This window comes from Crocuta crocuta, unplaced genomic scaffold (genome assembly GCF_008692635.1).
Source record: "Crocuta crocuta isolate KB4526 unplaced genomic scaffold, BGI_CrCroc_1.0 scaffold25, whole genome shotgun sequence".
In the NCBI taxonomy this organism is placed as follows: domain Eukaryota; kingdom Metazoa; phylum Chordata; class Mammalia; order Carnivora; family Hyaenidae; genus Crocuta; species Crocuta crocuta.
In genome coordinates this window covers 9,295,091-9,367,179 of record NW_027532015.1, presented here as the reverse complement: position 1 = coordinate 9,367,179, position 72,089 = coordinate 9,295,091, and the positions used below count along the sequence as shown (strand labels likewise).

The 72,089-nt window shown below is 39.0% G+C and overlaps 1 protein-coding gene across 1 annotated transcript; it reads right to left on the bottom strand.

The window, feature by feature from the left end:
- Positions 1–15,459: 15,459 nt before the first annotated feature.
- Positions 15,460–40,292, bottom strand: HIVEP2 (HIVEP zinc finger 2). The gene is made up of 6 exons (XM_077775961.1): positions 34,871–40,292; positions 33,717–33,871; positions 29,303–29,478; positions 25,175–25,276; positions 23,512–24,407; positions 15,460–17,946 (listed from the first exon to the last, which is right to left on the bottom strand). Exons 1-6 carry the CDS (start codon positions 40,028–40,030, stop codon positions 17,122–17,124), a joined length of 7,314 nt encoding a protein of 2,437 aa, XP_077632087.1. The 5' UTR covers positions 40,031–40,292; the 3' UTR covers positions 15,460–17,121.
- Positions 40,293–72,089: the final 31,797 nt, after the last annotated feature.

Sequence of the window (72,089 nt, the reverse complement as noted above, 5' to 3'; positions counted from 1 at the left end):
TCAAGCAAATGGAAGTGAAAAGAAAGCCAAGGTAGCAATACTTATATCAGACAAAACAGACTTTAAAACCATGAATGTAACAGGAGATAAAGAAAGACAATAAATAATCATGAAAGGAATAGTCCAACAAGAAGATATAGCAATTTAAATATGTATGCATCCAACATGAGAGCATCCAAATACATAAAGAAGTTAATAACAAACATAAAGGAAGTAACTGATAATAATACAATAATAGTATGAGACTTTAACATCATACTTACATCAATGGATACATCATCCAGACAGAAAATCAACAAGAAGACAGTGGCTTTCAATGACTCATTGGACAAGTTGGATCTAAAGATGTATTCAGAACATCCTATTCCTAAAACAGCAGAATATACACTCTTCTAAAGTACACATGGAACATTCACTAAAATAGGTCACATATTAGGCCACAAAACAAGTCTTTAAAAATTCAAAAATGCTGAAGTCATACCATACATCTTTTCTGACCACAATGCTATGAAACTAGAAATCAACAATAAGAAAAAAAAAATCTAAAAAAAAAAAAGAAATAATTGAAAGTTAAATAATATGCTGAACAATGAATGGGTCAACCAAAAAATCAAAGTGGAAATTTTTTTAAAATGTATGGAGACAAATGAAAAGAAAAACATAATGTTCCAAAATCTTTGGGATGCAGCAAAAGCTGTCCTAAGAGGAAAGTTTATAGCAATACAGACCTACCTCAAGAATGGGAAAAGATATTTGCAAATGGCATATCTGATAAAGGGTTAGTATCTAAAAGATAGAAGAACTTGCACAACTCAATACCCAAAAAACAAATCACCCATTTAAAAATGGACAGAAGACATGAACAGATATTTCTCCAAAGAAGACATACAGATGCCCAATAGATACATGAAAAATTGCTCAACATCACTAATAATCAGGAAATGTAAATCAATAACATAATGGGATATCACCTCACACCTGTCACAATGGCTAAAAGAAAACAAAAAAACACATACAAATGAGTGTGACAAACAAATGTAGGCAAGGATGTGGAGAAAAAGGAACCCTCATGCACTGTGGTGGGAATGAAAACTGGTTTAGCCATGGTGCAACACAGTATGAAGGTCCCTCAAAAAATTAAAAGTAAAAGTACAATAATTCCACTACTGGGAATTTACAAAAAAAATATGAAAACATTAATTTGAAAAGATACATGCACACCTATGTTTATAGCAGCATTATTTACAATAACCAGAATTATGGAAGAAGCCCAGTGTCCATGGATAGATGAATGGATAAAGATGTGCTATATACACACATATTAGCCATAAAAAGAATGAAATCTTGTCATTTGCAACAACATGGATGGATCTAGAGAATGTAATGCTAAGTGAAATAAGTTTATCAGAGAAAGACAAATACCATATGATTTCACTCCTATGCAGAATTTAAGAAACAAGATAAATGAACAAAGAAAAAAGGTATAAACCAAAAAAACAGACTTTTAACCATAGGGAACAAGCTGATGGTTACCAGAGAGGAGGGGGTCGGGGAATGGATAAAACAGGTGATGGGTTTAAGGAGTGCACTTGTCATGATGAGCAGCAGGTGATGTAAGGAACTCTTGAATCACTATATTGTACACCTGAAACTAATACAACACTGCATACTAACTATACTGGAATTAAAATTTTAAAAATAACAACAAAAGCATTTGCTTCTGGATAATTGCCACCTTCTCAACACTTTGTTTTGTTTTGGTTTGATTTGGGGTTTTGGTTTGTTGTTATTGGTTTCAGGGTTTTTTTTGGCACCGCTGGCTCAATTGATGATTCATACTTCCCAAGAAGTCATATGTTTCTGCACAAGACATTCAACCTCTGCATTAACTAAGGATAAGAGTCAAGCAAATATAATAAAATCCCATCAAAATAAGAATGCAATTCTATTTGCAACGATCTAATCAGCAGGCATAAGTCATGTCGGTATTGAAGGTATGCACAGGCTCAATTAGCACTCTCACTCTTCATTTTAACATTACACACAATAGGTATACCATACCTATCATCATTTTTACAAAAAAATCTAGAAATTTTCAAGTTCCATACAGTTAGGTAAAACTGCACCCTTTTGGAAGTCTTCTTTGGATGCTCACGTCCCCTGTCTTCCACTTTCAACATGCAGCTCTCTACCTCCATTGTAAGCACAGCATTTACTTAAGTATAATTATGCTATTTTGTACTCAGTTTTAAAGCTTGAAGTTATCACTGGATTGTAGTCTTGTGAATATACATACAAATGTTTTCCTCTTGACCTCTTCAATATGTAATGGAGAGCCAGTTTCACTACTAACATTTCCTAAGGTTAGGAGAAAACCAAATTATCAATTCAATCTGTTTTTTTAATTGATATATAATTTGTATAGCGTAAAGTTCACCTTTTAAATGTCAACTCCATTCGTTTTGACAAATGCATGCTGTTGTATAACCACCACCACAATCAAGATATAGAAGGGTTCCATCACCTGCCAAAAACCCCTTATGGCCCTTTGTAGTTAATTCTTCCCTCCACTCCCAGCCCCTGATAACCATTGATCAAGCCAGTCTTTGTATATGAACATGTTTGTCATATCTCACTCTTTTACGCTAATAAAAATAAGACCTTATTGGAAGGAATTCAGAAACCAAGATAAACATTTATCTGCAGAAAGTGAGAAAAAACCAGTTAATAATGATACTCTTACATTTACTTTCATCATATCGTATTTTTAATTATTTTCTCTGTATTCTGATAGCAAAACAGAGAAGTCTCTGTTAACAAAAAAGGATGATAGTGTATGTCATGGCAGGTACGTAAAAAAAAATCATTATGGTGCCCATGGTGAGCAAATGTCAGTTCCATAACAGTATCTAAATTATTAATTAGCTTCTATTAACCTTCTGAAGTGATTAATAATAATTAACAAAGCGTTCTCCTAATCAGGAATGTAAAAATGGTCTCAATTTGAATCCTGACTAATTGCTTGTTGCTGCCAAGAGTTCTGGGTAGCAAGGAATTCGGAGGCTTAATAGGAAATATTAATAGGAAACATTTAAGTTTTAGAAATTATTAAACGTTATGTGTAGACTATTTTATATAATCTTAACAGGAAACCCAAGCGAATGTTCCTATTGTTAACTCTATGAGAGGAGAAACTGAGTTTTAGAAAGACTGAATAATTTACTCAAGGTCAAGCAGGGTAGAAGTCATGAAGCTGAGATTTGAGCCCACTCAGCCAGGCCCGCACAGGCAAATGATTTCACAGTATGGGGGAGGGGCAAAGCAAATTTTTCCGAGGAAGTGAATCTGGGCTGAGATCTGAAGCATGTGGTAAACAGGGAAGGAGAAGAGGGTGGTGCTTTTCTGACAGAAGGCAGAGCAGGTGCAAAGGCCCAGTAGGTGCAGGCACACGGCGTGTTGGAAGAACTGACTGCCAGGTTGCCTGAAGCACAGAGGCCCAGGGGAAGAACATCACAGGAAGTGGGTGGGACAGAAAGGCCTGCACTGGAGCCCCGTGAATGACTCTGATCTTTCTCCCAAGGGCATCAGGAAGCTCGTGCATAGTTGTAAACTGGCTAGTGACACAACCGAATGTAGGCCCTGCCTGCAGGGACGGAGCCTTTTTCACAAGGGTAAGGGAGGTGGAAGAACATTGTAAGCAATCCATTTGAGAGATAGTGGCTGAGCTAACCAAGTCTTTTTAAATTCTGTATTCTAATTCTTGGCCTCTGGGCCTTGGTTGACCTGGCCAAGGGATTACCCTTCCTTAGAGATTATAAAAGCCTGGCCTGCAAGCCTGTCTTTCATATGCAAACCAACCAATTCAGAGCCCATCCTCCCAAACTGTCTCCTTTATCAAGCTCTTACCTTCTGGGCCACTATCCCCCAGCCTCAGTCACCCCAAGAATAAATAGGTACCAGACAACTAGGGAGAGAGCCCCAGAGCTCACTGAAATTATTCAAACTAACCAATCCTAAACCTGCTTACCATGCCTGGCCCATTACTCTTACCCTTTGCCTCCTGACCAACCTCAGTGCTTCCCCATGTGGCCCTCTGTGGAGTGGTGTATTTCCTCTTTTCTTGGGATCTGTGAGTTCAATAAACTATCTTCAATGGCTGTCATCTCCAGATCTGCTGGCCTCACCAAACCAAAATATAGTGAGACCTATATTTTGAAACAGTGGCATACTGGAGAAAAAGCCACATCTGAGAGGTATTGGAGATATTGGATATTAGAGGTCAGAGGGACATGGTGACAGATTGACTATCGGGCCATGGGGGAGAGTAAATGTCAAGAAGGATACCCATATTTCTTTTTCTTTTCTTTTTTTTTTTTTTACAAATAGTTTATTGTCAGATTAGTTTCCACATAACACTCAGTGCTCATCCTCACAAGTGCCCTCCTCCATGCCCCTCCCCCCTCCCCCCCACATCCATCAGTCCTCAGTTTTTGTCAGCATTCAAAAGTCTCTCATGGTTTGCCTCTCTCCCTTTCCCCCACCATTTCCCCCCTTCTTCTCCCCCTTGTTCCTCCATCAAGTTCCTCCTAATCCTCCTATACGTGCAAACATATGATATTTGTCCTTCTCTGCCTGACTTATTTCGCTCAGCATAACACCCTCAAGGTCCATCCATGTTGCTACACATGGCCAGATTTCATTGTTTCTCATTGCCATGTAGTATTCCATGGTATAGATAAACCACATCTTCTTGATCCATTCATCTGTTGATGGACACTTAGGCTCTTTCCATGTTTTAGCTATTGTGGAGAGTGCTGCTATGAACATTGGGGTACGTGTGCTCTTATGCATCAGCATTTCTGTATCCCTTGAGGATACCCATATTTCTAACTGGCAGACAGAGAGAAATCACAGTAAGTACACTTACACAGTACCTATGATGTTCCAGGCCCTGTTTTCGAAGCACTTAAATATATTAGCTCATTCAATTCTCTAAAACCCTGTTATTCCCACTTCACACAGGTTGAAAGGGAGACACAGAGAAATTATGTAATTTGCTGTGGCAGAGACTAGTTTCCATCCCCTCTCTTTTGCTTCCTGGGAAAGCAACTGAGTTATATTTCCCAGCCTCCTTTGAAGCTACATGTGGCCAAGTGACCAGTTTCTGGCTATTAGAACATGGCAGGGTTGGGGGACTGATGTGTAGCTCTTCTGAGCCTGACTCATAAAACCCTCTCATGTACCATCCATCCCGTGTACTCTTCTCTCTTCTAGATTAATGGATGGATTAATGGAGATTAATCTTCTCTCTTCTAGATTAACAGGACTGCCTCCTGTTGACAGTGGTGAAGCCCTAAGGTAGATGGAGCTGGCGTCCCTAAACCAAGGAATGGCAAACAGTAAACATTTTAGTCTTTGTGGCCCGAAAAGCAGAATTAAAGAAATTATGAAAATACTTCTGTAACCACTTAAACCATGGCCATCTAAATATGTAAAAGCACGGGCACCTGGGTAGCTCATTCTGTTGAGCATCTGAATTCAGCTCAGGTCATGATCCCACAGCATCAGTTTGAGCCCCATGCTGGGCTCAGTGCTGACAGCTCAGAGTCTGGAGCCTGCTTCGGATTCTGTCTCCCTCTCTCTCTGTCCCTTTCCCCCCCACCTCTCTCTCTCTCTCTCTCTCTCAAAAACGAAATAAACATTAAACAAAACAAAATAAAAATTTAAAAGCATTCTTAGCTCATTGGTCATACAAAAAACAAAACAAAACAAAAAAAAACAAACATTACACAGCCCTGACCTATATCATCTTGTAAAGAAAAGTCCCCGATGATCTGGGAAACTTTCCATGAGCAATTAATGCACTGCTTATTTATCAAACCACTGTAGTTTTGGGGGCTGTTTGATCTAGAGTTAGCCTTCCATAACTTAGCCAAGGCCACAGAGCTAGGAAGTAGCAAAGTGCAGACTTAAACCCTGGTTTTCAAGTCTCTGCTCGCTGACAGGGCATGATGCTGCCTCTAGAGAGGGGTAAGTTTGATTATTAACGTCCACTGAAGTGGGGGAAGAGGCTGAAGAGGCTCATATGCTTCATATTGCCACCCCCACTCTAAATCTTGAGTTAGAAGGAAATGCACAAAGACAAGCAGCAAGAGCTCTCTTCGCATAACTGGACCTTGGAAGCCCACCAGAGGACCAACTTTAATAAAAAGAGATCTAGGTTGATAGTGTCAAGGAGAGACACTATCCTTCAAGGAGCAGGACTCATATTTTTCATCCTGTAAGTGCCCCGAAGCGCCATTTCTTCCATCTCCACCTCTACCCTCCACCTTCTCAGGTGGGTGCGCAGTTCCGGAAGCCACCCACATCTGGAAACATAGCACATTTCTGCTGGAAGGAGGTGGAATGGAGAGATGTGTAGGCCTGGCTCTGGAATCATCTCATACTTTCTAAGGTCTACATCCTTTAGAGATTTTTTGACACTTTATTTAAAATGACTCAGGAAACACAAAGGATTTGTTTCTGCAACTTTACAGAAAATCAGTAGGAGAGGAGGGAGTTCTGCTATAGATTACCCTGGGCATGAGCACATCCCGAATGCTGGACGGGACCTGAAAAACAGGCAGGTCTTCCTGGGATACGTTTACAAGGAAATAAATCGGTTTTCTAAATACCGCTCCGGCTCTTCCCTGCTGTCTTTCCCCACCACGCAGGATTTGTTTACATTGGTGTTTATAGTTACCAGTTGGACTCAAAATAAGCTATTTTAATTCTGAGGTCTCATTCATGGATAAAGAATGTGAAAAGAAGTTTTTTTGTGGTGATGTTTGCATTTTTTAATTAAGGGTGCAGCTAATTAATCTGCCCTATCCATCTCAGGAAAATGAAGATGATTAAGAGGAAAACAGAGGTTGTTAGGAAAGAAAACAGTAAGTATCCATTTTGGAATTTTCTTTAGACTTTGTTTTTTTCTGGTTTTTGGTTTTGGTTCAGCAAAGTAGAGAGGTTATTTTTATTTATACTGTACCTAATGTTATAAAGACAAACAAATGAATATCTGTGTCTATATAATTTATGCTATTTGTGAATTCTCCGTTATTGGCTGCTGTGGTTTGGTTTTTCATGCCAAATTCTAGAAATACAAGGCACAGGAAAAGTTGTCTTTTACAATGTAACCAGAACTAGTAGTTGGTTGGTTAATTTTAAAAAGTCAAGAATCATAACAACTTGGTACATACATCTTTAAATATTTTCTTTGAATTTGAAAGTCAAAAATGCCTATATATTTACCATTTTTAGTGGCGTGTAATGCATTACCTTGCCTTTGAGCACGAGTCGGTGTTTAGAGATCTAGTCAGGTAGCTCAGATACAACCCCATCATACTGTTATGCCTAAATTGCCTAAATTCCAGTTTCATTTTACTTAAAAAGGAGTGAGAATTTAAAGACATTCAATCGGAAGGTTAAATCACTATTTGTTTTTTCTTTTATTTTAAATGTTTATAATGGTATCACCCACATGTAATTCAGTGACAATTTTTAATGACTCATCTTTATCAAGTTTTTGGAAAGCACTTAACTTAGTAGTTATAAGTGTAAGCACTCTCTCTTTTTGCACTGATACTTCATAGCTTTCTTGTAGATTTAAATTATGTAACTTTGATAACCCACAAAACTTGCACAAACTGGTTTGGAATTCAGTTCAACTGCATGTAATTCAACTGGTGACAGCAAAAATGTGCAGATGTGTAGAGAGCATCTTTGAGCATTCAGCTTGGCTTGCAGAGAGAATGAAGAAATGTAGTTAATCTTATGAGTCCATTAGGTAATGTTCAATTTGAAAATCTTTGAATGTGTAAAGTGATGTTTTCATATTTGTAGGTTTTCAAATTCTCTCTGTTACTACTAAATAAACATGGTAATAGTGCTACTGCACAGACTAGAATAGTATAATAGAAACAGTAGCAATCTTGGTGTCTGTCTTAGTTGGATTTGAACTTGAACATCCATCTTCATAACAGCAGCAAGACGCCATAGTAAAAAAGCAGGTATTGCCATCATTATTTTTAAATTGATTGAAATAGTGGGGGTCTTCTTAACACACTATTGGTATACTTATTTGTCAACAACTATCTTCAGGATAGATTTACAGAAACTGTCCGATGCTTTGAAGTATTTTCTCAGACATGAAACCCAAAATGTTTGATTCTGAGTTATTGAGGATGAGCTTTTCAGGGTAACGAAATATATATATCTGTCTGATGAATTTCTATTTCTCTTTATCTACTTCCCCCCAGCTTCAAACAGACCAATGGTTCTCAACTAGGGCAGTATGACACACACCTTTCCAAGGATTTGGAAATTTATGGAGGCTTTTGGATTAGTGCTGTGATCGCAGTGTATGACTAGCATTCAGTAGACGGGCTCTGGGATGCTGCTGTCCTAGCAATGCATAGGACAGTTCTGCACAGCTTTCTAATGTCTCTCTAGACACACATGAAAGTGGAACATCTATTTAGGTTTATATGAACATTAAACCGAACTCTGTTTTATTAAAAGACAATTTTTTTTGAGGAAGGGATAGATGTCTAGGAAGTCATTTCTGCTATACGAAGACACGTGTGCTCCTAAAAATGATTGTGTTATGCAAAACTGTGCAGTAAAAACCACAGGATATATTAGAAAAATGAGGTTAGGCACGGTACTCACCAGTGACACACAAAGAAAAGGCTATGTCCACAGTAAAAATAGTAGCACAGTTTTTATACACATTAAATGGTTAAGAAACACACAAGTACTACAATGAATACAGTACCTCACTTGAAAAAGACCTGAGGTTTTCCAGTAGAAGTGTGCAACAGAAAAGCTGCAATTGGTGTTACCGGGAAGTGGCGTGAGGAGGGTTATCTGAAATTAGACAGTTGACCGCAACAACATTAACTATGTGTGCGCGCGCGGCTCAGGACGCAGGTGATAAAATGAGATGGCTGGTAGGTATTTGAAGTGTGTTCATGTGTACACGTGTGTACTCCTATAGGGCTCACCAGGCTACGTGCAGTTTTCTGAGTTCACCTAGTGCTGCTCGCTGAAAAAGTCATGCATAAGCAAATGCATTATGTTCAGATTTTCCCCTAACATATCAATTCCGTTGGAACAATTTTTAAAACAAGTGTTACAGCAGAACTAATTATAGACTATTTTTTTTTCTTAGAAGGGCAATGAGGATGTCAATCAAGAAAAGATTGTATTTTGTTTTGTTCGGAACTTTACAAGGTTTGTTCACCCTTTCAGAAAATCATGCCCTAGAGGCAATGTCACTTGTGGTGCGTGAGTCTCCAATATGCGGGCATGAGCTTGCCATTCTTAGCTGGCATGCGCCTGGCGATCACAGAGGAGCAAGCACCAAACCCCTTCATTAAATCTTCTATTGTAATCTTTAACTGTAATAGTTTAAGACTATTTATTGAGTAATTAAGTAAGATTTTATTATAAATTACTTTCCTGTCTTTTCTCCCTTGTATACCGTTAAGATACTATATTGAAAATTTTGAAGAAGCCTTATAAAATATGTATCAGGAAAGGATAGTAGCATGGGTTTGACAGGGCTGTGAACCACTGATACAGAACACTCTTTTTAAAAAAATAAAAAAAGAAAAGAAAAAAGAAAAAGCTACCATCATCTCCTGCCTTAATTATGGAAATGGCTTCAGAGCTGAGCTATCTCCCCCCACCCCACCAGATTTATTATCTCCTCAGCATTATCCAAAGGCAGGATGTGAGCCACATATATGATTTTCAATTTTCTGTACCAATAGTTAGAAAGGGAAACATGGGGAATCAATCATAATAACATTTTATTTTACCTAGTGTATCCAAAATTGAATCATTTCAGCATATTATCAGTCTGAAAAATTATAGATATTTGGCATCCTCCATATGCTATGTCTTCAAAATCTGGCATATGATTTACATTTTATAGCACACTTCAATTCAAACTAGCCACATTTCAAGTACAATTTGAGATCATTTTATGCTTTCCTATGATAGTCAATACATAACTTCTGGTAAGCCAGATTTGACAACGCGATGAGGCTTTTGCTGAGTTGGGGAAGATTCTACGGCCCACCCTTTCACAAACAGGGTTCCGTTTGAATAGTAGGCCTAATTCCCTAGGCCACCCATTGTGTGTAATGAGTTAACTTCTATCCTATACATGAGTATGGTCCTAGTTATGTAGTCTCCTTGGGAGATTTGAAAAAATAGTTACTCAGATCGTTTTCTGATGAGCTTAATTCTCTCCAGAAAGGACTACATGGTCTAGTTTTTTCACCTAAGATGCAGTGATTTTATTTCATGTATTTGTTTTGGTTGAATATCACTCGATGTATAATCTCACTGGTTTCAAGAGGATAGATAACATCATAGAATGTGTTTCTGGGGAAGCAGTGGGTCCTTGGTGATGGTGGGTTTACTCCAAAAGGGAAAGTTCACAATGTGGTCGTCCATAAGTTTGGCTGCTTGGAACAATGGGAAATAGTGGAAAAGGGAAGACTTTTCCCCTCTAGGTTTCTCACTTAGGAGTCAGCATGGCATCTCAGGGAGAGAAAAGAACATCCTCCGTTCCTTCCCTCCCTCTATTCCTTTCATGACTTCGGAAACAAGAATGGCAGAGCTGTCCTGTGACTTCAAGACAAAACCCATATGCTGACTGTATTCTGCCTCCCTCCGGTTTGCTTACATGTAGTAAGCAGACAAGGAAGGTGGGATTTCCAGGACCTGGCAGAGGAGAGCTCTTTCCCTGAGTCAGGACCCTTCTTGGAGCCTGGACACATCTCTCTGGAACGGGCTCCACATCAGTCCTGAGGATGTGGTGTATCTTCATCCTAGCTTTTGACAGTGATTTCCAGCAGGAAGAAGGGGACTCACCTATAAGAAGCCTGTCTACTCCTTCATAAAATTATGGTTTGACTGGTAGTCCTTGGTGAGTTCCAAGGTCCAAAACTCAAGAGAAAGAGGAGCAATTGGTAGGTCTGCATCACCAAATTCCTTAGCTAGGTATATAATAGTAAGCACTGAACACAGCTCTGTGAAGGCAGATGTCTTGTTTTGTTTTTGTTGTTCACTGTTATATATCCAATACCAAGAACAGAGCTTGGCACATGATGGGAGCTCAGTATTTATAAAATGAATGAATGCAGGTAGAAGTGTGGGGTACAGCTTGTGGTGAAGATATGTGGGCTATTCTCTTAAGCTGGGCTGTGCCATTTAGAACCTACTAGCCACATGTGGCTACTGAAGATTAAAATAAGTATAAATAGGTAAAAGTTAAGACCCAGCCTCTCAAATACACTCACTACATTTCAAGTGCTCAACAGCCACAGGTAGCTAGAGCTAGGTGACTGCATTAGAAAGCACAGGTATGAAAAATTTTTATCATTGCAGAAAGTTCCATGGGACAGTGCTACTCTAGAACCCAACCACTTAATACGTGTGTAAACTTAAGCAAATTATTTCTCTTAGTTTTGTGACTTTTAAATGAGGGATTGGATGAAAGCACTTGAAATGGGACCAGCACATCTTTCTTATGATCATTAACTTAAAACACTTTTGTGTAGGGATGCTGTTCCAGTACCAGAGCTGGGTCCCCAAGCCACAAGCAGCGTGTGTGTATAGCTTTTCCTGCATCATACAACAATAAGAACTGACTCAAGGCTAACAAGTTGGAGTCGCAGAGTCTAAAGTCACCACCTACTCTCAGTCATGACAAATGTTACTCCTGGAATTGATGGTTGCTGTCTTATAATCAGACCTGGAACTCAAGATAGATTCTCCCTAAGGGTAATGGTGCTCAAGATTAAATGATTTCCATGGTCCTTGCTGTGCCTAGCACTGGGCATATGGCTGCAAATGGGCAATACCTGTGAGGATGTAGATTTCCACTGGCAGCTCAGGTCCTCCGCGTGAAGTGCTCCAGCCTCCTGCTGCTGTGCTATATGCAAATAGTGACTGCAGTTATTCAGGTCATCCTGCATTTTGCTCCCATTGGAGAATTCCTGTTGCACATATTTCACTTTTCCTCTCTTAATTATCCACAAAACATTTGAGCTTTTCATTGTGCTTTGAAGATATGACCCAATCACTGATATTATTTTATAACTGCTTAAGCATTTTTAATAGAAAAGTTTTTATTTTACAATATTTTATCTATAAACCTGATTTTTTTTGGAGCGGGAGAGTGCGTGCATGTGAGAAGGAGAGGGACAGAGTGAGAGAGAAAGAAAGAGAGAGAGAATCTCAAACAGGCTCTACACCAAGCACAGAGCCCTATGTGGGGCCTGGTCCCACAACTATGAGATCATGACCCAAGTTGAAATCAAGAATCAGGCACTTAACCCACTGACCCACCCAGGCCCCTCCGTTAACATACTTTTTAAAAGTTAATAAAATGTATCATTAATCATTCTACTTTTCTTTCTTGAAATTTTAATCACATCAAACCACTATTTCAACAAGATAACAGAGTTTGGAATCTACTTGAAATATAAATCGTGCCAAGGATTTATACCTGAATTTGAAATACATTTTAGGTATTTGGTGAATGAAGAGAAAATCTGATGGTTTGGCTCACTTTAATGACCAATATATATTTCTGAATGTGATTCTAATTATTGCTAAGCAATAGATATGTACACATAAAATGTTCCATAAAGAGTTCTAGAAAATTGAGAATTGTACTTTCTGCTTGTTAGTCCTTGGCACTTTTTAATGCCAAACAGAAGATTTTCTGTCATTTTCCCTGTGACAGGGCCAAGCCCGGTTTATTAATGAATATAAAGTAGGGGTGAGCATAGGTTTCTCTATACCCAGGAACCACTGAGAATATTTTCATGCTTTCTATGATGCCATATGGTCCCTTGGGGGAGGGGGGGGATTATACTGTGGCAAAATAGATACAACCATATTTAGTAACACATTCCAAACTAATAATAACCTTGGTTATCCAGGGCAGAAATGGATTTTGTGTTGCTTATATTACTCTGAGTTCATCCAACTATAGCATCTCTACTGTCAATTGGTGTGATTGTAATACTGATTTGATTGAGAGCCACATAAGTAACCAGAAACTTCATTAAGCAAATCTGGACAGGCCATTGGAGGATCTTGGTGTGAGCCTTGGTTCCTCAGCAAACAACCTATTTCTCCTTGAAAACTTCACCTCACGTCTTTGAACCACGGGCTTCGGAGAGGCATTTGTAAGTGACAGGTTAGTTTAATAACCTTTAACTAATTATTTAATAACAAAGCTGCCATGATGCTGCTAAGGAAATGCCATCACTCTATAATTCCTCGAGTAGAGTTGGCCTCAAAAATGAGGTTCTTCAGGTTTTGCTTTCTAGAAACAATCTTGGAGAAATTCGGAAAATCAAACTTTCAAAAATCAGGTTCAGGTAGGGCTCAGCACTTGCGATGTGCTGCCGTCTGAGATGCATCTTTGTGGTTCACTCCCAAGTTGCCTGTCCTCACTCTGGAGGGCCTCACACATCATCTTCTTTCCCTTTGGACATCCTGAGTGATTTCCTCCAGCGCAGCACTCTCTGCTACGACTACGTGACAGAAGTGACAAACGAGTCTTCAGCTTAGGTCTTTCTTGAGACTGAACTCATTCTAAGCTGCTTAGGGAGCTCATTTCATTACCTGCATCTGGTACAAGTCCACCCTGGCGGGTAAGGACATCACCTCCTTCCACTGCCCGGTGAAGAACTCCAGTCTTCTTTGCCTTCTCCATCTCTCTCATCTCAGACCCCAAATCAGTGACTAGTTACTGTCAGTTATTCATGAAGCGAAATTCTCCCTTCTTTCTCCATGACCCCATCGTCTGCTTGGATTGTTGCTGCCCTTATTTCCAAGCAAATGACACAGCATTGTAATTCTTCTAACTGGTCCCCTGACTCCACTCTTTCTGCCTCAAATCTACTATCTTCATTGCTTGCCCGGTGATTTTTTTTTTTTCTTTTCTAAATAGGAACAGCACTTACAATGGCAATGCCACTTTCTTCCTTCAATCCTTCCTTGGCTCAGCTCCCCAGTTTACAGGGCCAGATCTGATGGCCTTAGGCTGGACTGAGAAATTGGACCTTGGTGTGTCTCTCTGGCGTAAGCACATACGACCCTATCACAGACTCAGGGAGTGAGCTCCATCTTGCTTTTTACCTACTCTCTGCTTTACGCATCCTCAATCATCTAACATGTCTTTCCCAGCTTTTATTTAAATGCACCTCTACTAGAATATAAACTCCATGAAGACAAGAACTTAATTTGTTTTCTGCAGTACTGTACAACCAGCGCAAAGAACAGTATCCTAACATAGGCGGTGAGAATTTATCTGTTGAATACGTCTATCTGTTATTTCAAGGATCTGTCCAAGGTCACCTCTGTGACAAAGCCTGTCCTGCCCTTCCATCATCAGCAGGGTAGTTGCTCTCTCCTTCGTGACAACAAAACACACCAAATATGCCATCATTTTAGTTCTAACATCATATTACACATACTCATATACATGTCTTGCCTTTCACGTGACCTCCTGGATGGCAGGAATACTTTTATCATCCTCAGTGCCCGTCATAGTAGCCAGTTCATAGCAGGCACTCAAAAACTGTTTTATGAATGAGTGAATACTGGAGATAAATCAGAGGAGGAAGCAAGAGTGATTTTCATTTGACCTGGGTTCACACACACACACACGCCCCAGTGAGGATTAAGGCACACAAATCACCGTACGTAATTCAATATTTCAGGATTGTTTTTTTCAGTGAGAGACAGATTTTGGGCTGGCTGTTTGTGTTGACCTTTAATTCATTTTTATAAAACATCATTTTAAAAGACACTCTGGTTCATAAAATAACACAGGTAAGTTGCAAATCTCCTAATTTGAGATTTTTATAATGGAGATACTGATAGATTTTGACCTTTAATGAGGTTCCACTTTCATTATTAAAAGGTTCTATTCTTTTGTATTTAAAGAACTGTGATTTGCGGATATTGGATGGTATATTTATTTCAGTTGGTTTTTGCCTTCAGTCACCTCAGCAAAAATAAGAATTCCCCAATGGAATTTCAGATATGTATGCATACTGAGAGGGAGGGAGACGAAGAAACGATCATTTGATTTATTCATGACTTTGCAGATGCAATGGATTCCGTCCTTGCCCACACTTAGAATCCGGTGACTGCATTTCTAGAGCTCACACCGCGGTGACCACTATCTGTCCTAATTGAATGACATATGGAAGCCAATGACTGTCTTCTCACTTGTGAAAAGCATTCACGCTCGGCATACCTCAGAATGGGCAAAGCCTAGCAATTAAAAGCACAGATGGTATGTTGGTGGCATCAAAATTTCTTTAGCAACAAAATTGAGAAATTAAAATGTAAAACAACACATTAAAAACTAGACACCTCAAGCATGTAATTGTATATTTATTTCTCTTTTTAAAGAACACTCCTTAATGTAATTCAATATACAAACTTGGTTTCACAGAATTATAATCCACTATATAGCACAAAGATAACCCAGATTGTGTGTGTGTGTATGTGTGCATGCACATACATGTGCGTGTATGCACACGTGTTGTTGTACCCCCTCCCTTTCTTCCATTCTTCCGGACCTACAAACAAAGGCTCTGCCCACTTCCACGCTAACCAAAGCCCCTTCTGAATGTTGTGTACAAAAGACATCCTCCTCCCACAGATTCTTTCCCCTGGAAAGCTTCTTGTCCCCATTCCCCCTGAGATAGCCAGGAGCCTGGCCCTCTTCCCCTCTTCAAGAGGGTGAAGTGGCTTCCCCTAAAGCTGATGCCAACCCTGTTACCATGTGGACCGGCTGAGAGGAAAGGCTGCTGAGAGGTCTCCATGCCCCTTCCCTGGGTCCACTGCTAACCCTCAAGTCCAAACACATCCCCTCCAGAGCAGCCTTAGTTCAGGTCACCATCTTGTGCAGCAAGAACCAAGGAGATCTGTAAGCCCAGGTCTTTTCCATGGGCAGCGCACAGCACTGCCTGCCAAGCCACCGGGCCGGCCGATAACCAAGCTCTACACAGTCCCATGTGCTTTGTCACTTTAATTTTTAAAGACACCCTAGCATAGGTCTGTGGCAACCTAGTGTCCAACTGAGTTACATAAAATTGTACCAGTGATGCACTTGTACATATTTACATGGGGCGGAATGTTTTCCCATATTTTTAGATGAGTATATAGATCAACATGTTCACATAAGACCAAATACTTTTAATATTATTTATAACTGATTTATAAAGCTTTGAAAAAACTCACAATAGCACATTGTTTACTTTAATGCTTTACGGTACTATAAGTTTAAAATCACAATCAGCGCTTAAGTCATAGTCAATCCAGCAAACAAGAGACAAAAAAATGTACAAGAGTTAAGAACTGACTGATACATCCTTTATCTTTTTTTTTAACTAATGCATAAGTGCAGAATAAGATACTCTAGTTTAAATATCTTGTTTACAATATACACTTTTGTTCTAGTTACGCAACAGTAAATCCCATGCTTCACATAGAAAAGCAATCCACAACATTAAGAAAAAATGTACAATTTATGAAACAAAGTAAATAAATATTAGTATTACAGAATCAGAGCTGTACATAAAAGCTGTTCAGTTTTAATCATATAAAAATATGTTTTAGTGCAACCTCACATATATATTGATGCTGCTTTGCTTTACATCATTTAGATCCAAGTGTCCAAAAAAGGAAAGAAATTACATTTATTACAAAGCAGATACACAAATTCTAAAATATGTACAAATTACTGCTAAAAAATGCTTATAAGAATATAAGCAAAGTAAAGAAAAGGCACAAACATCTGTACAATTTTAAAAGTACCAGACCCAATAGGTTAATTTCAAATTTTGTTTTGGTCAGGCTCGTGATGACTTGTTAATTTACCTAATTCTTTTGATATAACAAAAGTATATATAAGAGCAAACTACTGTAACTTAGGACAGGCATGCTATAAACTTGATTACCTCTATTTCTAGAAAAACAAAAACAAAAACAAAATGGGAAAATGTGGAAATGAAAGTCTCCATGCATCTTAGATCAATGTAGTTGACTCTTCTCTGATGAAGGCTCATTGCCTCCCTCTGTGCTTGAAGGGAGCTCTTTGCTGCTGGGACAGCCCGACTGTTTATCATCCGCACGGCTCTTGCTGTAAAACGTGGAGTGAGCTGACGCAGTCTGTGATGTACCAAAATTGTCCTTTTCACCATCATGCAAGTCAGGGTGGGTGGCTGAGGTACAGGGCTGACCTGGCTCAGGTCCACTAAAGTGTCTAATGCTAACATGTGCACTTTCCAAGGGTCTCTGGTGGGGCTCCTGCACCCGCACCGGCTGATCTGCCCCGAGCAGAGCGGCCTCTTCTGTGGCAATCCGGAGAGAGGCAATGGCTTTTGTACAAGTCTGTATATTTTCCTCCTGTTCCCTCTCTGTTGCATTTAGGCTGTCTTCTGAAGTGCTCTGTTTCATCAATAGGCGAGGAGAGGAGGGCGTGCTAGGGGGACCCGATGACTGCAAAATGTGAGGAGATCTTTTCTCGTGCTGCTTACAAAGGACATAGGGATCCTTAGGGAAGGGTTCCCCAGAAGCTCCTTTCTTCTCCTCAGAGCCCTCCATTGGCAGAGGCAATGTGGGTGGAGGATGTAAACCGGAAAGGGCCGGCGGCATGGAGTGGACCATTTGGATCCCACCAACTGGCACCATGGGGATAGGAGCTCTCACTTGTTGCTGAGAGTGGAGCGGAAGATGACTGAAGACATAGTCATTAGGACCCTCAGGGAAAAGGCTGGAGCCTGGATGTTCATAAGCACCTTCTTGGTCTCCATAGAGACTGAAGTAAGGAACCTGAGGTAATCCTCTTCTTAAATTCTGCACGAGGAAGCGGAGAGTACAAGGTTTAGGACCCAATACTCTTCATGCTTATGTCAAGTTATTTCATTCACGCAGTCATTCAGTCACTCACTCATCCAACACACTTTAAAACTCCTTCATCCCTTTATCGATTTTTCACTTTTTATGACACAAGAGACCACTCAGGTGTCTTTTAGAATCCTGGAATTAACCTGTTGGTCTATGAAAAGTTACTTTTTTTTTTTTAAAAGTTTATTTATTTATTGAGCAAGCAAGAGAGAGAGAGAGAGTACAAGAAGTAGGGAATAAACAGAGAGAAAGGGAGAGAATCCCAAGCAGCCTCAGCACTGTCCGTGCAGAGCCCGATGTGGGGCTCGAACTCAAGAACCATGAAATCATGACCTGAGCTGAAATCAAGAGTCAGATGCTCAACAAACTGAGCCACCTAGATACCCCAAGTTACTTTTGTTTTTAAACAGCAACATGATAAAACATGCAGTGTGTTTTCCACTAGTTACAGAGACACATTTCAGTTCTGGTTTGTTTGCTTGTTTGTTTTGTTCTGTTTTTTGTAAAAAGAAAATAATGGATACTTACCAGAAAAAGTTCACTGAGCAAAAAACACTAATAGTAGGTTTTTAAATTCAAAAGGAAGTAAAAAGATTGCCATCTGTTTATATACTGGGAAGATTTTTAATATTTTTCTTAAGTGTTGATGAGTATAATTGGAGTGACAAGTCTGAAAACTGCCTTCTTTTTTTTAAATCTCCACAGAGCGGATGATAAAATGGTGGTGATAGACAGACTGGTTCCTACAGGGTGCAAGACACTGGTTTAAAGGAATAAACTCCTGCTCAAGAGGCACTCTAGGTAGAAGACCAGCTTCTTTATCAAATGATAAATCAGGGCCAGTTTTTGTAAGGTAACTATCCAACAAAGTAGTTAACATTCAATGTGTCAGGCAGTTACAACTCATATTTAACTACACACTTGGGAAGCAAAGATTACTATGCCTTAATATCTTCTGTTTATGTTCTTATTTTCATTTAAGGGTTTTCTTGGCAATTAATGAATTAGGACACTTAAAATTGGGGGCCAGAATTCCAGATTTCATAGTCCCAGTCCTGAAAGAGAACTTATTTTCTATAATTGCTTCTGTAGCAAAACACAGGTTAGGCTATGAGATTATCAGGCCTGAAAGAGATTATTAGGTTTCAATTACTGAGATGCATTCTTTCAGTGGACTATCATCTTAAAGGTACTCTGTTTATTTTTATTTTTATTTTATTTATATCAGATAAATATAAACCTGTCAAGCATGGTAGAAATCCAGGAGAGAAACAACAACAAAAAAGTTCTAAATCATTTCAAGGATGTTTCAGTTCTCAAGCTCAAGGTCTGCTCTATACCATTAACGATTCATCTGGTTCTATTTAGACTGTGAGACCAGCCTGGGAACCATAAATTATGCATTAATGCTGTCACTCTGAGCCACGCTAGGCCCCACGCTAGGCCCTTCCCCTGTTTTGGGCTACATCTTAGTCAAGCTAGAAACAAATGAATTGTCCTGGAAGTGTAAAGGAAAGAAGTGAAATCATCAATCTATAATCACAAGAACGTCACAAGTTAGAGGAAGTGAGAATTTTGCAGTATGAGAGTCATTTAAATACTGCTACAACCACCACAACAACTACCACCACCACCACCACCACCACCACAACAGCAAATCCCTATCATCTCTGCTCCAATCTAGAAAAAGGCATGTTTCCTCTGACAAACACCAGTTAACGTGGAAGAACTGTGATACTTACAATGATAATCTTTGAAGATAATCAAATGAATTTCCATCACCAAAGATTCAGATCTTTACTGACCAGCAATTAGTGATCACAACCACAGACTACGTGTGCAAGTAGAATTTTTACCGCATGAGTACTTCCACTGCTCCAAACGCCACCAGGCCTGGCCGCACAGCCTCTGTCCCTGCATTCACCCCAGCTTCACCCTCCAAAGAAACTCTCCGACCTTATTTACAACCCTGTTTTATCATTTGAACCTTCTCCTTGCATATAGTGAACAAACTCTCATCTTACTTCAATCTTGGGGAGAAACACCTTGGTATGGAAATACGAATAACGAACCCATGTGGGTTGTGTTACGCATATGTATATATATTCCCTGCACCAGCTCTACTACCCCTCATCTCTTCAACAGTGTCCGCAGGTGCTCTGGAAGCAAATGCAAAGAAGGAGGTAGGAGTATAGGTAGTTCATGGCGAGGCAGAGGCAGCCGATGCACGGGAAGGTAGAGAGGAGAAGCAGCTGCGCAGCTGGGACTGATCCAGGCTCAGTCACTGGCTGGGGGCTGCAGGCGAGAGTATAGCCTTAGTTTGAAAACTGAGGCCTATCCTAATAGCGCTAACAGCAGGAGGCTGTCAGTTCACAGCATTCTGCAGAGCTGAATGGCAAATTCTTTCAAGGACGGAAATCTGCTTGGCCCACCTCCCTGCTGCCACAGCAGATGAAGAAACTGTGGCCTAGAGGTTAAGTGACTTACTCAAGATCACGCTGATAGCAAGGGACAGAACTGAATGTTGACTCTGACTAGACACGGTGTTCTTCTGTACTACATACTGGAAACCAGGACATATTTTCCTTTCTCTTCTCTGCTAATTTATCTACTAAAACTTTAAAAATGGAAGAGGAATTTTTTTGTTTAAAAAAGATGAGGCCAGGGGCACCTGGGTGGCTCAGTCGGTTAAGTGTCTGGCTTCAGCTCAGGTCATGATCTCACAGTTTGTGAATTTGAACCCTGTGTCAGTCTTTGTGCTGACTGCTCGGATTGTGTCTCCCTCTGTCTATGCCCCTCCTTTACTAGTGTTCGGTCTCTCAAAAACAAGAAAAATGTTAAAAACAATTTTTTTTAAAAGATGAGGCCAGGTACCATAAAAATTTTTCATCATCTTTGAGCCACATGTGTTAGACCCTCAAGAAATATTTGCTGATAAGAAAGGCTCTTATTTTCCCTCCCTTCTTTTCTTTCCTCCCTTTCTTTCCCACCTCCTTCTTTCTTTCTACTTTTCTTTCCTTCCCCCTTCTTTTCTTGTCCTTCCTTCCCTCCTTCCTTCTTTTCTTCCTTTATTGCTTTCTTTTTTCTTTTCTTTTCCCCTCCCTTCCTCCTTTCCTTCCTCCATTTCTTCCTTATCTATCTATCTATCTATCTATCTATCTATCATCTATCTTAAAATTAAAATTAAACAGAGAATATCAGGGCAGAAACAGCAGGGGTGTAGGATTCCAGTGGGTGAGTATCACCTCCTCCAAACCTGCTCCCTGGATACTCCCAACCCAAACTGAATCACAAGATGAGTGTTTCATGCTGGACTACAAGATCCTTTCATGACACAGTCACTGACCTATGAATTCTTGGGCAATGTTAAGCAACAAGGCAAGGCATTTCTAAAAGAATTTCCATCAAAACCGTTTATTTTTAGGGCTATTCTAATTTAATATTTTCACATGTTATTCAGAAAAAGTGCAGCTCGCATCCAATAGAGCAGTCAGAAGATTGCTACTTCTCATACTATCATCAATTCCGTTTTGCCCTGGCAACAAAATTCTTGTTTACACATCGCTAAAAGATAAACATCTTCTTCTGCCCCTCAAAAATGGTGTCATAAAGCATTAAATGGGAAGTGCTTTGGACCAACTGCCCCGTCTTCAGAGGGCATTCCCCGATCTATTCCCTCATATCACATGAACAACGCAGCAGGCCATAAATTCTCTAAAGATAATTAAAGTGGGTAAAAGAGCAATGGCTCTACAGTTGCCCTTCATAAATGGTAAAGTTTAATATTTGTATTGAATATCCAGGCAAATCAGATAAAAAAAAAAAAAAAACTGGTTGCAAACTCAGTGACTAATAAAACCAATCTCCTCCTAACAGCTTTCTGGTCATATACCCAAAAATTAAATGAACTTTCTTAGTCCACTCCTTCAATTCCTTCACCCAGGTTGACTGTGAGTAAGGTGCTTTAGTTTTAAATAACCATGATGTGTTGACACTAAAGGCTTATATTTTGGGGACTACAGTCGACTAAACATGCCCCAAATTTTCACAAATACCCTAGTCTCGGTCCACCTGGCCAAGGCCAGAACAGGAGAGTCTCCTCGCACATGCTCCGCCAGCATCACTGGTCTATACCAGAGGACGCATTTTATGCTCCACATGTGATATCCAGGCATCTGACCGGATTTGTGAATCTATGACTCTCTCCTTAGGCCGCAGTGGCATTAACTTCAGAAGATCCCTCTTTTCCACTTAACACCACCAAGCCACAAAAACCTGTGGAAATGCACCTTTTTTTCTTGGTAATTTATTATCTTAGTAAATAAATTATGTTTTGATTGTGTGCGTGTTTCTGCAGTAAATGTATCACAGAGACTACATTGGTACTGAGCTGTGAACAGAGGGTGTTGGGGGAAGGGCAGTGGATTGCAGCAGGGACTTTTCCTGAAGTTTAAAAATGCTAATCTAAGCACATGACTCAAGGTGGTGAAAAGGCAATGAGAGGGAAGGACCTGGCCACCAGGGCAGTGAGAAGACAGAGCTGGAAGCAGGTAGTGCCTTTGCCCGAGCAGGACATGGCTGAGCTGCACGATAGAAACCCAGAGCAAAGAGAGAACAGCACAAAGTAGAGACCAGGAAACAAAAATACATTTAAAGCAAAGAAATTCAAAAGGTACCATTCATCTGTCTATGCTAAGTGTCTGCTTCATTCACTTAAAAACATCCCATACAAACTGAAAGAAACATCAAGGTCTTCCATGACATGGAATGATGTTTTGTTGTGGATTTGCGTGGAAACTACTACCTAAATTTAATCCATGATCATTACTGTTGATAAATGTATAATGACGGCATACCATAAAACTCTCTGAAACTCTTTCCCTGAGCTCTCTCAACGTTGGGCCCACCATCTCACTGCGCAAGTGCATTTGGTAGCAGGAGGTAGTAATAATGACAAGAAAAGCAGATAAGTTCATGCCTTTGACTTACAACACACCAAGGAGGTATTTTCTCCCTCTCAGTCATTCATTAGCTTCACACGCCCACTCACAGTGGGCAAGGTAATGAGTTTATTTAAGGAAAAAAAATTACTGAAAGTCAACGCTAATGCCTGACCCTTGCTTGGCAAAGTTCTATAACTGACACCCAAATAGCCCTGAGACTGTGTGTCTATGCAGCCATGTCATCCCAAAGGCTTCACCTTTCCTACCCGTGTAAAGGTTTCAACTCATGCCCATAATTAGTTAGGCTTAGAAAGCATTTAGGAAAGTCTCACCTGTCCCCGGCTGGAAACGCACTACTCCTCTGATGCAATACTACACTTGGGGTAATGCCACAGCCCTCTTACCAACAACAGCATGTGAGAAAACGTCTTCCTGCCGTTTTCAGTAACCAAGCTCACCACTCCCCGTGAGAGACACCCATGTTATAACAAATCTCACGCTAGTGTGTTATCAATAGGCTCGAATATGCTTTGGCTTTAGACATTAGAAAGAGAAAGGTAATCATACTTACAGGAGGCCCCAATACAATTGGTTCTGCTTGCAAATACTGCCCCATGGACAATGGCGGGTTGTGGTATAAAGCCCTTCTGGGAGATGGCGCTCTTATGGTGGTCATATATCTGCGCTCTCTTCTGGGAGAGAGGTCTCTTCTGGCCGTGAGATCTTTCCCAGGTGATACTGGCCTCCTTGGGGACAGATGCCTTCTTGGTGAAACATCTCTTTGTGACATCTCTCTTCTCAATGCAGCTTCCTTTCTTGGTGAAAGATGTCTCATGGGTGACAGATCTCTCCTAGGTGATAAATGTCTTCTGGGTGACAAATCTCCTTTGGGTATCAGATACCTCTTTGGTGAATTCTCTCGACGGGGTGAAGAGTCATATCCTGGTGAGGAATGGTGGCTTGAGGGTGAGAAGTCCCTCGGAGAGGAGCTGGGCTCCGAAGACAACATGTACTCTTCATCCACACAGCTAGGTATGTCTAACCTGTCCTTGTCCGGTTCTGAGTCTGTACTTTTGCTCTGGAATAACCTCTGGTATTCTGTCATCTGAGTATCTTCACATGAGTCACTTGACGTCATGAGCTGAGTAACCTGAATACTCGGCAAAGTAACCAAATAGCTGATCAATGAAGAATGCCCCAGCGAACTATCTGAAGGAACCCCATGGGGCACGGCGCCAACATTCACAGGCAAGGAGGAGAATCTAGGAGGCTGAGGACTGGTGCTTCTTGATCTTGTTTTTGGTGTCAAATCTCCCTGATCATCAAAGTCATCATCATCTTCATCATCTTCGTCATTATCATCTCCATCCTCACCATCTGATTCTTCAGCATCTGAGAACTGATGATCAGTTGAAATGCTGGACATGCTATGTTTCTCAGCTGCTTTGTGCAAATCTTCCATAGTTTCTGAAACAAGTAAATGGACAGTGAAGATCAAGGTTCAAATGTCAAGATTAGGAGTTAATTTGGACCCCATCTCTTTCCAAAAGCTTTCTTACAACAGCGCAACCCTGAGAGATGGTTCCATCTCTGAACTCACTGGGGACCTACCTGGGAGGCCTTACACTGGTTCTTGTCTTTTAGTAACTAATCTGACTCATCCCCACCCAACAAAAGAACTCTAGATTAAGACTTTATATCTCAGATGTCACACGGCCCATAGAAAACCCTCAACAAATGGCTATGGATAATGCTGTTACTGATGAGGCTAGAAGACAAAGAAAGCAAAGATCTGTCTCTGTAGGTATAAACTTACATATAAGTGATGTATCTCTGGAATCCTAACTGACCTCAGGTTTCCTATCCAGATTAATGATGGATTTCTTTTCCTCTTGATAGGAATAATACATTAAATTGCTTTTCAAATTTCCCCCAAAGTTTCATAAAATCTAATCCCTGTCACAATGCCAGTATAATTAGATTTGTTTCATGATTCTAGATAGAAGTGTTTTCAGAGTGAGGCCTTTTTATCCCCTTCAGTCAGAACTGAAATGGATTTATTTCTTCTCGGTATGTTGTAAGCAATTCAACATGTCAGAGTTCTTTTTCTATTTCATGTTTAATAAAATGAAATGTAATCAGTTTTTCTTAAATATCAAAACTTGTTTTACCACCCCAGGCACAAAGCTCCAGTGTGCAGAGTGAAGAGGTCAGTTAACTAAATTTTGAAGTACCTGCTTCTTCGGTTTCTGTATCATCCACTGATGTCATTGAAACTCCCAACTCCAAGCACTTCTTCATGTGCGCTTTAGATTTCATATGCTTCGTCAAGTTTCCTAGAAAACACACACACAAAAAAGGAAGAATTAATTCATGACAAAAACATGATGATTGTCCCAAAATCAGAAATGAACTAACTTGAAATAGTATAGTTTTGTGTCTACCCACCACCCCTTGCCCTGAATGTATGAGGAACAATCTGGTTCCTGAACACATCAACCCCTCAAAACTTTGGCCTAATCTCAAATCTCCTTCATTCTAGAAGACTTGTAGAATAGAGTCATACCTTTTCACAAGTAGGCTCCCAGCAAGACCAGGAATCCCAGACTCTCCTGGCTGAGAAGAGATCTAATATCTTAGGCCCAAGAGGGCCAGCGTCCTAGGCCTCCATATAAACAAGGTCACATAAGCTGGGTCACACATCTTAGAGAAAGTTCAGATCAAACATTCTTATCAACACATCCTGGACCCCAGGCCTTCTGGCATTGATCAGATTTGGATCAATCTCCCAGGATCTTCACTGGTCAGAAGAAAAAATTATGTAAACTTATCTGAAAGCCAATCTTATAAAAAAATTCAAAGATCCATACAAATAACTTAGCTAACTACTTATAGGGAACATATGCTCAGTGTTTAGCATCTATCTGCCTGGTATATGTTAGTAAACTTCATGACAGCAGTTTATAAAGTTCCACAATATTCCCTGTCTATTTATCTTGAAATTCCCATTATTCTAAGAAAAAAAAAAGTTTTCTGTAAAATATGTATTGTGATGATATATATAAAATTATATGTATACATACATGTGTGTGCTTATGTAGAATTATGGAATTGCTATGTAGAGTGTGAGAAATTATAAAAATACTCATCCAATCATCTTTGATCTAGGCCATATGAAAGTATATCTCTATGTATCTATCTATCAACTGTCTCATTCCATGTCATATCTATAACTTATCCAAAGACACCCAGGGACTAGTTCAATTATAAGGGCCATATTATTATTGGTGCCCTTTGGTGAATCTTTAGATATGTACCAGCAAATTCTTTATTTTTAAGAGTAGGCTTACTGAATCTAAGTGGAAACTCTTAGACTGCTAAAAAAGTTCATTCCCTTATAAAGTTGTTTAGCTTATCAGTAATGTGATAGATGACACACAATACTAACCAGGACACTGTTGTTTATTATTTTACTTATATTACTTTATTTACTTAGTATTTTACTTATTGCTTATATACTATGAATTTTATGTACTACTTTGGTAACTCCAAACAAAAAAATATTTCCAGGCCCCTACTACTCCTAATTGTCTAAAAATATTTTTAAGATCTCAAACATTTCTATTTATTGATTGATTTATTTAAATGTTTATTTAATTTTGAGAGACAGAGTGTGAATGGGGGAGGGGCAGAGAGGGAGAGACACAGAATCTGAAGCAGGCTTCAGGCTCTGAGCTGTCAGCACAGATCCCAACACGGGGCCTGAACTCATGAGCCTGAGCCCAAATCGGACACTTAACCGACTGAGCCACCCAGGTGCTCTGATCTCAAACATTGTTATGGACAGATCATCAAGATTTCCTAAACCTATAAGTTAATGAATATATCTGTATGTTAATGGAAATCACCTGGTTCTGCAAGGGTGCATGTAATCTGTGTATGTGGCTGGGTGTGGATATGAGGTGTCAAGATAATTTATTTAGATCTTGATATGTGCTTCTCCTCTATTTTGCTCTCTTTTCTCCATTTCAATAGGCAGTCAGGCTTTGGGCTCTCATCTTCTGGGTCGATTTGTAGTTATATGATAAGAAAAGATAGGATAAAATAATCGGAGAGGGAAAAATTAGGACCTGAGGTCCCAGGGTGGGGGAAAACCACACATTTTGGAACAATGCTAGTAGGGTCTGACCATAGCAAACCCCCTCAGGTGTAAGGTACCTCTTAAGAATGTAACAGACACCACCTACTTTCCTTCAGGTTCCTCTCAGGGATTTGACAAAAGTTTTACGTAGACTATAAAACGTACACCCACAAGAAAAGGTATGGCCAGAGACCACCCCTCATAAAATGGAAACGAGTCAATCAGGAATGGAGAAACCAGCACCTAGAGTCATCCAGCCAATAAGGATAAAACCAGAGAAGGAACAAGGGTGAAGAGAAGGAAGGGCTGATCAGAACCTTATAAACAAGGACCCTTGCCTATTGTGTGCATTCACTTTCGAATGCCCCCAATCTGCAAGAGAACTTTCATGCTGGTCTTACTTTCTGATCTTCTACACAAACCTTGGTCTGCTGCTCATTTTATTCTGTGTCCACCTCTTCATTCTTCGAAGAGACAAGACAAAGAACCCTGGGTATTGAGGTAAAAAAGAAAAGATCCTGCAATGGTTAGAAATCTGGCTCTGAAACAACTCCACTCTGGCTTTGGTTGACCTAAGTCTTGACTTTCTGAAGGGATTCTAGCAAGGAGGGGGAAGGGGCTGGTTGGGGAGGGCCGCTGAAGGAGCGGGTTGGTATGACTTCCACAGGTGCTGGTCCTCTGAGTGCGCTGAGGCTCGGAGCTCATGAGACCTCTGGTGGGACAAGTCACTTCGATCGAAAATTCAAGGGGTTTCCCCAGGATATTTTGCTCATTTTAAGATTGGGAGACATTTGCACATTCCTGAAGGGTGACAAGGAAACTCCAATAATGACCAAGAATAAATACCTTCTGCTAACACTCCACTGCAATGACCAAATTTAATTTGATTTTTAAAAACCCAGAAATGTGGGTTCCGTCACCCAGAGTCTCACACAGCCATTCCCTTGGCAAACTCCTGTGCCCCGTGAAGCTAAAGCAGTTGTAATGACTGGCAGATGTGCAGCTTATAAAAGCAAAGTTTATATTTTCTCCTGTCCTAGGGAGTCTCGCAGTGAATTTCTAAATAAAAGGCTAGATTGTACAAAGGAGGATGGTATTTAAAGGACCTTATGTTTATCCCTTTTGAAATGCAAATGAACACTCTTCCCCTCCTTTATCTGGCTTCAAAGGAAGCATCCCTGTATTACAGATACCTTTTGAGTAAAGAAGAAACAGGTATCTTGGGAGTCTACACATTTATACTTCTGACAAACCAATAACACAATTTAGGATTTGGTCTACGGGAGAAAATAGGTACACATTTCCCGTCCAAAAATTACCTTATTTGATATTTATTTTTCTTGAGGGGCAGTGACACAGAACAATTGGTATGCAAATTTAAGGTGAAAACACAGGAAATCACATGAGATTAGTGAGGGGGTAAAAATCCACTAGATCTAAAGTACTTCAACAGCAAGCAGCAAAAGGTACTTCTACAAAAGTCAACCCCCCTCTCACTACTTTCTGTAATCTGAGAACACTGGGCTTAAGAACATTTCCATGATTTTTTAAAATGATGGAAATATAATCAAAACAACCTTCTTGCATAAATATTTTCATATAAATCTACCTGTAAAAAAAACAGATTTTTTTTAAAAGATAAAATATTGTTTTATAGCAGGTCCCAGTATTATGAAATTCACAGTTGTGGCCTGAAAGTAAGAAGTTGTCTCTGTGCTGATAAATACACGGAACCCAAGCTATCAAATTTCTATGCATAATTAATGCAACTGTGGATGAAGGGGCCCACCTGGGAGTCTGTGTGTCTCTACATTATTCATAATCTTGCAACTGACCATGCGCACATGTTTTCTTCCCAGCTGCTGCCTTGCTTTTCTAATGCCACCGCATGGGTTGTCTCCCTGTGGTATTTCAATACTGGTGCAAAGATTATCTCAACCACACAACATTTCCAACATGAAGTAATAGCAATAACAATCCAGGCAATTCTTAGCCACTTCCTTCGGAAACAACTAGCCTGGCCCTAAGTCTATAGCTCTTACTCAAGTCATAAAAAGGAGCCTTGCTGTTTCACCTGCATCCTTTGATTACTTGCATAAGAGAGAAACTACATTACACTAACAAAACCATCTCACTGTCAATGACAGTTATAAAATGGGATGCAGGATCCAAAGTAGCCCTAGGAAAAATATTTTCTCCTCTAAGAAGATGAGAATTGTACCTTTCGTTTTGAAGGCAAAGTTACATAACTTGCATACGTATGGCCGGACATCAGTGTGAGTGCGGATATGCTTTTTGAGCATGCTTGGCTTCTTACAGCGAATCCCACATTCTTCACAAATGTACTTCCCACGTCCACGTCCTCTGACATATACATAATCTTCATTTGACTTATACCTGTTTAGAAAAAGGGAATGCAGTGTTTTCAAATACTTCAGTGTTTTATATATCAAACCAGAAGCAAACCTTTTGAGTGACAAATTATAATGAGGGTCTTTTACAAACAATTTTTCAACTCTACTTCTACGAAATCTGTGAAATTTATGCAGTAAATTCCTCAGAGAACCAGATGACACATTTGGCACTGTGAGCAACATGTAACTTTTCTACATGGTGTTCAAAATGAAATGGGTCCCCCTATTAAGGTATGTGGACTTGGGAAACAGATGTTCAATTCAAATGGGCTTCCATAAGCCTCAGAGAGTTGCAGAGCTGTGCCTTACTACTTTTGGATTCTTGTACAGCTTCCAGACAAGAAATATCCAAAAAGTTATACCAACATATTCAAATCATCATATAGCATTCGTTAACATTACATCGTCTAAGACGTGCAAGCAGAACACACACACATCCCTGTAAATTTGCTAAAATAAGTAAAACTGATAATAGAATTCTTCATTGCAAGTTTTTACTCTATTTTTACAATCCTGGCATGAGACTGCCTCCAAAATTTCTAGCTTACACAGGCTGAGCTCAGCTCACCAACTGTTGTCTACAGATTTGATCCGCTCTTCCCAAGGACCATGAATTTGCACTAAAGTGGAGTCCAAATTTCAAGTAGCTTCTGGTAGGTGCTGTTATATTACATAATAAAAACTAGAGATTCTATTTTTCAACCAAATTTGCATTTGTTTCCATAAGAATTTAATAGAGAGGTTTGAAAGGATGTCTGAAGTCAGTTAGCTTAGTCAAATCAGTTAGATGAACAACATCTTAGGTATTCACTGAGATAATCTATGAAAGAAACCCATCCAGTACCCAACTATCATATTTTGTTCAGACTACAATGAAACAGGATCAATCATAGAGTATAGTAGCATTCTACTGGATAATTCAGTGAATATCATTATCTTTTATGTCAAAGCTAGGCTAGAATTATGAGTCTAATGTCATTCTTGGAAAGAATGAGCTCTTTTCAAGGGCTCATTTTATAATTTCAAAATGTAAACTGACATATAAAAGGCCCTAATTCACTGTGGATTTACTTAAAAGCACTAGATTTACAGTTTTTTTGTTTGTTTTATTTTATTTTTTGCATTCTAGGAGAATTGCACACTTTTCTATTTTGTCCTATCTAATCCATCATCAGGAATAAAAGTTCAACTTCATTCGTCCAATCCGGTGAAGGATTTTTAAGAGAGAAAATCCATCCACATATTTAAATACTAACTCTTTTATAGATGCTATTCAATGTTAGCATTATTTACTTTTTGGCCAGTACAAATCCAGGTGGGAATTAAGTAGTATCAAAAATATGAATAGTGAATTCTGTATGTTTTTTTTCATTAACTCTTTCCTTAGTTACAAGGAACTTCCCACTTCAACTTGTTCTTCAAAACTTTCTTGAACTTTAAGTTTTATTTTACATTGTCTTCTGTTTCAAAGCAGAAAAGAACCTCAAGATGCAAAAGATCTCTCACCGTTTAATTCCCTATTCTCTGTCCCTAAATAGTTAAAATTACCAAAGAAATACAGAATAAAACAAATAATTTTATAGAAAGCTAGTTTTCTTCACAGAAGGATACCTTAAGCTTAGTTTACCCATCATCATAGTTGATGGGAAATGCATTTTATCCTCAAGTAACATAATTTTATTTAATTTTTCAAAGCTTCACATTCAGTGCAGAGCCCAACATGGGGCATGAACTTACTACCCTGAAATCAAGCCCTGTGATCAAGAGTTGGACGGTTAACTGACTGAGCCACCTAGGTGCTTTTATAATTTTACTTTTAATGTCTTACCTGATTAACTTATAAATAGTAATATTCAGTACAAAATAAAACTATATATTGGGAAAATTGGTACAAATAACATATTTACCATGCAACAGGTCTACAGACCTTTGAATCTACTTAATACAAGAATTAATGTAGTTTGAAAAAAAACCCAAAAGGTAAGTTTAATTACATTACTAAACCTAGGAATTTGGTAATATAAAGAGCATATACACTTAAAAATTTGGTCAGTAATACTTCTTTTTTAAAGTTATCCCTCTGCAATCACCAAACTAAGAGGCAGTAACACACTGCTGGGAATGAACACCTGGTCACCATCAGCAGAAGTCAGGTCACAGATGAAGAAATGATGGGATGTAGCCCATACTACAGGGCAATGGAAAAAGGAAGAAATGATATATGGGCACAGCCCTTGTGGATCATCAAAACACAGCAATAATATGTTCATATATGCTTTTTCACTTGTGTCCTTCATTAGTGGGGATGGGCTCCCCAAAGCATAGTGTGATGTCAAGGTCTTGCTAATCTAGTACAAGTGTACTACGATGAAGACTGCAGAATATAAGGGTGTGGATTCATTCAAAAGGACCTCTCAGTTTCTAAGGAAACATGACATCTATATTGTTTTCATTTGTGTTAAAAGATGAAGCATGTCAAAAAAATATTAAGACAAGCTTTAAGACTACATACAACTGTGGTTTTAGTGGTGAAAATACTTGACATCCAAAGGGGCCAAAACTAAGAGGAAAACAACTTTAAAAATTCATCTTGAAACTGAGAAATAGATATTTCATATTACTAAACATTCACTATTTTATAATTAAATAGATAACATTATTCTGTCTTCCAAATAACTGGAATAAATTCATGCTCATGTAAACATATAATTTATAGATCTATTGTAGATTTAAGGTTAGTTACAACATAATTCCCCTAATGTGATTAGTGTGCTTTAAAGTTTTTAAATTTTAATAGCCTAACTCTGAGATTTTCCTCCCATGTGACTGAGGAGCCTGATATAACACAATTCTATTGAAGTCTAAAACTAGACATGATACATGTGAGTAATTTTCTTTACTGTACAGATATCAAAGTCACTGAGCCTTACTACCTGTGTTTCTACAACTCAGGATTCAACACTTAAAAAGAAATTCCCAGGGGCACCTGAGTGGCTCAGTCAGTTGAGCATCTGACTCCTGATTTTGGCTAAGGTCATGGTCCCAATGTCGTGGGATCGAGCCCCACATCGAGCTCTGGTCTGAGGGTAGAGCCTGCTTAAGATTCTCTCTTCATCTCCTTCTGCTCTTTTCCCCTGCTCTTGCACACACACACTTTCTCTCTCTCACTCTCTAAAATAAAATAAAAATTTAAAAAAAATTCCCAAAGAAAAAGAAACTGCCACAAATCAGAAGAGACAGAGAAAACATGACAACGCAATGCAATGTGGCACCGTGGCTTGGATCCTGGAACAGAAATAGGACACTAATCCATCAACAGACGGATGGATCAAGAAGATGTGGTTTATCTATACGATGGAATACTACATGGCAATGAGAAAGAATGAAATCTGGCCATTTGTAGCAACAGGGATGGAACCTGAGGGTGATATGCTGAGTGAAATAAGTCAGGCAGAGAAGGACAGATACCATATGTTTGCACGTATAGGTGGATTAGGAGGAACTTAACAGAGGACCATGGGGGAGGAGAAGGGAAAAATAGTTGGGGAGAGGGAGGGAGGGAAACCAAGAGAGACTCTTGAATGCTGAGAACAAACTGAGGGCTGATAGGGTGAGGGAGAGGGGAAGGGGGGTTATGGGCATGGAGGAGGGCACTAGTTGGGATGAGCACTGGGTGTTATATGGAAACCAACTTGACAATAAGGTATTTAAGAAAAAAAAGAAACAGGACATTAATGGAATTGATGAAATCCCAATAATATCTGGAGCTTAGGTAATAATAAAAACCATTAAATGAACAATCAAATTAACTGGTTCCTAGGATCATACATGAGTGTACACGATTGCATTTGTGTAAGCGCAGAATAAAAATGTCCATTAAAAATGCAAATATGCCCATAAGAATAATATTAAAGAATGAGCAAACTTGATGACATCATGAGGCCACAAACACAGTCAATTTCATACTGCATGAGAGGCGTGAAAATTTAAAGCAGAAGTTCAAACCATATATAATGGGGACATTTTCACTGAAAGTAAGCCATTGAAAGCAAGCTCATGAATTCATTATCTGTTGCCAGCCAGACTTCAGAAATGTGAATAGAGAAGGAATTCGCCTTATATTTCCAACCAGAATAGGTACTATTTTTTTCCATGCATACATTCGTGACCATTTGCTCTGACTTATAACTGAATATTTTACACATGCACATATTTTCTTACCCTCCTTCAAAGATTTTAATTCGGATTGGCTCTGTTTGTTTGGATCCAATGTCTTTATCTCCATGAATATCTCCTTTCCCTCTTTCCTTTAAGATATTTCCAACTAGTTTCCTTTCTAGTTTGCTGCCAAATAAAAAGGATGCATCAGGCTTCATCTGTAGGAAGAAAAGAGAGAATCACTTCATATGCTTTCTCTAAGACACAGGAGAAGCCCACATATCTACTTTCCTCTGACCTCTGAAAATTAGCCTAAATTCCATGTTAAAAGGCCATGGCCTGGATACATAAAACAAGGGACACTCGGGATAAAATTAGAGAAGGACAATTTCTACAGAATTATTCAACATTTTATTGAAAAACGAATACCCCTGTTGGCCCTTACTCTGTGCAACACTAATAAAAACAGAAACATGTTCTATATATCTGAAGTAACAAAACAACATAAATTAAGGAAATATTTTCAAAAATTGTTGAAGGGAAATGGTAACTGAACCAAGTAAAAACTATTTTTAAATCTTCTATTTGCTTCATTAATAATTTAGCAAAAATTCCAAAGTGCCCCTATTAGTATTTTTGCAATTTGACATGTAATGCGTTAATTGTTTAAGGTATTAATTGTTCGTGGAGGAACAAGCCAGATGAAATTCATTTGGGAAAACAAGTTTTGAGGGAGAAATAGAGAAACTAAATTTTAGTAAAAAGTATTGTCAATGGGAACAAGCCCTCTGAAGTTTGCAAAGTTCAGCTCTGACACCCACGCACCTCCTTCCTGATCTTTCTGCTCAGTGTCCATTCCTACATTCACAATGTCCTATGTCCTACGTCCACATTTCACAACCCCCTGAATCCTTCATATCAAAAGACAATATAATCTGTTAGGTCACTAACACTGGCCAGAAGGGAGAAGAACCCAAAGGAATTGGTTCCAGTAGTTGAATTTCATGGCAGCTGGCCGAAAGAGGGATTTCCCCAAAATGTAGTGCACACATGGTCACTGGCTTCTCTTACAGGGGAAAGGAGATCAGTGTCACAGAGGGTGCCCTCAACTCTCACCTTCATTTCCCTTGCATGTTTTAGACCTTATGCCCTTTACGATGTATTCTGCTCAGCAATCACATCCACACTACAGAGCTTTTAGAAACGGTGTTCATTACCTGAGCAAACTGCTTCCATGCACTTGATGATGTAAGCTTGCCAGTTCCAGGTCTGTGCATAGCAGCCAGAGTATAAATTTCTGCAGTGATTTTTTGCTTGGACCTCAGAAGAGCCAGAGTGGTCTTGGTGTTCAATCCCGATGGGTTTGGGTTACAGGAACTAATGCACCATGAAGCATAAACCGAGGATTTGAAGGTGGCCTGTTGCACGTAATTGGGTTTTGTATAATTTAAGAAGCACCAACTCACAGTAGTTGTTGTCCGCAGACTGGGGAACTGAAGAATCTGCTGGAAATCTGCCACATCCGTGAAAAGAAGAGTCGAGTTTGCCATCTTCCTGCTTGGCCCAGATGCCATGTGCACCAGCATGCTGACAGGTAGCTTCTGGCCCTTTCCTTGCTCTTCAAGCTGACTGTCTCCAGGGGGCAATGAGGAGCTCTGTGGGCTCATGCTCATATCAGATGCGGTCTCATCAATATCTAATTCATCTGAGGACTCTCTGCTTTCAGAGGGCCCACTGGACTTCTGGCCTAGAGAGGGTGCCCTGGTGTTGGGCGGGAATGGCTCCCTCATGGACAGGCTGGCAGATGGATGGTCTTGAGATGAGGAAGGGGGCAGGGAGGAGAAGGAAGATGACCCCGACTGCAAGCCATCCTTTGGCTCAGAAGCACAACCTTGTCGAACCAGCTGGGGTTTCTGTGGGCGGGAGAGATCCTTCTTGATGTCTGAGCTGGTCAGCTCCACTGCGCTGAGCTCCTCAACGATCTGCCCATACATCTTTTCTTCTTTGACCCTTTTCTGCTGCTTCGTTTCCATGAAGAGCTCTAAGCTGCTGGCTGGAGAAAGCATACGCTTGCTACCCCCCAGGGTGGCCACGCTGTCCGAGGTGGAAGGTAAACATAAGGGGATTGAGGATTCTAAGCCAAGGGGTAAAGTCTGAGGTACTTTCCAAATGGGGTATTTTTCTAAGCCTGCGTGCTGCCCCAACACCTGGGCAATGTTGAATCCAATCCCTTGCATGGCCGCATTGGTCACCAGTGTTCTTTGGGTAGTATTCTCATCCACTTTGCATATGACAATTGCAGGACTGTTCTGCCCAAGTATCTGAGAAATGCTTGTGTACATGACACTCCCGTAGGAGGGGACATGGGTCTGGATCCTAACAGGAACCACTGTGCCTGGTAAGGACTGTAAAGGCCCAGCGTTTGCTGAGGCAAAATCTTCTTGAAGAACCTGTTCAGAGGGAGTATCAGGTGACTTGGTGCTCTGGTCTGACGGGAACTTTGGAAGAATGTTCTTCGAGTGTAGCCCTGATGTTCCTGAGTAACCCAGGTAGGTCTGCTCTTTCGCGTGTGTGTAATCTGCAGATTTCTTTCCAGTGTGCTCGGCGACATGCTCTAAGGGATAGCCGGGATGGATTTCTGCCTGGAAAGAAGGCTTGCCGTAGCTCTTCTGAGGGTGCTGCACAAGGGGATGTGGGAAATGTGCCTGCCACCAGGGAGGCTGCTGAGCTGGTAAATGAACCATACAGACGGTAGGATACTGAAACTGAAACAAGGCATTCTGGATTGGAGAAAACGGAATAGTCTCTTGATGTGGAAATAAATGTGGCTGTTCAGATAAGTGCTTGCTTGCAATATAGGATGTTGGTTGTATCAAAGGATTTCTCAGAGATTCCTGACTGTCCATGTGCCGGATCTGTTGTTGGGCCAGGTGGAGTGGTCCTGAGCTCAGCTGGGCACAAGGACCCACAACCTGCTTCCCGGGGTCCTCTGCTTGGAGGGTAGGCAGCACAGAGGTGGGGGCGGGGTGCCAGGCGGCCCTCAGGCCGGCGTGCAGGTGCTCCATGTGCTCCTGCTTTACACCCAGATCCGCACCAGCCTCCCCCTGGGCGATCTCCGGAGAGCCACTGAAGGAAGCCTGCCGCACCAGAAAGCATTTCTTCCTCTCCCGCGATGGAGATAACGTGGTGGCCGATGCCCCTGCCCCCGGAGCATGGGACAGATTCCCATAATCAAATGATTTGCTCCGGATTTCGGGAACTTCTGTTGGGTGAGGGCAAGGCATCTGCTCGGAGGAGCAGCGCCGCATCTCTTTTTGGTGGTGGTGGCCTGGGACGGACAAGGAGTACGAGCCAGCCGGGACGGTCAAAAACTCTGAATGCTTCCCAAACTCATCTTGCTTGGGAGGCGCGGAGAGCTTAACGGCGTCTTCTCTTTCGAAAGACATGGAGAAACTGGAGCTATGGGACAAGTTGCTTTCCTGACTGGGGCTGCGGGAGAGGCCCGTGCCTGTGGATTCAAAGCTGGATTCCCCTGAAGAGTGCTCCATGTCGGCAAGTCGCAAACGCTTCTTTTTGGGTGGCAATTTCTCAGCTGGGAGCTGGGAAAGGGTCTCGCTTCTCTGGGGCCACTGAAATTCCTCCACAGGCTTTTCCGGCTCTTTACTCTGGGCGTCTTTCTCCTTCTCTGGTTTATCAGGCTCCTCGGTCACTCGAATCTCGGGAACCTGAATGTTGTGCTGGCGAACCAGCCTGGGCTGCGGGTGGTAGTGCTGCTGCTGCGAAGGGGACGGCTTCCCCCCACTGTCAGCACCATCCGCCGGTGGGGCCCACTCAGGACTCACCGGGGCTTCTGAAACCTCACTGTCACAGGTCTCAGAAGGCGAAGAGGCCTTATCCTGTGCGCTCACCATCAGTTCAGCAGACTCAGACCTTTCAAATGAATTGGGGCGGCTCAGCGAGTTTGTGTGCTGAATAACAGAAATCACATTTCCAGGAGGTTTCCTGCCCCCTAGGTCTGAAATCTTATCTGAATCAGTGGCTGAGGGTGACTCCTCGGACCCAAGAGAGGGACTTCCAGATTGGAGTTGGGGTCGACACGGGTCAAAGCGCTCCGAGGGACCGTGGGAAGTGTTCTCGTGTCCAGCCACGGCAAATCCACCTCTTACTCCTTCCTGCATCGACAATTTGGGGTCGTAATCTGAAGTCATTATGCCCACGGGAGTGCTCACAATGCTGCTGCAGATCATGGGGGTGTCCTCCTCATCTCCTACACTCTTCTCTTTCCGGCGTTTTCTGTTTTCACATGTAGTTCCAAACATGGTTGGCACTCCCTGCAATGGCACCGAGGGATCCATGAAATACTCACCCCCGTGTTTCAAAGAGCTTAAGCAGGAAATGTCCCTGTAGCTTTGCTTTGGTGTTTCAGAGTCTTCCCACTTCTTGTAGGGTTTCCGGCAGACATCATAGTCATACCCCATGCGGTCCCCAGAAATCATTTTCTTTTCCTTCAAGGATAAGCCTGTTATACTCTTGGACATCCTGCCATGGTGTTCTGCCTCCACGTGCCCCTCCTGTACTGAAGGCAGCTCGAATGCGGCCTGTCTTCTTAACATGCGCTGAGGGGGTATCCCCACCGTCCCTGGATAGAACACATCATCGGAGCCGGTCATCCTTTCATCAAATGAGTGACTTCCTCTCAAAGAAGGAGGAATGCTTAGATTAGTTGCTGAAGAAGTTGGCATCGAGTTGCTTCTAATAAGGGGAGAAGAGTCCACGGGAGCTTCTAAGAGAATTGGGCTGCTGCCTTGAAAATTTGTAGGAAAAAGCTTTCCTTCGTTCCTCATGGACGATGGAATAGTCTGGGATTGTCTGGATTCACTGTTGAATTTCGTGGATTTCAGCATGCTTGCCTGACTGGCGTCGATCTCTCCCTTGCTTGGGATCAGCTGTGAAGCAGGATCTTCAAACATCTTGACATCTAACCTGGTGTTTACGTGAGGTAATGATTCCATCATGCCCTTCCTACCCATCGTGGCACGCTCCTGACTTGCGGATGTAACACTGAGCGTATTTCTGGGACTAAGCCGACAGTATTTTCCAAAGATGATTTCTTCGTAAGATTTTGCATTTGTGTTTGGAGGGCTTATTTGCTGCTCCGCACTTTCTGAGCGAGAGAAGTAACCGGAGTCAGTGCTTCCTTTACTGTGCGGGCTCAGAAGGTTGAGAGATGGCTCAGAATCTTGTCCTTTTTTCTCTGACAGTCTTAGTGCAAGTTTCTGTTTGACTGTGTGAGAATCATCAGGCTTAGTATTTAGAGACGGATTCGGTAGCATATCAGAACCTATGTACTGAGAACTTTCATTAGGTAAAGGGATCCCACTTTTGGGGATGATCAAAATCGGCACTTTCATCGGACCTCCCAGTGATTCTTCCAATGACCCATGATAGCCACCTCGGCTGGCAATATCCAACGGGATTGGTGGGCCAGGACTCATTTTCTCAGAAGCCTCCACAAATAAAGAGCTCTCCTCATCTGTGTCTGTACTCTGCTCACCGTCTGAATGTATTTCTGCTTCTACATCAATAAAACCAGCCTCTAGGTCCAATTTAGATACAGCTGACTCTGTGAAAGGGACTAATCCTGCCTTAATTGCATGGGCATGTGACTTCCTGTGCTTATACAAATTGCTCTTTGTCTTGAAAGAGAAACCACAAGGTATACATGGATATGGCCGCTCCCCAGTATGGGACCTGATGTGTTTTTTCAGTACGCTTGGTTTGGCACACGCCCTGCTGCAGTAGGGGCAAATGTATTTGCCGGGCTTTTTGGGTTTGTGCTCTTTTTTGTGAGCATCTTCGGACTGTTCGATACTTTTCTGAGAGTATTGGCTATAAGCAGGGTTCAGGCTTGAAATCTTTTTTCTAGGGTAGCCACCACCGTGGCCATGTATAGGAAAAGAAAATAAGTCCTCGGAGGCAACGGACGGCAAAGGGCCAGGGAAAAGCCACGGAGGGCCTTCGAGGCTCTGATGTGGCTTGCTGCTGTGCATGACCCCCTGTGGCAATGAGTGCTGAGGGAAAGAGAGTGAATGTTGGCATGAGTAAGGGCTCGGACGAGGCGGCGGGTATTGCTTCTCCGTGACATGCTGTGCCACGTCGCTAGGTGAGGCCAGTTTCCCAGAACCAAAGAGTTGTGCGGACGCTGTGTCTCCGATTTGCTCAGGATCTATTTGTGGTTGCCGCTGTCCTTCTTGACTGCCGAAAGTGCTCATCTTAATAACAGCTGATTGTTCCTGTCTCCATCTACCTGACACTTTATCAGTTTCTCCAGACCTTGAGGTAGCTTTTTGTCCTAGAGCTGTGTCCCCAGTGTCCATTTTGTTACAAGGTCTTAAGTGCTAGTTCACTTGAAAGCCGTGCAGACTCATGGAGTATCTTCCAAGCTGTGCTTTTCAAAGCTTGTTTGCTTCCATGGTCCAGGGTGTCTGCAAACTGGCCAAGTGCTCCTTCCTTTGGAACCTTCCACACCCACCCTGTAGTCTTATGGGCATTAGATGGTAGCGGCCTTGGACCAGGGCTATAACACAGTTCTCTCCATTGTAGAAATGTCCACCCAAAAGCTAAGTGCAAATCTATGAAGATTTCTTATGGCATTGGAAGATTTTCAACTAGCATGAAATTGGGATGAATAGTCTGGGAGAAGTTTTGCCCATCAACTAGAGCAAAGTTCAACTGCCAGTTTCACTGAGACAAAATGATCTGAAAGAAAACGAAATACAAAGAGATTGTCATAACAGTTATCAAGTTAGAAAGCAAAACCAATCCTAAATAGCCAGCCTGACAGTGGATAAATTGAAAATGATTTTTTTATACTCCAAGGATACTTTTTATAGCTGTTACATTAGTTCCATAATTAAAGGATATTAATTTCAAACATGGCATTAAGTCATAAGCTAGATTTCTTCAATGCTCCAATTTAATTTTGGTCATCCTTTTAAATACTCCTTAATTTTGGTTAGAAAAGTATTTAAAAGAGAGCTTTTGATAGATATTATTTATAAAAACATAAAATGTTTCAAAGCCTTCATTAAAATAAATTTAGAGCTATTTCCAACCAAGTTGCATGATGTGCCTGCTTAAGTGTATTACAGATTTCTCTATACGAACATATTTTATAGACAAATATATGTATATAGGTATAAATATATTTTATATGTAAAACNTTTAAAAGCAGTGATCCGGAGACCTAGACTAAAGCCCTAAGAGTCAAAGACTGTCCCAGAACTTTGGGAAAGGTGGGAAAGTGCATCCAAATAAACAATTATAAAGCCTTCATAATATAAAAAGCAAAACATATTTTAGGATAGTTTAAAAATGTAATGATTACCTGAATAGTTTAGCATTCTCATGGACATGATTGTCTTGACGCTTCCTGGGTAGAAAATAAAGGGAGTTAGGAAAAACTGTTCCATTAAACCACAACACAGCTGTACAAAGAGGTCAAATTAGAGTTCATATATATAGAGAGAGAGCTTACAATGCTATGTGCCCTAAAAAAAATTATTAAGTGACGGCTTTGAATATACTACACTAGAGCAGTAATGTGTCTAAAAATAGGAGGAAAAAATTGTAAAAGCTTTAGAGTAACATTTTCTAATATATAAGATTATGATATCAAAACATTTCTGATACAATCAGCCTGGTTCTGATCCCTTAGATATTAAAAAGTTGAGAAGAGGGGTGCCTGGGTGGCTTAGTCGGTTAAGCGTCCGACTTTCGCTTAGGTCATGATCTCGCGGTTCGTGGGTTCGAGCCCCGCGACGGGCTCTGTGCTGACTGCCAGCTCAGAGCCTGGAGCCTGTTTCAGTCTGTGACTCCCTCTCTCTCTGACCCTCCCCTGCTCACACTGTATCTCTCTCTCTCTCTCTCTCCTACAAATAAATAAAAAAAACATTTTAAAAAAAATTATAAAAAAATAAAATAAAATAAAAAGTTGAGAAGAGTAGAGTTTTTTTATTGAACCTATAGGTTTTCACATCTAAATTTACATCACAAAAAATAAAGGAGTCCTCTACTGGCTGTGAATAGCTCAGGGAAACAATTAGATCTTAACTGAATACTCATCTTCCTTAAGGAAATGGCCAATATCATACCCAGAGGATTCTGAGAACTTCAGTGCTCAACTGTGTCACCTATGATGAAAGTTGAGATGTTTTCTTGATAGGCAATGTGATGGTACCTATCCAAGTAAGAAAGCACATGCCCTTTGTCCCGGAAATTCCACTGATGGAAATTTATCGTTACAGATGTACCTGCACAAGTGCACAAAGGTATGTGTACAAGGATTGCTTAAATACGTTATGGGTCCATCATAAAATTCAGCCATTTGGAAAGATAAAGCACGGCAGTAAGTGCCGATATAGAAACTCATCCAGAAGATAGCAATAGTGAATGTGACAAGCCAACAGAAACAAAAATACACCCCAGAAAACTCATTGCACCCTAAGATGCATTTAATAATCCCATGCGTGTAAAAGAAAAACAGGTGCTAAACAGAAAATGTCTGCAGGGATGTTGAACAGCTTTTAACTCCAGTTAAATTAAATTGCAGAAGTAGAAGCAGGGAGTCAGGAGAAGAGGCAGGAGAGAAATTTCTACTTTTCATCGTATGACTACTTTTGGTGATTTTCCTTTCTGTACTGGTCTTATTTCCACGTCCAATTTGCCCCCTAACACAGACTGCTACTGTGATGGTGGTGATGGCAGGTGCACTTAGGAAAGGGAAAGAACATGGGAATTCCCTCGGGAACGATAAGACTTTTGGGTGAGAAATCAGTGGCTCCCATACATTTGTAGCAAGACATCTGTAATCAAAAGTTCCTTTTGCTAAGAACCACAAATTTATAAAGCAAGAGCTGAAAAAAACTAAACAATAAGCATTAACTTTGGTTTGCTGGAAATTTTTACTATTGGATTGAATTCCTCCCCCCTCCCCAGTGATCTTCCTATGCATCCCTTTATAATAGGTAATAAGAAAAAAACTGAGGGTGCGCCTAGATGGCTCAGTCGGTTAAGCTTCCGACTTTGGCTCAGGTCAGGATCTTGCGGTTCCTGAGTTGGAGCCCCGCGTCGAGCTCTGTGCTGACAGCTCAGAGCCTAGAACCTGCTTCAGATTCTGTTTCTCACTCTCTGTCTGTCCCTTGCCTGCTCGTGCTATGCCTCTCTCTATAAAAATAAATAAACATTAAAAAAAACTTTTTTTAAAAAAAAGAAAGAGAAAAACTGAGGGGCATCCGAGTGGCACAGTTAAGGGTGTGACTCTCAATTTCGGCTCAGGTCATGATCTCAGTTTGTGAAATCAAACAGCCCTGAGGGGCTTCCTGCTCTCACTGGAGCCTGTTAGAGCTTTTTGTCTCTCCTCTCCCTGCCCCTCCCCCACTCAGGCAAAGCTCACTCTCTCAAAATTCGTAAATAAACTTAATACACACAAAAAAAGGACAAAAGCTGAAAGAGAAGTGATGCCTTTATAATACTGTAATACAAATTAACTTTGGTCAGTTACAGCAACTGTACTAACAAGAAGAATGCACAATGTCAAACCCAAATTGACTGAATTTTTTGTTTAATTAACTATATATTAAGGTCCATATAGACACAACCACTGTCAGATTTGTAAAGGTGAATAGCACCCTCTAAAATGAAAGTACAGTGTATTTTCAGGACAGAAATATTTTGCATCTTTCCTTAACTAGGAGTCAGAGCTTGAACTGAATAATTTTTTCTTTTTCTTTTTAAATTTTTTTTTAAGAGAGAGAGAGAGGGAGAGAAAGCATACACACAAGTTGGGGAGGGTCAGAGTGTGAGGGAGACAGAATCTGAAGCAGGCTCCAGGCTCTGAGCTGTCAGTACAGAGCCCTACATGGGCTCAAACCATGAGATCATGAGCTGAGCCAAAGTCAGACGCTTAACTGACTGAGTCACCCAGGTGCCCCTGAACTGAATAATTTCTAAGTTGCTTTTCATATATAATATTTTGCCATGGTATTGACCTGTGTATGCAGATCCATTGTTAGTAATAACAATGATAACGCTTTTTGTTTATTGTGTACTCACTATATTGTTCTAGATACTGGTACAGAGCTTCATATATGTTATCTTATTTGATCTTATTTGATCTTCATGACAGCCCTGTGCGGTATGTATTATACCTAGTTTACTAGGTAGGAGGATCCTTAGAGAGGTTGATGGTCTGAACCAGAATCAAACCCAGCTTTGGCTCTCACTTCTCCTATCCGCTTCTGCCAGTCAGTTTTATCATAACTTATGATAATACATCTTCAATAATACTTTTTCCTGAATATTGTCACTTGACTTCAGTATTTCCAATGCTTAAGTTTTTCCTGGTCCTGGGAGAATATATGAGCTCTGCATGGCTGGAGTACAGAAAGTCACCTCAAAAATGCCACTTCCTAGAAATCACACAAATCCGTAATATAAATAATGTACAAAATCTGTATATTAAATTATTAAGAATAGTACTATGAGGACAGCTCCTATGAGAACATGATAAAATATCATGACAAACAACTGTTTTACTTGGTTCCTTAGAAAGCATTACTTTTAAGAAAGTAAGAGCCTGACAAGTGAAGATGAGGTCTATGGTCACTTCCTATTCATTGTTTTACACAGAATATGTAATTTTGCTTAGAACATAGACTTTAAGTTAAATAATTACATAAAGCTTTGTGAAAAACAGGACCGGAATAATATATTTAATAATTAAATAGACTATGTTTTCATTTAGCAATGAGGTAATATCTTTGTAAATCAGGCAGATTTAATTTCTGTGGTTTATAGTAAAATTTATAACCATTATACCCTAACCAACACGTATACAATTCTTATTCACTAAGAACATATTCTAAAAAAAGAGATACACCAAACTAAAGTCATACAAAGGCAATAAAATTTTGCTTGCAGAGAATGGACCAGAAGAGGGGCACCTGGGTGACTCAGTGGGTTAAGTGTCTGACTTCAGCTCAGGTCATGATCTCACAGCTTGCGGGTCCGAGCCCCACATCAGGCTCTGTGCTAACAGCTCAGACCTGAAGCCTGCTTCAGATTTTGTGTCTCAGTCTCTCCCTGCCCCTCCCCCACTCACACTCTGTCTCTCCCACAAAAATAAATAAACAGTAAAATTTTTTTTTAACAAAAAAGAATGGACCAGAAGATGAAGAAAAGTGACATACGTTAAGACTCAAAAGCTGATATTTAATGGCCAGAACAAAAATTATCTAGAACCTTTAGTTAATTCTGGGGTTTAAATTTCACAAAAAGAGACTCATCAGAAAAAGCCAATTTTACTGTTTTATTTAAAAAATCAATTTTACTGATATTCACATAGGATCATCTTATATTCCAATAGCATTTATTATCTGGAAAATTTTTTATTTTATTTTTTATTTTTTCATTATTATTATTTTTTTAAATATTTTTATTTATTTCTAGGAGAGAGAGAGAGAGACAGAGTGAGCAGGGGAGGGTCAGAGAGAGAGGGAGTCACAGACCGAAACAGGCTCCAGGCTCTGAGCTGGCAGTCAGCACAGAGCCCGACGCGGGGCTCGAACCCACGAACCGCGAGATCATGAGCTAAGCGCAAGTCGGACGCTTAACCGACTAAGCCACCCAGGCGCCCCTCTGGAAAATTTTTTAAATTCAAAACTTTGATCCCGTAAAAAAAAAATACATGGACTCAATTATGCAAATAGCTTCTGTCAGGAAAACTCCTTCTTTTTAAACTTCTAAGACAAGCCTATCTAAGCTGTCCTGCCATTTTATCACGAAACTGGATGGCTGCGTGAGTGCTGTTTCCTCCTCCTGGTCATACGGGAAGGGTTCCTGTCTGTCTGAGCCAGAAGCCCCAGGATCGCAGTCCTGAGGATTCATCCCGCTGGTCTCCATTCCTCTGAACCTGAATGTCTAACTTTTTACTTCAGTGAAAAACGTAAGAATATCACCAGGGAATTCGAAGTTATTCCTATTTCACCTGAACCTTCTACATCAGGTTTTAAACATATTTGAGAATACAGTATTTCCCTTCAACATCAGCCTTGGAGAGGCTTCAACTGACTGCTGTCCATAAAATCACTTTCCTTTTGTGGTTTCTGAGGCATATGGAGAAAAAAACGAAGAAAACGTGAGTGATGGGCCTTTTGAGGAATATACTGACTGTATTCGTGAACCATTAAAAATGTGGACTTTTTCCATTAATCTCTTGTCTACACCTCCTTTATCTTGGAAACGGAAAAAAAATCTGCAGTGTAAATTGGGTGGCACCCTAGATCTTTCACTGGGTATAGCATGTTTGTTTCTTCAAAACCGAACAGGTTTTAGGAGTGTTCAAAAGTCTCTTTACCGCTCTCCTCAGCTTACAATCAGGGAGAAGAAATTTGCTTTTAAAATCTTCAGGCTTTCAAAGTTGAATCCAGGATGTGACAAAGATATTCGTCTTGTTTCGTTAGGTGATCCTTTTACAGAGCAATCTAAGTCTACCAACAATGGCAAATTCCCAAGCTTGCGTTTTATTGTTTAAATGCTAAGTACTAGGGAAATAGTTTCTTTGGGCTATTTTAGTTTCATAATTTTATGACAGCCCATCAAATGCACCCTTGTACAAACCAGCAGCTTTAGTTGCATTTTCTCAATATAGATCTACTTGGTGCTATAAAATCCACAGTACCATGGTTGATTGTACTCATTACTTCTTTATCACCACGTAGATACACTTCACTTTTCATATCCCCTAAATGTATGTTAAAAGTACACATTTCCAGTGTTCCAAATCGATATGTTTAAAAATGTAATATTAGAGCAATCCTCCTATTAAAAAAAATACAAAACCCAGTCAAGTTATTTCATTCTGTGAGATTTCTTTTTATGGTAACCAAACCCACACACAGTCATTTTTGGCATGCATTGCCAACAAAGGAGCGATATTCCAAACACAATTTCGCATTCACACTTAAAATTTTCCCGGTGTCTTTGAGTGCTACGAAAGGAGTGAGCTATTTTGTTGGAGGGTATGACTCTGGGGTGTCCTGGGGATGGTGCCCCAGCCTGTAGGAGTCTTTCAGGCAGTCAAGACGGGCATTGTCGGGCAGCTTATGCACATTCTTCAGAGGGGTACACTGTTGAAAAAGATATTCTCCTCTGCATGGCTAGTCCACAGAAGAGCAGCCATTTTTCTAAAAGTGTGCCCTCTCCTTTGGCTACTCTTCACAGTCCCACTCAAATAAATTTGGCACCCAGTTAAATAATTTCCTCAGACAGGCCTTGAAAGGAAAGGCACAGCAACAGCCTCCTGTATAGGCCTCGACAGAGGTCTCTTCAGGATAACAGCTGGGTGGGATTGGCAGGAAGGCAAGCCCGCTCTGTAGATGAATAAAGGCTTACAGTATCCACGGTTGTCAATCTGGGATCTTTTGCTTAGAAAAACACTATCTTAGAAAAAAGCTTTACCTCAGGAAATTAATCATTACTTGAGTGGTGGCAAAAGTCAAGAGAGCATTAAATAATAACATCCTACATAATAACACTATAACATGACTGGTAACAAACACGACCTCTCTACTTCCAAAATGCTAACAATAAAACATTTAGAAAAATTAAAATGGCCGTGTGGCCCTTTTTTGAGAATTGGGGGTACTATGCTTGTAAACAAATATACACATCTTAAAATAGTAGTTACTGAATTAAATTTTAGAGACCAATTCCATCTATTTGCTTTTAAAATGCCAGAAATCAATTACCAAATATTTTACGAAATACACACGAGTGTCTCTGAGCACAGAGATGGTTCCACAAATCGCTACCACATAGGACTGGATAAGGGAAAGAAGGATCTACAAAAAACCATGACCACTGCCAGAGTCTGGCTGAATGCAGACTTATTTCCACAGGATGATTAAAAAAAAAGGCACCATCCTGAGAGCCAAATTCATTATAAATGCTTCTTTTATTAGTAAAAACCCCCATAACAACCTTAGGTCTCCCTAAAATAAGCAAGTTGCCAATATGAGGAGGGTACTGTATATTATATAAAACCCTGCCAAGCAATCCAGAGACCTTTTGGAGAAAAGTAAAATCTATGTTGATGATCACCCTCTAACCTGACATACATTAAAATCCAATTTGATATTTAAAACCTAATGGAAAACTGAACTAGATTTTTTTCCACACTGGCTACACTGAGGGCATGATTGCAGAGATTTGCATAGTTTGCATATTTAGTCAAGGTATTTATAACTTATTTTGACTGTAGCCTGCTACTTTCAATATTTTGCTCTAAAATTTTTTTTGCAATTTTTTCTCACAGTTGTGATTTTGTTTTCCCCATTACACAGCCAAAGTAATTAGGGTTCACTAAGTAAAATTTTACATGAAAGTAAACGTTGCCAGAAAGAAATGCTCTTAAATGAGGCTATCTTAGTTAAGGGAATTATAATTAAAACTGGTCTGGAAAACAAGACAAAACCTTCACAACACTTTCCTTTCTAAACAGCATGTATGCTGTTTCCTCCCAGATTTAATGACAAAGTTGGTTTATGTATGAGTACACAGTAGGCCAAAACTGCCTTTCAAGTTCAATGCAAAAGCAATGAGAATGAAATAGTAAGTTTTAGTTATTAACCTGTTATCCACATATCAAAAAACTGTATCACAACCATCTATGTCTTCCACGGTGCCGACTCTCCACAGGGACTCATGCATAACTTCTGGGGATCTAAAAGATGAACAAGAAGATTTTTTAAATGATGGCACTTGTAGTCAACTTAATAAGCATGCTTATTCTTCATTCACAGAAACTGCTTTCCTTGAGGAAAGAAAACTTGGAAGTGGGTCTCTCAAGAAGGCATTTTTTTTTTGAAGAAAAAAAAATTTCCTTTCTTCTAATGTAAGTATTAATTACTAATTAATTAACTTAGTCTTTTGAATAAGTACTTATATTAAAAGAGAATGGCTGGGGCTCCTAGGAGGCTCAGTAGGTTGAGTGTCTGACTTTGGCTCAGGTCATGATCTCACTGTTGATAAGTTCGAGTCCCACGTTGGGCTCTGTGCGGACTGAGCCTGGAGCCTGCTTTGGATTCTGTGTCTCCCTCTTTCTGCTCTCCCTCTGCTCATGCTTTGTCTCAAAATATTAAAATAAATAAACGTTAAAAAAATTAAAGGGGCCCCTGGGTGGCTCAGTTGGTTAAGCATCTGGCTTTGGCTCAGGTCATGATCTCTTGGTTTGTGAGTTCGAGCCCTACACTGGGCTGTGTACTGACAGCTCAAAGCCTGGAGCCTGCTTTGGCTTCTGTGTCTTCCTCTCTCTCTGCCCTTCCTCCACTCATGCTCTGTCTCTCTCTCTCAAAAATGAATAAACATTAAAAAATTAAAAATAGTAAAAAATAAAGAAAATAATTGTCTATACCAATAAAAGTGGAGGCAATCAGGAAAATGATGGTAGAGTTTTAACTTAACATATTGTAACTAGAAATTATGCCATGGCAGTGCCTGGCACAGTTCTGCCTTAAAGCTGAGATTCTCAGAGAACTTCTTTTGGTGCATCAGCTGCTGAACTCCACAGGATGAAGTCTCAGATAACCTCGTAGCAAATTCTTTTCTATAGTTTATTTCAGCAATGTTATGTTCTGTGCTAAAATTAATTTCTGAAATAGGAAGCCAAAAGCAACCAAAGTAAAATCCTGAGACTTAACAAGAAATAAAGAAAGGAACTTTCTCATACTTAGAATTAATATTTACCCAGCTCTGATCCAAAGACATGCATGGAAAGTCAGTCAAACTACTTACTCCAAATAGATTAATCAATAAACCATCTTAAGAGTCTACATCTCCCAGTCTACAAGGCCCACATAAAAATATTGTTACACTATCCCTAGATGGTTATTGGTTATTGTATATTTGTTCATTTTTAAAAATATTGCGTTTCCTTCCAGACAAGTTATTGTCTCGTAGGAAGGACTACAGATCCAAGACATGGCAGAATGTGCCTAAATCCAGTGCCACTTCATGGGAGCATTCAAAGAGCTTAAAGGAAGTAGTTTGTTTGAACTTCGCCACCCCCCTCCCCTTTCCACATCACTGCAGTAGCACTTCAGGACACCCTGTGCACTTTGAGACATGAATCATTATAAGTGAGCAGGCCCACTTGGTTCCTCAAAAGACACAAAAGGTACAAAAATAGCTTCTGCAATTGAAGCAAGAACCTCGTCAGCAGCCAGATGAATGTGGGTGGTCAGATAAGATTCTGTTACTGCAAAGGACAAATAATTAAGCACATGCTAGATTTATTTTCTTTTTTAAACTATGTTCTTCTTGCCTCACACCAGTCATTTGCTGGCACTTAAAATGACACCTGACAAGCTCTACTACTCTCAAAATTGAAAGCTTCATCAAAGCCAGAGAGCAGGATTGATTAAACACTGAAAAAAAAGACATATATATTCTATAAGACATATAATAAAAGACATATTCTATAGGACATGTAAATTCTATATATTTTTAACAAACCAAGTAACACCTCTGGGGGAAAAAAGTTAAAGTGCTTTAAAAAACAATAACAACACTATACTTTGGCTGTATGACCTAATCTAAAGTAAAGCATGGCATTCCTCAGGAAAAAAATTAATAAATCACGGAGCTATTTTGCACCCCGAGCAAAATTCAACCACGATATAAATGGGCCAATACAGACACATATAAATACAGATATAGCTATTTATAGGGAACAATAACTTGCAGTATTCAGTGACTCTATAATTGGCGATCCGAGTCACTGAACCAAGAGGTATTGAAGGGAGAAGGAGAACATAACCCTCAGAAGGCCAGCACTGACACCCAGTCCTTCCAACTGAGTTTCAACTATAGACAGGCAACCCATCCATTCCCAATCCCAGAAATCATCATCCTTGCCAACAGCTTCCATAGGCAGAGTCTGTCTCAGACAAGCTGTGACAGGGCAATGTTCCCAGTTCTGACTCTGCTCCTCCAGTCTTACTTTCCAGGACAATGGCTACTGGAAATAGGAAACACTTATCTCATGACACGCACATATATCTGGACTTTTAATTTAGAGAAGATGCCCCTTTTCACTCAATAAGAGGGTTTGAAATTTCTTTTTGTCTCCTGACTTAAAATTCATGACCCCTTCAATGCTTGGTTTTCCCTGGGAGAACCAAAAACCAATGGCAATGATACTGCACTTACATTTTACTTCCAGTTAATTAGTGTGATTCTAAAGCAAAGAGCTGGATGATATTAACATGAAAGATACAAAACTAACTTCAATGATTTTACACAAATAACGTTGCTGCAAATTAGACATAGGTGATGGCCTCTACAAGGGAAGCAGTTACTACTACTACAATAAAGACATGAAGATAACCATTTCAGGAAATTATTTTTCCATTAATTTTCAGTGGGTTTTTGTGCCTCAGTTTCTTTACCAAAATGTAAAAAAAATCTTTCCTCAAACAATTCTTGAGAATGTGGTATGACAACTTATGTTTATGTCCCTTAGAAATCAAGAGATCACACAGTATACTCTTAAACAATGGAATAAACGAGGAGAGATTTTCATTTCTTTAACTTTGCTTTTAGGTTATTCAACTCACAAGAAATCATCAAGCAGTGAAACCTTAATATTTAATAAAACTAACAATTTTATTTCAGGAAATAGTGTTAACAGATCTTGTTAAATATCCTCAAGTTGTTTAAAATTCAGTCCTAAATATGGGGTGAAAATTATCTTTCACTTTACTAACGAAGTACAGACTGATTTTTTGTCACCTGCTGGCTTATGGGAGAGTTCCTTAAAAATATTTTCCAACTCCCCCAGCTCTCGTTTGTAACAGACACTTGGAAAATTTGAACATTATTGTTTCTATCCCAGTGGTTCCTCAACCTTTCTACTCTTAAAAAAAATGTTAGCATTAGATATCTTTTCTTGGATGCTTACAAGCTATTGTCACTAAGCTAGGCAAGGAATACATTAAGCTATGATAATGGATGATAGAAAGATGATAGATGATAGATAGATAGATGGATAGACAGATGGATAGATAGATAGATAATGTTTTAAAATATCTAGCGTTGTTGGATTCTTTCAATCCAATTATTTCAATTCTCTATTCTTCCACATTATTTTAAGGCAAGTTATGGCTCAACAGTTTAATATGACTTTTAGATGAATCTTGCCAAAGGTTTCACTGGCACACTTCTTGTACAAATATAAGTACCTTCTATCATTCTTTATTTTTATTCTGAGGTTAAACAAATGCACAGATCATAATTTTAGTAGAAACGCTGATAAGATAAACCAGTTTCACTCATCTAAAATGAGAGCTGTCACAATTAAAAATGATTATTATTCACATCAACTATATGAAAAAATGGCAAATAGAACTGGAAACAACTTATGATCCTTATATTTCTCATTTAAAAGTAGCGTTTAAATATGACATGTTTAAAAGAATGAACACTGCTCTTTACACACTAGAGAAGAGATGCTTATATTTAATAGTAGTAGATGAAATTCCAAAATAGTGAGTAAAGATGGGAGAAGGGTACTTAAAAGGAAATGCATATTCAAGATACACTTCAATTCCACCCCAGGTTTTTGAAGAGGGGCATCTTTTACCCACTACAAAAAAAAAAAAAAAAAAAAAAAAAAAAAGGCTATAAATAGATGCCTTGTTCCACTTTGGAAGTGTCTGGAGTGGCAATGTAAGACGTGTCTGGGAGATGGTAGAGAAGGCAGACGATACCACAAATATACACATGCACACAACACATTTTGATCGGCATGATGATCTTTGGAAAGAATCTGGAAATGAAGGTGATGCTTACAGCTAGGTTTGGAATGTAAACAAGAAGAAAAAGGGTTAAAGAGATTCAAATAGGAATGGGAAAAGGCAGGGGTGCCTGGGTGGCTCAGTTAGTTAAGCACCAGACTTTGGCTCAGGTCATGGTTTCACGGTTCATGGGTTCGAGCTCGCCGTCAGGCTCTGTGCTGACAGCCAGCTCAGAGCCTGGAGCGTGTTTCAGATTCTGTATCTCCCTCTCTCTCTGACCCTCCCCTGCGCACTCTCTCTCTCTCTCTCAGAAATAAATAAAACATTAAAAAAATAATTTAAAGGAATGGGAAAAGGTAGCAATGTTTGGAACATGGGGCAATTCATTCCTGGGGCAAGGCAGAGGCTCTGAGAAGTCAAAAAGAGGTGTGTGGGAAAGGAGAGTTTCCACAAGAGGAAGTGAGGGCAAACTGAGTCAAATTCACTGATTCTGTGCTTTCAGTTAGGGTTCTGGTTCTAGAAAGTGTTTATCAAAATGAACCCAGAACTACCTGTGGTCTATTGCTGCTTCCCAGTAGGTAGTTGGTGCTGGAGCACAGACAAGATCCAAAATAAAACATTGTGTAAATTAAAAGGACTAAAAACAACCAAAAAAGTAGATACATGTGAATTACTAGATACATGTAACTTAAGCCTTCTTAGCTAGGTGTTTTGACTATTTTCTGACACTTTGGGGATATTGATGCCTACTGTGTGCCAGAAAATGGGCTGTTTACAAAAGACAATAAGAAAAAGGGATGCTCTCTATTTAAGACTTCAGAGCCTAGCAGGGAGCCTAGGAAACAAGTTCAACAAAGTGTTCTAGGTCCTTTGACATAAATATAAACACTGTATAGTGAGACTGTAGAAGAGGGAGTGATCAATCCTATCAAGAGAATGAGGAAACAGAGAAGATATGATACTGAGTAAATCTTTAAAGAAACCTACGCATGATAATATACAAAAGTACACAATATGAGGTACAAAAGTCCCAACAATATTAGATTGGGAGATAAAAACATTTGTCTGAAGAAATAAAAATCTAAGCCCCTATCATTTCAGTTTCTAGTTGCATACACTTGTAGTGTGGTGAAATGTTAGTTTGTGGGGTTGCTTAGGGAGTAAGGTGTTCTAGTTAATACAAACTTATGGTTAGGTAAAGACTGAAGAGAAAATAATTTTTGCTTTAACATCTGCTAGTGATTATTTTCCAAAGTACATTAGCCTTCTCCTTGAGTTAATTACAGTCTCCTGAACATAATTTAATCTTTCTTTGATGATTCAGTATTGAATGGTGCTCTCTAGTCCATACCCTGCATCTGGGCTGTGATCGTCTGGTATTGGCAATGTAAAATTCTCCCCACATGTGTTCCTAAGCACATGTCACATTTTCCAAGATCACAGATGTAACAGAGATTTGTTTTCTGGACCACATATTTGACATCAAATAAGACATATCTGACTAACTTGTTTTAGGAGCAAATATATAACTCTCTACCTCTGTGACCATTAATTTTTGAGTCTATTCTAAATCATACAGAGAGTGTTAAGTACTGTGAAACGTTTTAGAAAACATCTAGTCCATCAGCCAACCAACAGAAGAAAGTGTTGAGAACCAAAGGAATCAAAAGACCTGCTTAAGGGCTTACAGGTCATTATGATGGCTTTGGGCTATTGTTTAAGTCTTCAAACTTTCAAGTCAATTATTTCCCACTCTCCACACTACTTCCTCTTACTTAATGTTTATTAATCTGGCCTTATTGCAGAAACTGATTGAAAGGAATGAAAATGGAAGAATAAATAATATTGAACTTAAGAATGAGTGAAGACATTTATCGTCCCTGCTTTCAAAATAATCAGCCAAAGAAACATGAATAACAGTAGCTAAAAACCAATGTTCCCATTGAATTATCACTTTTTAGAGAAAATAAATTCAATGAAAAAACTTAACTTTTCCAACATGAGTAAATAGGAGCCAAATCGGTTGTCAAAATAATCAATTTCTAAAAGTAGTACCTCATTTAGTATTTAAAACAAAAACATATTTTAAAGTCTCAACTATTTTCCAGCATAAGCTGTTTTCCATTATTAAGGTTCTTATGTTCTATAATAAGAAAATTTTTAAGTAAATATTTTAAGTCAGATTACGCGATCATCTTCTCTAAAGCAGGGTTAGCTCTCTCACTGATAGCCAATGGAGGTAAACCCTTAGGCTCATCATACCAAAATTTCACCAAGGAGGCCCGTGGAAACATAGGAACCCTATCTCCACAATTATTACTTCTCTGGCAAAACGGTGTATACAGTTTTGTTTTTAAAAAAGGGCAGAGCCAATTAGATGTTTTGTATAATTAAAAAGATTCTTTTTGGTGCAGTTTTAAATGGGACTCTTCTTAATTTCTCTTTCTGTCTCTTCATAATTAATGTGTAGAAATGCAATGAATTTATTTTCTTTTTAGAAATGTAATAAATTTCTGTATATTGATTTTGTATCCTGTGACCTTACTGAATTCATTTATCAGTCCTCATAGTTTCTTGGTAGAGTCTTTAAGGTTTTCTATATGCAGTATCATGTCATCTGAAAATTGTGAAATTTTACTTCTTTCTTTCCAATTTGGATACCTTTTATTTCTTATCTGGTTTCTTACACAAAAAAATAAAAAATAAAAAAGATACTTAGGAATAAACTTAACCAAGGAGGTGAAAGATCTGTACTCTGAGAAGTATATTAACACTGATGAAAGAAATTGAAGACAACCCAACAAATAGATATTCCATGCTCATGAGTAAGAAGAACAAATATTGTTAAAATAGCCATACTACCCAAATCAATTACAGATTTGATGCAACCCTTATCAAAATACCAACAGCATTTTTCCCAGAACAAGAACAAATAAACCTAAAATGTGTATGGAACCCCAAAAGACCACAAATACCTAGGGCAATCTGGAAAAAGAAGAACAAAATTGGAGGTATCACAATCCCAAATTACAAGATATATTACAAGATATATTACAAAGCTGTAGTAATCAACACAGTATGTTACTGGCACAAAAAGAACACATAGATCAAAGGAAAAGAACAAAGAGCTCAGAAATAAACCCATGATCATATGGTCAATTAATCTTCAACAAAGGAGGCAAGAATATGCAATGAGGAAACGGCAGTTTCTTCAACAAAGGGTGTTGGGAAAGTGGGACAGCTACATGCAAAAGAAAAGAAAGTGGACCACTTTCTCACATGATACACAAAAATAAACTCAAAATGGATTAAAGACCTAAATGTGAGACCTGAAACCATAAAAATCCTAGAAGAGAAGCACAGGCAGTAATTTCTATGACATCAGCCATAGCAACGTTTTCCTAGAAATGTTTCCCAAGGCAAGGGAAGCAAAGGCAAAAATAAACTACTGGGATTACGTCAAAATAAAAAGCATCTGTATAGCAAAGGAAACTATGAGCAAACTAAAAGACAACCTATGGAATGGGAGAAGATATTTGCAAACGACGTATCTGATAGAAAGTTCGTATCCAAAAAATAGAAAAGAACTCCAAACAAAAAACCCAGTCCAATTAAATAATGGCTAAAAGACATGAATAGACATTTCCCCAAAGAAGACACCCAGATGGCCAACAGACACAAGAAAAGATGCTCAACATCACTAATCATCAGGGAAGTACAAATCAAAACTACAATAAGGTATCACCTCGCATCTGTCAGAATGGTTTAAATCAAAACAAGTGTTGAAGATGTGGAGAAAAAGGAACTCTCGTGCACTGCTGGTGAAAATGCAAACTGGTGCAGCCTCTGTGGAAAACAGTATGAAAGTCTGTCAAAAAATTAAAAATAGAACTACCATATGATCCAGTAATTCCAGAACATGGTATTTACCTAAGGAATATGAAAACATTAATTTGAAAAGATATATGCACCCCTGTGTTTGTAACAGCATTATCTACAATAGCCATGATATGGAAGCAACCTACATGTCCATCAATAGATGAATAAAGAAGATGTGATACATATACAAAATGGACTACTACCCAGCCATAAAAAAGAATGAAACATTTCCACTTGCAACAACATGAGTGGATCTAGAAGGTATAATGCTAAGTTAAATAAATCTGAGAAGGACATAGACCATATAATTTCACTCATATGTGGAAACTAAGAAACCAAACAAATAAACAAAGAAAAAACTAGACAAACCAAAAAACAGTCTTAACTATAGAGAAGAAACTGATGGTTACCAGAGGGGAGGTGGATGGAGATGGGTGAAATAAATGAAGGGAATTAAGAATACACTTACTACAATGAGTACGGAGTAGTGTACAGAACCCTTTAATCATTATATTGTATGCATGAAACTAATAGAACTCTTAGACTAATCATAACTGAATTCAAATAAAAATTTTTATTTTCTCAGTTGTGATAAGTTTGTGCTTTTATATTCCAATTCTTATTTTTCTTCCCCTTCCTTTCAGTTCCCTCTATTCTATTCCTCAATGTTATTATGGTAGGTTCTTGCCAAGCTATTTTAAATATTTACTCCAAGTAAATATTTAGAGGATAAAACCAAAGGAAGACTATTTGGCTACAATACTCTAACAAGAAATATAACAACGAAGTCAAAATTCCAATGTACTGTTTCCTGAAGCTTTATCTTTTACAGTGCTTATGTTTATTCTTTGGTTGTACAGGTATACATAAATAAGGTAATGATTCCTTCTCCAATTTGTCTTTTACTCCTAGATGTGCCAAGACTACCATAAAGGCCAACGTTAATTTTGGATTATGTAAATATAGAGAATGAAGTAAACAAACCATAAAATACTTATTTCGTAAGTATGCATCAAACGGGCTAAACTTCTCGGAAGGAAAATCCATCTCTTACATTAGAACTCCTGCATGTCAATGGAAATAAATACCAAAAGTAATGAATGCACAACTGAAAATTTGAATTGCATTCCATATCTCATGCTACAATTGTTTCTCAGGTGTGTGGGGGAAAAAAACGTCTTCAGTCTCCCTACATGAGGTCTACACACAATAGACCTCCCTAAAAAAGAAATTAAGGCAAGGCCTAGTACATATCATATAACCTAACCAGAGGGAAACCTATCTGCGTCAATTAATGGAGCAGTGCAAGTAATCAATTCTATCTCCTCTCTAGAAAATTTTTACAGAGTAAGGAAACTGACCCATGTATCAATGTAGAGGTGTACAACCTCAGTAAGTCAATAGCACATCTTGACTTAGTCCTGTTCCCAGATCAGTGAGGCACATAGACTTCAGAAGTGAACATAATATTAGCACACAGCAAACATCCTGAATCTCAGTTATTGTCAGAGTTTAAGAAAACATCTGACCAAAAAGGACTTGAACAACCAAGTAAGACTCAACAGAGGTAAGGGGTTCCAATAGAAGCCATGTTTTACCCAAAGGAAGGAATCAGAAAACCTTTAAAATGACCTGTGCTATGTGGTTAAGCAGGCACTCCCCTGGCACTTTGATGAACTCTGAATGACATTCATATCTTCAGCCTCATCTTGGAATATATCATTGCCCACAAAGTTTCAAGCAGGTGTTTCTAAGATTCTATTAGGCAAATTCTGTCAGACAATTCCAGAATTCCATCTACAGGCCCTTTCACTCAATCAAATGACATGTTTTCCAAAGCTTTTATATATTAATGAAATGAAATAAAATATCTTTAGAATATAAATTTCATATTTATTCAAATTCGAATCCAGACATTACTGTTTTATTTACAATACATATGTATTATTATATAAAATATATTTTTATAGTATATGAAATTTAAATCAATTTCAGTGAAATTTACCAAAAATACTTGAATTAAGAATAATGTCCAAGTGTGGAATCCAAAGATAACTAAGACAAGATTCCTGTCTTGTCTTACTTCAATCAAAAAGATTGCTTGGGAAAGTTGCATTTAAGAAACATCGTATTAGGCTTTGAAAGACTAGAATTTGGCAAACAGAGATGCAGAGAAAAGGTATTTAATGTGAATATACTACGCAAGAGAGAAGAGCAAGGGATGTTGAAGAAACAGTGACTGGAACATTCGACATACTGAGGTAATGGGAATTAGAGCTGAGAAAGAAAGGTGGTGGCAGATGATCAAGGAAATTTATTTGGTAGATAATGAGAGCCAACAGAGGTTGTGAGCAGATTGCCACAATCACAGAGACACTTCAGAAAGTTCACACTTATAGCTCATCTTTTTCCATCTCTTTTTAAGCAAACTTCTGCAAATGGATAGCCTGAAAAGAATCAAGATTGAGAAGAAATTTGTTTTAAGACAAGGGAGCCAAGAAACGAAGAGGGTAAAATACAAGTAATAGTGGAATAAACTCTTGGAAAAGTAGAAAAGTAAAGGTAACTCAAAAGCATAGATTAAGGGATCAGTTTCAGAAAAAAGAATGGGAACTTTTCAGTTTAGACTGGAAGGAAGGAAGAAATAATGAAGCAAGATAACTATATTGAGAGAAAAGAAATGGAGAAATTCCCTTAAGATGTTTTTAACCTGCCCAGAAAAGCAGAAGGCTGGTCATCTGAAGAGGGGTAGGAGAAGGAACTAGAGTTGGTGAGGGCTTGATGAGTTTAAACATCCATCTGTCCTGAGATTTTAATGCATTTCACAGTCTTAGGAAGGACACTATTTCTTATTAGGCTATTGAAAAAGACTATTTTTCAACAGAACAAATGCAAAATTTATTTAAGTTGATAAATATATCCCAACAATATGATATTATTATTGTATACCAAGAAGTACAATGAAAGATTACATTTATCTTTTATTTTTCAATAAAACTCTGAGGATGATGAACTATAAGCCACTCTTTATGAACAGCAGATTTAAGACAATTTTTAAGAAAATTTATATAGTTTTTTTTGTTTTTTTTTTTTTTACTGTTTCTTCAAAAGCACAGCTGTAGAGATCTCTTCCATATAGCAAACATGAAAGCTGACCTATACTGATTTTAGGACTAGGACTCTTATTGAGTTTTAGAAGGTCAAGCTACTAATATCTGGAATATGAATTCCTTATCTTATTGAAATAAGATACATATATTCAGCCACATTTGAAATGTATTAACAGCCATTTGTCCCACAGGACATAGGACAGTGGCTGACAGAGTAGGAAATCATTAGATACTTGTCAGTTGTGTGAATGGACGAAAAGGATTATGTGAATAAATGCAAATCAATGAATGCATGAAATAATAATTGAATGTGAGTATACCGTGTGTGCGTGTATGTGTATGTGTGTGTGTGCATGCGCACATGTGTGTCCATCCAGCACAAGGCCTCCTTAATGACTGAAAAAGAGCATCATTAACCCTCAGATAGAGAGAATGGAAGGGATCTTGGCAGGTCCACCACCATATCCAATAATCGAGGACACAGAAACCCATCAAAACTGACTGACTGACCTGAGTAGATTTAAAGAAAACAGAGCATCCCAAAACCTCAAAAAGGATTAGTTTCAGAATTTCTGGCTCTTTTTCAGTTACCAAACACAAAGGAAAAAATGTTGTGCACGTAAGATGTTATGTTAGAAACTCAGATAGAAAAAAAGTTAACAGAAATGTATATTTTTACCCAATGGTAAATCTAAACATCTCACTACTTTACCTTTTCTTAAGGATCTCATCTCAATATAGTAATTAAATTAATTAAGTGATTAAGAGTTAGGCTTAAATGTCTTTACCTCTCTCTAGTTTTTCAATTTCATTTTCCTACCTCCTTATTGATTGGAGTGGTCATTTTAATCACCAAAACTTGGGGGATTTGACACTGATTTTATGTATACATATGACAAATACATAAATGTGAAAATCATAGAGAAAAGAAAGATGGCCTTCTGGATTAGAATTTGAAGCCTTGAGACAACATATCATCAACAAACTTCTACCTGTGCCCTGAGTGATGGTCAAGACAAAGAAGGCAATGTTGACATCAATAGTCCTCAAGATATAAAAAGTCACCCCTGGGTCGTTCATGAATATTCCTAAGTCTTAAAGATGCTGATCTTAGTGCTAACTACAAGGGATTCAAATAAATCATGAACCAAGCATTTACTAGCTCTGTGACCACAAAAATCTTTGTATAAAGGTTAAGTAATAATATTAAATGTCACCTACCAACCTCATTCAATTGTGAGAATTCAATGAGACATAACGATTTCAACGAATCCAAACACTCAGCAGGGTGTCTGACATACGGCAATTGTACAAGTATTATTATTGTTATTTTTACAAAGTTTATATATTTTTTAACATTTATTTACTTCTGAGAGACAGAAAGAGAATGAGCACAAGCAGGGGAGGGACAGAGAGAGAGAGAAAGAGAGAGAGAGACAGAATTAGAAGCAGCATCCAGAGCCCCACACGGGGCTCAAACTCAAGGACCATGAGATCATGACCTGAGATGAAGTGGGACACTTAACTGACTGAGCCACCCAGGAGCCCCTGCTGTTATTTTTATGGGTTACAATTGTCCTCAGAGACTTAGCCTGGGCCTTGGTCATTCCAATTTCAAATGCAACCTGGGTACAGATCCAACCTAGAGTGCCAAGTGACTGCAATGGATGACACTGGCTCACCAAAGCCTGCTCTGGTAGTAACCTAAGCCCTTAGGGTTAGACTGAGACCATCATGCACACCTTGGGCACTGCAATGAGGGAGGAGTGTCTGGTTGCATTCCTCTGCATGAAATCTTCTCCTAGTTGATAATTATTATGGACTGAATGCTTGTATCTCCCCCCAATTCATATGCTGATGCACTGGCTCACCAATGGGCTATATTAGGAGATGGAGATTCTAAGGAAGTAATTACGGGTGTAAGGGTGAGGCCCGATTCCATAGGATCCGTGATCTAATAAGAGACATCAGAGAGCATTCTCTAACTTTCTTTCTCTGCATGCACACCAAAAAAAAAGGTCCTGTGAATACACAGTGAGATGATGGCCAACTATAAGATGAGAGAATAGACCTAAGAATACAACCAACTCTGCCGGCACCTTGATCTTGGACGTCTAGCCTCTGGAAGGGTTAGAATTAAATTTCTGTTGTTTAAGCCACTCAGTCTATAGTATTTTGTTATGGGAGCTTGAGGAGACTAACGCAATAATTTAACAGTTTTGCAAAAGTACATGAAATTTCTGAGATGAGCAAGAAAAGATGCAATAAGAAGAATACTGGGTTTTGAGTCAAGAAATCCATACTCCTGTGCCACTTCTAATACTTGGTAGCTGTGAGGTCCTGGACTATTTAGACTTTTTGGTTCTTCTTTCTTCACTCAGAAACCGAAAACAAAAATTCTTCCCAATCATGGTTGTTGTAACCAGTATGTCTGTCATAGTAGGTACTCAATAAATTGATTTTTAAAAGATAATGAGATTAAGGGGTAATTCTGTGAGGAAGAGAACATAATAGTTAAAGATATTGTATTTCATAATTCTATATTACTACCTAAAGCAGAATATTCTAATAGTCATGCTGTGTTTCATTTTATTAACATTTAGAAAATATTAATGGCCTAAATACTCACTTTTTATGGTATCATTAGTGATTGAGGTAATTGTTTTCAATGTTTTAATCAATAATTTATCAAAGAAAATTGATGAGGATTTTATGCCACATTTTTCCCCCAATTCACTGGTTACTAAAATAAGTACCAATTGCTACTATGGACAAAGCAAAGTGTCTATTCTAGTTTATTTGGCAATTAAAATGAAGTGTGACTTATAATCTTTAATTGTCTACCTGAAGTGAAGACACAGGGGAGAGATTTATCTGTTGTCAGTATCAAGAAGAATTTTATTTTTATTGAAAACTGTCTTTATAGACACTACATTTTAGGCCTATTCAGTGTTCTTCTTTAGAATAGCTGCTAGAAAGCTCAGATATAACTTTGGGGCCTTCCTCTAGGAAGAACATAGGCCTTCCTGGCACATATTTTGACAGTAACATCATTTCTAGCCTCAAGTATTATTCCTCCCTTTGTTTCCTATTGTCTTGTACTCCCAGTTACTAACATGTATACACACACACATGCACACCTCAATAATGGAATGATTACAAAAGACATAATAAATGTAGCTGGGAACCATTTCCAAAATTCAATCTATTTGTGTATTTCAATAGTGTTTGGGCAGCACACCTGTGAAAACTAATTGGTTCCAGGAATATAGAAAGTAATGTGCAAACTCCCCAAATATTTGTCTTTTCCCTCAGCTTTCACCTGTATTGATTCCAAGAAAAGAAAGGATTTCATAAATACAACAGCAAAGGTACGTTAACATAACTCAGGGGAAACATTAATTATTTTTCCTTCTCTAAGGAACTGCATATGAATAATATGGTAATAATATGCTCAAATTATATTATCTTTGAGACATGGTCAAATTTCCAGCTACTGTCAAGGCTCAGCAGCGAACATGGTAATGCATCTGACATATTCTTGGACACAGATAACTTACACTGGCAGATCTTACACACGGTACACTGAAGGGATTGGATGAATGATTTTTTATTTGTTGAACATCCATGAGGTATAAAGTCAGATTTGGGCACGTGTATGTGAACAAGTTTAGAATCCATTTGAATAGAAAGCATTTCACATCTCAAATCAATTTCTATGTTTAAGCATTAACTATCCTAAACATTACAAAAACTTTAAACAATGAATAAGAGCCTAAAAATCATTTTCAATGCCATTTTGATTAACCGATTACATATCCAAATAATCCAAATTTGTTTTCAAATAAATCGAAATGCTAGATAATGTGCAGGATCCATAATTTTGGGTTTCAGTCAATACTGACCAATATCCAATATAGACATATTGGTCTAATTTCTATATTATTCACATCATGTAAATAATTTGGAGAACATAATTTAAACAATGCAGCCAAAAATAATTCACCTTGAAAAAAATTATAAGAAATCAGAAAAGTCTGTGCTTTTGTTTCAGCTTTAAGAGCTGTTTGCCGAAATCTGCAGTCTTAAGTCACTGACTCTCTTTTACTATTGTTTGGAATCTCACTTTCATGTTCTCAGATATATCACTGAAGAGTAAAAAATTTGTTTCAAAAAAATGTCATTAAGGATTCTTCCTTAGCACGAATTCTCACCAAATAAGCAAAAGTAGAAAAAAATAAGCAAAAACAATTAAGCGAATAAAAACACAGAGAAGATTGGAAAATTAAATATTTTATCATCTTGTTTAATTTATCACGCTTGCTCTGATTTCATTAAGGGCTTTAGACAAGGAGCCAGAGCTAATTTGATTGCAGCATCTGCTCTCTGATTTTAACATGGGTGTAAATTATTTGAATAGATGGATTATAATATTTCTTTGAATTGATGAGTAGCAATACAATACAGAGAAGAAAATGTTTTAATAATGCCTTGCACATGTGGATTATGTTACATTTCAAAGCTTATCATATCATTCTCATAAAATGCTCCTGGGGTGCCTGGGTGGCTCAGTCGGTTAAGCATCCGACTCTTGATCTCAGCTCAGGTCATGATCTTGTGGATGGTGAGTTCGAGCCCCGCATTAGGCTCTGTGCCGACAGTGTGGATCCTCCTTGAGATTGTCTCTCCTTCTCTCTGCCCCTCCCCTGCTTGTGCTTTCTCTCTCAAAATAAATAAATAAACTAAAAAATTTTTTTTAGTAATTAAAAAAAGTAAAATGCCCCTAATGTAGAAGAATAGGAGGAAACTGAGTCTCAGAGGCTAAGCAATTGCCATAACAATATCTCATGGCTCATACAGTCAGCAGGTAGTTCCCTGGCCTCCTGTCCCCCAACACAAGGCTCCTTTTGTGGACCAAACAGATCCTATTAGCCAGTTTTAAGAGAGCATGTGTGGGATTTTCAGGCAGAAGACACAGGATTAAGATCCCCTCTACTGTGGATTGACCTTTAGTGGTTTCCCTTACATTTTCTGAACCTGAATTTCCTCATATGGAAAATGGGAATAAAGATGCTAGCCCCAGCTTTACACTGTGCTACTAGTATAGATGACAATTGAGGTGACATAGGAAAGTCAGCTGTCAACTTTAAATCACCAAATAGTAGATACTGTTGTTGACAGTAACAAACAAAGCAGCTTTTTGCTGAAGAAACCAAAACAAAAGAGATGAAAAGGCCTGAGCCCTAATACTTCCTACCACCTCCCTGATGCCCTGAGTACTTTCTACCAACATAGTAACCAATCTGAAAGCTCTTTACACAACAGACTAATGTGAGTGCTGGATGGTTCATCAAAGTCAGCCAGAGCCTTCTTCTGTGCACATCTCTCAGCAGCAAACTTATCCCATTTTATCCATTAATTAGAAATCACATTAGCATCCACTTAAGCATGAGTTTCCATGGATGAGGACCTGTAAAAGCGGGGCAAAGCTCTAGACATGCAAGACCTGGAGAGCCACAGCGAGAAGATGCACGGGTGCTGGGAGACTGACTGTTCATCTCGTGCAGGCACTGCAACGTCTCCACCCCGGAAGCTCAGCAAAGCATTTTTCCAGCTGTGCCTGGTGGATTCTTCTTCAGACACTGATCTTTACTCCCAGTTGATTAACTGGGAAAGGACACATGCGCGGGCACGCGCGCGCACACACACACACCTGCCCATAACTAGTTTTCTTAATTGTGGGGAACCACTGACACCTTTAAAAACCCATAAATATTCACGTTTGCTTAGTGGCACCTAGTCCATAGAAATGACAGGGTTCTGCCCTTGAACACACACGGCACATTCACCCTAAGCTCTTTTTAGTATTTTGGCCATGGTCCTTTGGACTATTATGATCCTTTCTCTTCAAAGGTGTTAACAATAAAGGCCATTTTTTAATTTAGAAACAGGAGAGAAGTGAAGAGTAGGGCATGCCATCAACCCTACTGTGGGAAACCTTACTTCATTACCTGCTACCGTGACTGGTTTCATACAATTGATCTTCCTTTCTTTTTGTCTCATAAAGAAAAGGGGACAGAAGGTGGAACTCCTTACTCATGAGAAAAAAGCAAGAGAAAAAAACAACACAGAGATAGTACTCAGAACCAAAAAACATAAGCACATCATATGGAAAACATTTATAAATAGTAGCTCCTCACCAACGGCTTACTATAAATGGACGGTGTTCATATTCTTGTCAGCTTATTTTCTCTCACAAAAACATCTCAGAGAAAATTTCAAATGATTACATTGTTATTTGGTTAATTTCTATGGGACACAAAATAGAGCATGAAATAGTTAATTTGGAAATTCTGGAGAGGGAATTTTGATTTTTTATATTTTTAGGCATTAACTGAACTTGATCTACACAAACTCATCCAAATTAAATTAAAATATTTAGTTTCTAAATTGTTTCACAACTTTACATGCAACAAAGGATAGAGCTGTTAACTCATTAAAAGTAATGCATTTGAAATGCTTTCTTCAAAAAGACAGTAATTAGGACTTTAAGCTAAAATGGGCACAAATCATTAGACAGTAAGTGAGATGATGTCACTCAACATTGTAAACAAAGGGCTATTCTGGAATAACAGTTTGCCTGTTGTGTACATATGTGCTTGGTGTGCCCAAATAGTGTGTACACATACGCCTGGAAAATCTTTCCCTTTGTTTTTAATGTAGTGGTTTTATGTCAAGAAAAGTATCACAAATGATTTTGAATTCGGCCTCTCAGTAGGCAGTGCCTGTCAAACATGAGAGAAGATTTTCATCCTGAGAAGCCGAGACGTCTTCTCTTCCATTTATTTGGTGCTGAAGAGAGGAAGTCAGGAATCGCTTCTGTCATTGTTTCTATCAGGAGACGGGTCAGGCTAATGACAAATCTGACACTGAGAGTGGACAGTCAAAAGAATCTCAACAAAAGTAACCAATTCCTGAAGTTTTCACAAATGTCTGGATCAAATCTAGCCTGAAAGCGCACTTCCCCTGGACTATTCAAGATCATGAGTCAACAATGTTAACATTTTTGCTATAGACAGTTTGGGTCAGGTTCTCTCTGTTCTTTGGTGTCAAAGGCATCATACAAATGCTAAACATCTTGATTGGTATTTTTCATTTCTGTTTTTTTTAATGTTTATTTTTTAGAGACACAGAGAGAGGGAGAGACAGAGCACGAGCAGGGGAAAGGCAGAAAGAAAGGGAGACACAGAATCTGAAGCAGGCTTCAGGCTCTGAGCTGTAAGCACAGGGCTGACAAGGGCTCAAACTCACAAACTATGAGATCATGACCTGAGCCGAAGTCAGACACTTAACCAACTGAGCCACCCAGGCACCCTGGTGTTTTCCACTTCTTAAATCTACCCACCTGCCCATGAAGAAGACATGGCACCGAGAGAATAGAAGTTTGTACAGTTTTTTCATCTGGGGTTGCAATTTTCTGCCCACCTTATTCTGTTAAAATGAGAAGTAATTCTGCTCCTGACTGCTCAAGTAATCAAGGGTGACCCCAAGAAGACAATGTCACGATGATGAAGTCCATGGACTCTGGAATTAAGCTAGAACTGGGTCTCAATTCTAACACCCCATTCACTAGCAATGAACCTTGGTTAAATTACAGTGCCCCTAACACCTCTTTCCTCACTATAAAATGGGGATAATAATAGCTCTTGTGCCAGAGGGTTGCTGTGTGTATTAAATGAGATACCACATATAAATCATTCAGGACACTACATGCTACTTATAAATGCTCAGAAAGGGGTGCCTGGGTAGCTCAGTTGGTTAAGCATCTGACTCTTGATTTCAGCTCAGGTCATGATCTCATAGTTCGAAAGTTCAAGCTCTGTGTCCAGCTCTGCACTGTGTCAGCATGGAACCTGCTTGGAATTCTCTCTTCCTCTCTTTCTCTGCCCCTACCCCACTCACGTTCTCTCTTTCAAAATAAATAAAGTTAAAGATTTTTTAAATAATAAATAAATGCTCATAAAGTATTGGCATTCTTACTATATATTAGCAGTTAAATTTCCAACAGTTGTAAATACGGGCAAATATTATATTTACAAAAGTAGGTACTTGGCATTTATTATTTGAGCTATACTAATAACAAGTATATCAAATTAGTTTAAAGTGGTATTTATTTTGCATGTATGCAAGCATATGTGAATGTGTGTATATGTGCCTTTAGATTTTGTCCCCAGACATAACTTAAAGAATGAAAATACTAACGGCAAACTTTTTATTGTATTTTATAAAGTAATAAGTATTAACAGGAATATAAATCTTGTAAGAATTTCTGTGTATATATTTATATATATATACATATATGAATAATGACTGAATGATTAACCATAAAATATAGCTCATTTCTTGGCTTGTCAGTTAGAAAGCCATTCAGTTCCCAGTGCAGCCCACGAGAAAACACCTAAGTATTTGTAAAAGCACATGGGAATATTAATCTTGTCAACTTCAGACACAGGCAATCTTCTGTGATGGACTAAAACACTGAGAAAAGGGGAGAGAAGGCATCATGCATTATCTTTTTTTTGGAAAAACTGGATATTTGGACTGCTATTCATTGGATCCTCTCATTCTACAGAATACCAAATAAAAATTGGTAAATTTCTGGCCACTAGTAGTTGGTTTCAAAATGAATGAACTAGTTGGAAAATTCACACTTGCTAAAAGCAATCCACTCTCCCTGCCAAATAAATTGCTAAAGTTCCTAACATCAGAGCTCTGTCCGCTAACTTCTATCATGCAACCTGAAACTCTAGTTAAAGTTCAGGAGGTAGAGGCGCAAACTAGTGACATCACTAAGCGAGGAAACCTCTCGGTAAAGATCTGATTCATGGGAGACAACAGTCCTCTTGCAGGCTAGCAAGAAATGATACACCAAGGCCAAGCCCCGACTTTCAGCCCCTGAATGTGCACCACTGATTAGTCTGGAATTTACCTTACTAGCTTTGTATATGAAAGCCCACCTATCACTTAATGCCAATGAATAATGGCTTCTCTTCAAATGTAGGTCAAAGAGCTAAAGTCAATTTCCAACACCTCCCCCCCAATATGTTAAAAATCGTATTGCCCAAGAACTTTCCCAGAAATCTGATTAAGCAGCAAATATTTTCCCTTTTCTTCAGAGTTAGTGTCTGAGTTGCAACACAACTGGATGGCAGCAAAAAACCCTGAAAATGTCTGCTTTGACTGGTTGGAAAAAACTGTCTTAATTAGTTATTTCCTCACAAATAACTGAGGAACTGAATTTAGGAGAGAGAGTGTGTCACCACATTCAGCTGCTGAAGTGTGTATCCATTACTACAATTTTTAGATACTTATCAACCTTCAATGAACATTCATGACATATCATAAGTCATTATAAGCACTTATTAAATAGCATCTCTGCCTCTAGTAGGCAAAGTGCAGAATTCAAGTTCAATGAGGTGGTACTCAACTGCCAGGTGGCAGCTTCACATGATTTACGTTTCTCCATGAAATATATGATTCCTTTCCAAAAGACTCACCTCAAGTCTCTAAGTATTTGGCCTTCATTATATATATACATATACCCAATATGCTGAGACAAGATATGCATGACTGGTCACAATGAGTATGTGTATATTCGAAAACTTATAAAAGAACACATTTTCTTACTACTTAATCTATTTAATGAGAAACATTTCGATTTGTTTGTCAACTTCAAATTTTTCATTTTTCCAATTTCAATTAAATTTAAAACTGTTAGATAAAATCTTAGAAGTGGCTTCATTTTAATGTCCTGAAAGATGGTAAGAAGAAAAGAGAGAATTTAAGAGATTTAGGAAGAAAAATTCCTAAAAACACATGGAAGGTATTAATGTCCACGGAAATCATTTAAAGAACTGGTTCTCAGGGCGCCTGGGTGGCTTGATGGGTTAAGCTTCCAACTTCAGCTCAGGTCATGATTCTGTGGTTCCTGAGTTTGAGTTCCACACTGGGCTCTGTGCTATCAGCATATCCTCTGTGTCCCCCTCTCTCTGCCCCTCCCCTGCTCTCTCTCTTTCTCAAAAATAAATAAAACATTTTTAAAAATGTAAAGAGCTGGTTCTCTTTCCCCAACTGGAAATGTTCTTCTGTTTTAATATTGAGTACCTCTCCCTGAGCTAACTACAGGCAATCCAAAAGGCACAGAAACTGTCATCTATATCAAACAATAGCTTTAGAGGCATCATAATTTTATCTTTTGCTGCTTCATGTTAATGAGTAAATAACAGCATTGTTGGACAAAGTGATCATTATGTGGAAGCCTTTACATTTGGAACAGACTGAGGCCGGTAGGAGCATCTTCACAGCGCAGTGTGGAGAACACCATGCTATAGAGGTGCAGGCAAGATGGCTCATACCGTGGCTCAGCCTGCCCCTCCAGCCTGTGCTGATGCTGTCTGCAGATCAGAAGGGACAGGATCTTTCCTGAGGCGTCATCAACTATGAGATAAAGCAGTGGTCAGTAGCAAAAAAAAGTAGGAACGGGGAGGGGGGGCAGAGAGGCACAGCTAGAGGTAAGAGGTAATATGACAACAGACAAGAACACTAGATAACAGCAAGTACCAGGAAACTTTAAAACACTTGGTTTCATGGAAATCTCATGATCACCCTGAGACATACTATTTTACAGTTGAGAAAGTTAGAGGAGGCCAAAGGACAGACAGAGAGTAAATGTCAGGAATAGGATTCTAAGCTAATTCTCTTTTACTCTGGAATCCCAATATTTCCACTGATCCATGGCACCTCTCATTCAGCACACTAATTCAGCTCTCCTCTTTATGTATCTCTGGACAAAACACTTCACATTAATTAGCCTTGGTTTCCACATCTATAAAATGGCCATCATAATTCTTGCTCTGCTCCCTTCCTTCCTTATTTTACCAATTACATGAATCTATATATATATGAAAATAATATTAAAATGAAAATCACTAGGTCATGGGAAGATCTGAATATTATATTCATGGCCCTTTTCAGTCACTGTTTTATAGATGTCTTTGCCACAGGCTATCTGTGTCATGACTTAAGCCCTAACTTGGGATTTTGATCTTTCATGGATCTAAGGATATATCTGGTTTATTGTTATTCATCTGTAAGTGTAAGTATATCCCTCTTTCCTGAGATATCTGAAGTCTTCTGTGATCTCTTAGGACAGGCAGCTACTAATGATTCATCACAATGTGCCATAGTTTTGAGGGACTTATCTCTCAGACTAGAAGGAGAGGCTCTTGGAGGTAGGAATTCCATCTGTATTTGTTAAAGTACTAATAACTGCTGTAACAAACAAAATCCAAAATGCATAGTGGCTCATTCATAATAGCAGTCTAAAATGAGTGTTCTGATGGATGGACAGCTCCCCAAGCCTCTTTCACCCACGACCCACCATCTGCAACAAGAATTCCAAGGCCACCATGACTATCCTGTCTCAAGCTGGCAAAAGGAGAGAAACATGGAGGCTCATCCATGGGAGAGTTTCTGGAGTTAGGCATTAATGTGGCACACTGCCCTTCCACCCACATTCCATTCACTAAAACAGCCACATGGCCCACCTGACTGCAGGAAACACTGGGAAATGGAATAAAACTGTGAGCCCCAGAAGAACAGGACACAAATTTGGTGAATGGCCATCCAGTCTCTGCCACACTTATACACTCTGAAGTGATACTTCAGAGATACTTCCTGATGTATGAAGGAACCACAGGTATGGCCAAGTCTTGGCCACATAGATATGAAAGAGGAAAAAAGTACTATATGTAAAGCATAAAGTATTTAGATCTAATTCCATTTCCTAATATACCCAAACCTAGTATTAAGGGTGAGAAACTATACTATCAAGAGAAGAAAGAAAAGCATCATAAGCAAAACCCAATTTCAAAAAAAAATCACTCTACAATATGGGAATATTACAGAGAAATTAGAGCCATGAGCAGAGACAAAAGTCACTAGCAACACATAAAGAAAAGATAAAGCATGACAGAGACTACTTGCTGTGCAGCTTACTAGAGAGTGTTACACTTGGATAATATTAAGAGGTAAAGTCCTGTCAGGTTTCTGCAGCAGAGCGAGACTCTACGTCATTAAAACTCTGATGCTGATGCTTTCATATCTAAGTAGTATTAATATCAGTTAAGTCTAAAAGCTGATTAAATGTATGGATGAAAAAAGACACCTAAATTTTTTCTTTTAAGTCAAGTCACTAAGTACACCAAGAATGAATGCATGGTCTTTTAAAGTCATCATGTGAAACGTATGTAAAATTATGTAAAGTATTCTTAAAAAGTCTGCATTTGACCAACTCAAGATGCCTAGTGTATTTAATTCTTACCAAAAGAAATCTATCAAGTATAACCTGAAGCTCCAATAGGAAACTAAGCCCGTATGCCAGTATTTCCTCATCACCTTGAAATCTGGTGACAAAATGCTATGGTTCATACTCTACAGAATCTCTTTCCTTCAGTGAAATTTGCTTCACCATACAAGCTCTCAAAATAGGCTCATTTCTGCTCTTTTTCTGACTATATTTTAATAGAGAAATG

What these genes read in the sequence shown, in the direction of transcription:
- HIVEP2 (XM_077775961.1), bottom strand. Translation starts at nt 40,030, where the DNA reads ATGGACACTGGGGACACAGCTCTAGGACAAAAAGCTACCTCAAGGTCT. An exon ending in CATGGAAGCAGTTTGCTCAG is followed by an intron (nt 33,872 to 34,870) that starts GTAATGAACACC and finishes TTCTTCCTACAG; the next exon opens with ATGAAGCCTGATGCATCCTT. An exon ending in CTTTGCCTTCAAAACGAAAG is followed by an intron (nt 25,277 to 29,302) that starts GTACAATTCTCA and finishes TGTGTTTTCTAG; the next exon opens with GAAACTTGACGAAGCATATG.